This window comes from Carex rostrata, chromosome 29, assembly GCF_964058835.1.
Source record: "Carex rostrata chromosome 29, lpCarRost1.2, whole genome shotgun sequence".
NCBI classification, from domain to species: Eukaryota; Viridiplantae; Streptophyta; class Magnoliopsida; order Poales; family Cyperaceae; genus Carex; species Carex rostrata.
The window spans coordinates 1,395,041-1,467,129 of NC_135946.1; the positions used below are offsets into that span (position 1 = coordinate 1,395,041).

The 72,089-nt window shown below is 33.2% G+C and overlaps 4 protein-coding genes and 2 pseudogenes across 5 annotated transcripts in view; 3 read left to right on the forward strand and 3 right to left on the reverse strand.

Annotated features, from left to right (window-relative positions):
* Positions 1-6,630: 6,630 nt before the first annotated feature.
* Positions 6,631-8,089, reverse strand: LOC144546123 (mitogen-activated protein kinase kinase kinase 18-like). The gene has a single exon (XM_078294651.1). It carries the CDS (start codon positions 7,993-7,995, stop codon positions 6,631-6,633), a length of 1,365 nt encoding a protein of 454 aa, XP_078150777.1. The 5' UTR covers positions 7,996-8,089.
* A 9,047-nt stretch (positions 8,090-17,136) lies between these two features.
* LOC144546124 (mitogen-activated protein kinase kinase kinase 18 pseudogene) lies at positions 17,137-18,761 on the reverse strand (annotated as a pseudogene).
* A 9,845-nt stretch (positions 18,762-28,606) lies between these two features.
* Positions 28,607-30,452, forward strand: LOC144546125 (mitogen-activated protein kinase kinase kinase 18 pseudogene; annotated as a pseudogene).
* Positions 30,453-36,409: 5,957 nt separating this feature from the next.
* LOC144546281 (uncharacterized) lies at positions 36,410-41,063 on the forward strand. Of its 2 annotated transcripts, none has more exons than XM_078294841.1 (6): positions 36,410-36,490; positions 38,196-38,335; positions 38,676-38,776; positions 38,977-39,069; positions 39,837-39,976; positions 40,606-41,063. In XM_078294841.1, exons 2-6 carry the CDS (start codon positions 38,219-38,221, stop codon positions 40,731-40,733), a joined length of 579 nt encoding a protein of 192 aa, XP_078150967.1. In that variant the 5' UTR covers positions 36,410-36,490; positions 38,196-38,218; the 3' UTR covers positions 40,734-41,063. The 2 variants fall into 2 exon arrangements, with proteins under 2 accessions (XP_078150967.1, XP_078150968.1); XM_078294842.1 differs by lacking the exon at positions 36,410-36,490 and adding an exon at positions 37,865-38,068.
* A 6,646-nt stretch (positions 41,064-47,709) lies between these two features.
* LOC144546126 (UPF0481 protein At3g47200-like) lies at positions 47,710-49,353 on the reverse strand. Its single transcript, XM_078294652.1, has one exon. The coding sequence runs from the start codon at positions 49,351-49,353 to the stop codon at positions 47,710-47,712; it is 1,644 nt and encodes a 547-aa protein (XP_078150778.1).
* Positions 49,354-69,495: 20,142 nt separating this feature from the next.
* The window catches only part of LOC144546539 (anthocyanidin-3-O-glucoside rhamnosyltransferase-like), a 3,220-nt gene continuing 626 nt past the window's right edge, over positions 69,496-72,089 (forward strand). Inside the window, exons 1-2 of the mRNA XM_078295086.1 lie at positions 69,496-69,917; positions 71,649-72,089. The exon at positions 71,649-72,089 is cut by the window's right edge and continues 626 nt beyond it. Of these exons, the coding sequence (XP_078151212.1) occupies positions 69,539-69,917; positions 71,649-72,089 (820 nt within the window). The 5' untranslated portion in view covers positions 69,496-69,538. The remainder of the gene's footprint in view (positions 69,918-71,648) is intronic.

A 72,089-nucleotide genomic window follows, 5' to 3' on the forward strand; every position in this document is an offset into this window, starting at 1 on the left:
GAAGTGGTAAGCTACTAAGGCCTACTACTCTCGTGCCTCTCCGGAATCAGTCGCACCAGTACCTGTAAAGTAACCCGAAGGGTGGGGGTGAGAATAAAATTCTCAGTGTGAATTTGCCACAGTTTAGACTATTGGACTTGCAATCAGACTCTATATTCAAAAATGAAACCCAAACCATAACAGTTCAAACATATATATATTCATAAATAACAGAATGCCAATGCTCGACAACAATTAATCCAATTTGAATCACGGTTTACGGAATTTCCAAGATGAATTTCAAACACAACTCATATTTTGGCTTAACTCGATTCTTTAGGGCTTGTAGCAATTACAGATGTTCTTTCGAGCTGGACCCTTTATCAAACCCTCGTCTGTAGGGTTACTAACACCTACAAACGCTCCACCAAGCTAGACCCTTTATCTGACACCCATCTGTAATCGCTTGGCTTAACAGTTATTAAGGTCTGGTTAAAGTCAAATAAAGAAAATTCTCTTTAGAATCGTTTCCAATATTCGCAATATTCAATTGACCGTCCAAATGCATTAACACGTAGGAGAATGCCACCGAGCCGCAGACGTTGCACACTAGTCACCCACGATTCCAATTCACACATCATAACATAATCACCCTCACTCATCCCAACCGGTACTGGGAAACATCGAGGGCCGTTCACCTAAGGCCATTTAGGATCCTGGGAATCAAAGTCAGCATACAGCCCGACTTTGCAAATTCATTGGATCCAAGTGCTTAACTTCGTAAATCCATTCACATACATATCAAATCAAATCGTGGTGACTTTCAATCAAAATCTGATCATAATAGATCGACACAACCTACAACCATACCAGCATGCAAATCACTCACGTCACATCAATTCGAGTTTAATTTGATTGGGCTATGCAAATGCTTTACACAATTCAATGATGCAATCAATGATATTCAACATGACAAACGAATACACAGTTTAATTCCTGAAAATAAAGTATCAAACAATTCCAAGAATCCCGCACCTGGTTACGACGAGCGTACCGCTTAATTAAGGATCAGACGTCTCGAAGTGTCCCGCAAGATCTTGCTCGACCGAGTCTACGCCTATATTACACATATACTTGGTTTAACTTTGGTTCGGTGGTCTATACGTTTACTTTAGTGTATTAATGGTTGGTACATTCCTTACTCAATTCTTTTCGATTTCCCTCTTTCTTATTAACCATCTCTACAACTGCACATATTTGCATCTAGGCCCTCTAGCCATATACAATCCAATTTGGTAACAATTTAGGTACCAGTTCTCTATTTTGGTTCCCGTAACAATTCGATTTACCGATTGGTTAAACCCTAATTTGGTCAAAACCTCATATCAGCCGTTAAATGTTCTAGAAATTCAAGATCAAGAGGTAACCCTACCGATTACAAGTCTAATTGGTCGGATTAAACAAATCAATTCACGATTATGCCCAGTTTCAATTTTGGCACGAAACCCTAGAAATCAAAATCCACCAATCGGAAGAAATCGAGAAAAATATTGACAAATAACCAAGCAAGGAGTGTAGAGGAACTAATCCTCGAGCAATTCGAACACAAATCTCGAGTTTAAAATGAAAATCTGAGAAATCGAGAAAATTCGAGGTTTCAAAAGAGAGAAGGAGAGAAAGGAATACCGAATCGGATAGTTAGGATAGATTCACGGCCGCTTACTCGGTTCCAACTTTAATTTCTCGCAACAATCGGGGCTTAAGCGGGAAAGGAATCTCTCACGCTCGTTTTCTTCTCTCTTGGGCGAAAATCACATAAAAATGGGGAAAGGGATGAAGTGGGAGAGAGAGAAGGTTCGATTTGAGTTTTAGGGTTAAAAATACCCTGAGTGCGGACGCACTCAATTCAGTGCGGGTCGGCCACCCGCACTCAGCACTTGGAACATTTTTCAGCATTTGAAAACACACAGAAATATACACGAGTGCGGATGCACTCATTTTCAGTGCGGGTCAATCACCCGCACTCAATACTTGGCAGAATTTTGGCAGCTTGAAAACACAGAAAAGAATACTCCAGTGCGGACGCACTCAGTACTTAGTCAAATTTTCATGAAAACGGCACTGAACAAGGGAAATGTCTGAGCGTAATGCGGACGCACTCAGTTTCAGTGCTGGTCGGTCACCTGCACTCAGTACTTAGACGGATTTTGGAAAGAAATTCAATCAACACAGAAGAATACTCCAGTGCGGACGCACTGAGAAGAAATTCAGAAAACAACTAAGGAAAACAGAATCCAGTGCGGGTCAGTCACCCGCACTCACCACCAGTGCGGACGCACTGGACCTATAAAGGTTCAGAACTTCAAAATTCTGACGCGGTTTCGATTCATACTTAATTTACTTATTTAGGGGAACCTTAATTAAGGTTTAAACTTCCATTTTGTTAGCACGATTTTTGATTCTTGCCTTTAAATCATTAAAAATTAATTGTAAAAGTTTCGTAACGTAACACCCGCATACGCTGCTATATGGGGGCAGTCATCACGATCATGAAGAGAAGGGCAATGGGATTTCTTATGTCCGGGGTCAGCTCCAGATGCTCTAAGATGGGAATATCGATTGGTTTCCGTATTGTGCATGGTATCAGCGTAGATGGCTGAGCTCGCTGACATTAGAGCAGACAGGGCTATGGTATTATCGGGGACCAGTCATATGTTTCTGGATAATGGAGTATCACTACCCCTATCGGGTATCTCAACAGTTTGGCTTGGATGCTTTCATCCCAAAGCACACGCTGATGGGCAAGGATGATACCGACAAGTTCCACAAGTAAGTACCATCTACTTAATTTCATTATCACTTTAATATTGCCACTGTTTCTCTCCTTTCTAATTAATTGTACTTGCAGAACGGTGCACACTAAGTCTAAAGTCGACTGGAGCCAGCATTTCGTCAAGCAATACAACTGGGCTCGACAGCCGGAGCAGCACTTATGGGGCCCGCCATCTACTGCATCGTTGGGTGCTGGTCCCGGGGATCTGAGATATGCCGTATGGTACTAGAGATGAGGCATGCCGTCAGTCTACCTGACGGGCCATTATGGCGAGACCCTTCGACGTAGACTGATGGATTCATCCAGCAATTATATGCCTTGGGGTCCGATCAATGCTCGCGCAGTAAGTTGACCGAAACATACTTTAATTTAAAATTGCAAATTTTAATTACTTACTGTTGGCATAATCATGTTGTGTGCAGCTGTTGACCGCTATGAGAGGAGTTGGACACAGCTTGGTGTGCATGGCGAAGGATGCTTGGCGATATATAGGATGCCAGATGCTCGAGCACACTGCACCAATCGTGGAGACAGGCGGTTTTGAAGGCCGCCTCGTTGGCATGCTGCGCGATGCTGAGGAGAACATCAATTGGCGGGAGATAAAGTCTGCACCGTGAAATTCAGACTACCAACCAGAGGCCATCTACGGTCATGATATGCCGCCACCTCCTGCAGGTAATTACAAGTTAATATTAAAAGTACGACACACACAATATTCTTATTTTTGTTGAATTGTTCGTTCTAAGTCAGTTAACTTCCAATTATGCAGTTGATGACTTAGGTTGGGCGTTCCATGACTAGGTGTTGAATACCCAAGGATGGGATGCTTATAGAAATAAATACGGAGTTCCAGTAGAGCTTGGCACGGTCAGTCACCGCTTTTTATTATTTATTGCAGAGTTTTTTGTATGTAGCAAAACTAACATTATTTTAATCTAGGATGGAGCACCTCGTTGGAATGCCAATGCCAGTTTTACCGTGGATGAGTTGACCTCGTTGGACACAGATGTAGAGGCGTATGGCTCCCAAGAACCACGATATGGAGTGGAGATGAAGCACGACTTTGAGGCTGGTGGGAGTTCATCTCAGACTGCAGATGGTTTTGTCTCTGCATTATTTGGCGCACAACCTCCTGCCACGTATGCTACAAGCTGGGAGCAAGATCCATGGGAGCTGCGTACACAGTCCGCCAATGCAGAGTCAGCTGCTGTATTTCATCCATGGGCAGCCAGTACAGGTACGCAGCACATGTATACGGGAGAGGAGGATGAGGATATGGGAGACGATGAGGAGGATTTGGGAGATGAGGCGTTAAGAGATGTGAGTCCGCAGAGGCGCGTGCAGCCGCACAGGCATGGCAAGGGCATAGCGGCTCCTAGGTTGTCTCCATCCGGAAGGAAACGACGAGGATAAGTGTAGAGTTTTTGTTTATTGTGATATAGTTCTGACTGTAGTATTTTGACTATGGGACTGTTGTATTATACGTTTCTGATTATGTTGGCGCGCATTATGTTGGCATTATGTTTTTTTATTTTATATTCATGTTGGTATTATGTTGCTTGCACTTTACATTTCATCATTATAACACAGTTTAATAATGCAATTAAAGTTCAACAATACACTTAAAGTTCAACAATAGAATTAAAAGCGCAACAGTACACTATATTAAGAAATTATATTGAAACCGTAATTTTTATTTGCGACCCACACTTCTATTTAAAAAACTAACATCTTTTTCTTTAACAAACTACATTTTAAAAAAAAAAATTTATAAGTTACATTGACAAATAATGGGTACATTAATACATGGATATTTGGAAAATAATTAAAAAGAAATTAAAAAAAAAAACACAATACGGGGCGCCCGTCCCTGGGGCGCCTCACTTGGCATGTGGGCCACCTATAGTGGAGGCGCTCCATGGAGAATTTTGGGCTGCCCGAAGCCCAGACGGTCAGGACAGAAATAAAAAAAAAAATGGTACACATAATTATTTTTAAAATTAATATTTTTTTAAGGGATATTAATAAAAATGGCCGTAGCAATTGTGACAATTGCAAATGCAACACAAGGTCAAAAAAGGAGAGATGATATATATATTAGAATACACTATCACATTCCATAAGATAAGCCTGATTGACAGGCATACCGTATTACCGTCAAATTAGCGGCCCATACTGATAACTGATAACTAGCACTTACAGTGAAAATGTTTGGTCAACTACGCTTTCAAATTTCAATTCATTGATATTCATTCCCCAAAAAGGCAGCACTTTTGCGCCGTGGGTTCAAAGTCAAATAACACAAACACAAACACAAATTAACAATATTAACAGCCTCACTTCATTCATTCATAATTCATTCATAAATTTGATTTACAAGTAGCCACCAAAACAAAATATAAAGCAATCAATATGCGGTCTCTTATCCCCTTTTTTTGTTTTTTTCCGTTGAGGATCTTCTGTGGCAGCTTCGGTGTTTGATGAATGTTACTGACTTGTTGAGTATATATCTGTACGGCGCCGGCTGCCACCGTCCCTTATCCATTTCTCTTTATTCTTTATTTATTTTATCTTTTTGTCTTCTTTTTTCTTTAATTTCTCTTTTTCTTTTCGAATGTTTGACATTGACACACTAGAGATTACACAATAGTTTAGTGAGTGATGACGACATGTGATCAAATTTACTTCATCTAATGTGATATGGCTAAAATGATCAAGAACAGTTACATTATGTGAATAGTCATATATTACATGTGATCATGTTGTGATTTCACGTGATGTGATCAAATATAATATGATTGGTTATGTTTAATTTTTTTTTGTAAGTTTTAAGTTAGTTCATTAAAATATTATAAAATAAAATATAATAAACAAATAATATTAAAAAAATTGGTTACATAATGTGTCAAACAATGTGACGTAACCAAGTTAATTTACGGGATGTGACATACTATTTTAGATCAAAGAAAAACATATCACACGACACACAAATCACTTTATGTGACCAACATATACGTAATTTGACGTGACATGACATACCTATGATGTGCCGTGTTAGAACTAGTAGAGGCAACACTAATTTTCTTCACTAAAAATATGGATCTGAAGGTAGGAGGTGCAAACTTTGTATTTTTATATTATTTGAAGTTTGGACTTGCTTTTTAGAAGCTTTTAATTTTTTTAATCATATTTTCTTATTTTATTCTTTGATGACAGTGCAATACGAATTTTTCTTATTACATAAACAAACTATTCAAATATCCGATCCATATTTGTATCCGTTTAATATCTGATCTATATTTGTATCCGTTTAATATCCGATCTGTATCCGTTCAATATCCGACTTGTATCCGTATCCGAAAAATAAAAACGAATCGGTCTCCACATTTTACTTTTTCCTGGACCGAATTGGGGATTCGGTCTCCCTTTATTTAGAAACATGGATGTCCCCAGCAGAAACAGTTTGTTCCTAAAAGAAACAGGGTCTGTCCCTGGAAGAAATAGGCCAAAACAGGGGCCGAAACAGAGGAAATACATTACAGAAATACAGAATGTTCGAAATAGCTTGTTCCTGGTAGAAATAGGAGCTGTCCCTGGAAGAAACAGACCGAAACAGAGGAAAATGTGGGGACCGAATTTCCAATTCAGTCTCTCCAAAAAGTAAAATTTGAAGACCGAATTGGAGATTCGGTCTAAAATTTGAAGACCGGATTGGAGATTCGGTCCTTGTAGTTTTTGTAAAAAAAAATTAATCATGCTGCTTTACTAAAATTAATTTAATTAAATATGGTTTATAAAAAAAATTCTAATTCTATAGCTCAACCTTTTGTCAAGAGCAGCCTTATCTCCCTACCAAATTCAAACAAAAAGAATTTTTTTATAATAGTTTGTTTCAACCCAAAAAAAAAAAAAAAAGCAAACAAGAAGAAACAGAGAGCACATATAATTTGATCAAAATCAGATATTGCATCTTTATTAATTGAGTTCAATTTACATACATCAAAATCACAATTGGATTGCAAGCAATCCTCCTCTTCATTACTTCTCTCTAGAACATCAACAAAATTTAAATTTTTATTAGACAATACCAAATAATTATCATCACCATCATCATAATCTAAGAATTCAACCTCATCTCTACTCTCACATTCTCCATTGATACTTGTAACATCAATCCAACCTTCCTCATTTGGATCCCAATCAAACCTGTTCAACCCGAATCCGAAACCCGCTAACTCTTGAATCCTTTCCATCGCATTGGAACCGATCTCTTCCTCGTTGGCCTCATGCTCTGTTTCTGAGTATTGAAAAAACAAACCGGAATCCAATGCACTCTGAGGTGAAAATGTTGAAACCGAGCTGCTATCTCTTTTCAAACCCGCATCGCATAAGCGCACATAGGGAAGATTCAGCAATTTCTCGGCAGACCACCTCTTGGTCGGGTCCCTTTTCAAGCAATGCATTAGAAAATCCTTCCCTTCCTCGGATATCCAGTCGGGTATTGGAGGCACAGAATCTGAACAAAACCCGATCCGATAAACAGCCGCTAGTATATCTTGATCCTTTATGATGCCATGCCATGGAGCCTTCCCTGTGGCCATTTCTATAACTGTGCATCCAAGTGCCCATATGTCAACTGCCGGGCCCTGTTCCTCCCCTCTTGCCACCTCAGGAGCCATGAAAGCCGGTGTACCCGATAATTGACCGGGTTTCTGATCATGGGTCACACCCGTTTGCATCGCAACACCGAAATCGGCAATCTTTGTGTGACGGTGTGAACCAATTAATATATTTTGGCTCTTGATGTCACCATGAGTGATTGAGTTTGAGTGAAGATAGGAGAGACCAAGCAAGATATCTCTTGCGTACGATCTTATGTCGCGCTCATCTAAGTGGCCTTCGGTGTGGCCATTAATGCAGTCGAAGAGGGACCCACCAGGAGCAAACTCCAGCATGAGGTGGAAGTGAGAATTGGTGGTGTATGAGCCATAACAGGAGACTATGTGAGGTGAGCTGAGACTCGAGAGGATGCATTGCTCATGCTGTAATGAAGAGGAAACAGAGACATCGGCCGATTTCACAGCGACTAGCCGGGCTGAGATCCGGTCGGAAGCAAGAGAGACTGTGGCAGTGGATCCTCGACCGAGAGTGCATAGATAAGTCAAGTCTGGAATAATGGCCATTGTTTTTTTCTTTATGAAGAAGGAAGAGACAAAGAGCAACTGAGGTGCTCTGTTTGTGTTTTTATACGGAGAGGATGGAGAAAACAGAAGCAGAGAGATTGATTTGATTGGTCGTTGGCTCGTTGCAGTTTTCTTTGCTTTTTTCTAATTTCCTAAGTTAAATTTAACATATTTTAAATAACTTTTGGTGGGAAAGTCAAAGCGTGGTGGATGAGAATTAAAAGCAGGAATTGAGCGTGTGGTAGTGGTAATTAAAAGCACGCATTAAATGAGAGTTGTGAATATCTGACGGCACCGTTTTTGTACGATGAAGACCTGAAAATGAATTTTTTCAACCTTTTTCAATAATTGTTCGGAGAATTTCATATATGTCACTCAAAAACTGTGAAATTAGGTATTTAAGATTCAAATTTATATAATTACATATTTACCACCGAAATTTTTATAAATACTCAAAAAATATAAAATTACATAATCTACCCACTGTTTGAATGAAATTCGAAAAATACCCAATCCGGTTATCCAATAACCGGATTTGTGATAAATTTCCGGTCAATGGATTCCTGGACTCAAAACAATATATCCGGTTAACCATTCACCAGAAAGTTATATATATATATATAGAGGAGGGTTAAAATGCACCCTCCCTTTTGTGCTCCTAAAGTGCACCCTCCTCTTATATCTTCATTTTCAAAGTTCAAATAGTCGATTCGAACTTTCTAACATGTTTTTCATATTAAAATGTGCTTGGAGACCAAATTTTACATTTTTTGGAAATTTTTTACTATTTTTTCAGAATTTTTGAAAATCATCACTTTGTTGAAATTTTTTTTATTGTTTAGTTTAATAAAAAATTCTTAAAAAATAGTAAATTTTTTTCAAAAAATGTAAAAATTTGGTCTCCAAGCACATTTTAATGTGAAGAATACATTGGAATGTTCGAATCAACTATTTAAACTTTGAAAATGAAAATATGAGAGGAGGGTGCACGTTAGGGGCACAAAAGAGAGGGTGCATTTTAACCCTCCTCATATATATATATATATATAGAGTTGGGCTACGGTGAGTTGCGAAGTAAAACGACTATTTTACTTCACGCTCATATTTTGCGATTTTAAAGTTCAAAACGTCGATCCGAACCGTTCATCTTGTTCTCCATATTGAAATGTGCTCGGAGACCAAATTTTACATTTTTTGGAATTTTTTTACTATTTATTAAGCAATTTTGAAAGTCGTTGATCTGATGGTTAAGAAAAATTTTACTGTTTTTTACTGTTCACAGCAAAACAGCAATTTTCAAAAATACTTAATAAATAGTAAAAAAATTCCAAAAAATGTAAAATTTGGTCTTCAAGCACATTTCAATATGGATTAAACATCTAACGGTTCGGATCGGTCGTTTGTACTTTCAAAATAAAAATAAGGCGTGAAGTAGAAATGCGTTTTTTTTAAACATCATATCCGGTTGAAAGTTGTATTTTTTTTAAACAGAAATTTTTTATTTTTTGTATTGAAATATTAGAAATGTTGAATATATTTTTTAAAAATAGATGGAATACAATATAATTTGATTTATTAGAAAGACTGCAACAAATAATCCAGATCAATATTTTTCAGGCCGGATTTTTCGCAGCTGTAAGAAAAATTAATATATTTCTTTATGTGTTATTGGAAAAGAATAAAAATGCTTAGATTCTGAGTTATTGATCCCAGTTCAAAAGTCACTCCTATGTCTAGGACATTTAATTTATGAAAAGTTGTATCTATTTTTGAAAAAAAACAAAAATTTTAAGTTATTTAATAATTGTTATTAAAAAAAATTCTCAAAATAAATACAACTTTTTGTAAATTAAATGTCCTAGAAGGATCACAATATTTTCTAAATTACATAGAAGTGACTTTTGAACTGGGATCAATAACTCAGAATCTAAGCATTTTTATTTTTTTCCAATAACACATAAAGAAATATATTAATTTTCGTACAGCCGTGAAAATTAAACATAATTAATCTAAGATTTGGGTATATTTGATATATACTAAAGTTATATTGAATAAATATGTGAGTTATTAGAATTTTAGATGATAAATATGTAATTACAAAATTTTGAATTATAAATCTGTAATTTCACAAATTTTGAGTGATATATATGAAATTTTCTCTAATTGTTATGGTGGGTAGAGAGAGTTTTTTTTTTCCGGAATCAAGGGAATGAGTTTCCCCAAATTAAATTGTTGCTTTGAAATATTTTGAGAAATTATTTTTACATTTTTTATGCAATTCTTGTTATATTTAAAAAAATTATATTTGTCATAGAAACTATTCATTTCTGAATTCAAAAGTGTTTATATTTATTCGGTATAAAAAGTGGAGTATAATTAGGATGTTCTTAAATTCATCAAGATATTTAGTGAGTTTAACTTTAAAATATATTGAATTGATTTAAGAATAACGAATTTAAATTACTGAAACTGATTTATTTGACAAATAATGTGTTTATATAAGAATAAAATTAAACAGTAAAAAAAAATTATGAGTTAATTGTATAATAATATTATCTCCTGTATCCAGTTCTCTAAAAATCTCCAAGTTAACTAAATTCAAATCTAAAATCCCCAAAATCTCAACTATCTTATCTGGATCACTTTTTATAAAATCCTCAACGAATTTACAAACGACACAAACATGTATTGATATCTATACATGCAAATATTGATATATATACATATCAAGCCGATTTTTTTATTTATATCCAAAAATTAAATTAAATTTCAAAAACTAACCGAACCGGCTGTCAAATTTTAAATCTACCCAAACCAGTTAACCGTTAACCGGACCAAATTTCCGGTTAACGGTTAACCGGACCCTTTGAAATGGTTCGGTTAACCGTTAACCGGACCCAAACCATGGGTCCGGTTAACGGTTAACCGGATTCGTTGGTTCGCTGAACCGTTAACCGAACCCAATTTTTTTTTTTTTTTTTTTTTTTACTTTTTTTTAAAACAGAAAATTTTAAAAAAAATTTATTTTTCTATTGAAAATATACATGAAAATTCGTATTTAGATTTATCAAATTTACACCAAAATTTTTTGTAAATCAAATATGAAATTTAAAATTATAGAAAAATACACATACACATACACATACACATATACATATACATATACATATACATAAATAATATACGGTTACCAATTTTTTTTTTTTTTTACTTTTTTTTAAAACAGAAAATTAAAAAAAAAAAATTTCTATTGAAAATTCGTATTTAGATTTATCAAATTTACACCAAAAATTTTTGTAAATCAAATATGAAATTTAAAATTATAGAAAAATACACATACACATATACATATACATAAATAATATACGGTTACCAATTTTTTTTTTTTTTTTTACTTTTTAAAAAAAAAATTTAAAAGAGAAAATTTTAATAAATCTAAATACGAATTTTCATGTATATTTTCAATAGAAAAATAAAAAATATTAAAATTTTCTATTTTAAAAAAAAGTAAAAAAAAAAAAAAATTGGTAACCATATATTATTTATGTGTATGTGTATGTGTATGTGTATGTGTATGTGTATGTGTATGTGTATTTTTCTATAATTTTAAATTTCATATTTGATTTACAAAAAATTTTGGTGTAAATTTGATAAATCTAAATACGAATTTTCATGTATATTTTCAATAGAAAAATAAAAAAATTTAAAATTTTCTGTTTTAAAAAAAAAGTAAAAAAAAAAAAAAAAAATTGGTAACCCTATATTATTTATGTATATGTATATGTGTATGTGTATGTGTATGTGTATGTGTATGTGTATGTGTATGTGTATGTGTATGTGTATGTGTATGTGTATGTGTATGTGTATGTGTATGTGTATGTGTATGTGTATGTGTATGTGTATGTGTATGTGTATGTGTATTTGTATTTTTCTATAATTTTAAATTTCATATTTGATTTACAAAAAATTTTGGTGTAAATTTGATAAATCTAAATACGAATTTTCATGTATATTTTCAATAGAAAAAAAAAAATTTAAAATTTTCTGTTTTAAAAAAAAGTAAAAAAAAAAAAAAAAAATGGTAACCGTATATTATTTATGTATATGTATATGTATATGTGTATGTGTATGTGTATTTGATAAATCTAAATACGAATCCGGTTAACCGTTAACCGGACCCATGGTTTGGGTCCGGTTAACCGTTAACCGGACCCCGAACCATTTCAAAGGGTCCGGTTAACCGTTAACCGGAAATTTGGTCCGGTTAACGGTTAACCGGTTTGGGTAGATTTAAAATTTGACAGTCGGTTCGGTTAGTTTTTGAAATTTAATTTAATTTTTGGATATAAATAAAAAAATCGGCATATCAAGTCTTTCTAAAAAAAAATGGATTTATGAAACTTTTCTCCTTTCTCTCTCTTCATCCTCTCATTTTTTTACACATTTTTACACGTTTTTAGAGAGATTTCTTTTTACTTCATTCAATCTCACTCTTATTTTTAACGATCGTTGAGTATTTTTGTGAATCTAAAATCGTAAATGTTTTGTATGTGATTTTTTCTTTCAAATAAAATTAATGATGAAATATTTTCCGGTTATTCGTCGTGCAAATATTTATAACTCGTTTAGAAAAATATTTATGAGATTTATCTGGAGGGAGTATTATTGGATTCCTTAGTTATAATACATTATAGTCTCTTACAGTGGAAACTCAAATTTAGATTTCATCTAGTTGTTAAAATATAAATTTGGAAATATGCAAGTGGATATATGTGTTTATGTCATCTCTTACAAAATGAAATTGGTTGAATTCTTTTATTTAATCCGGAAAATATTTGAGTTCAGAATTGTAAAACAGTGTATCTCAATATAGCTTGAGATAATTTGCAAAATAAATAAAATCTCAATATAAAAATTGTTTGAACGGAGGAAATAAATATTGGTTTATCTTCATTATTTTTTATGATGCACTATATTATTCCACCTACTAAATATTCTTTAAAAAAATGTTTCATATTATATAATGTTCGTTTTGAGGTTTAAAAGGTTGACTCAAATATAAATTATAAAAAAAAAAAATCCCTCTTATAATGGGAAAAGATTAATGAGCCTTATCAGAAGAAATTTTGTTATGTTATAATTGTCTTCTCATAATAGGAGAAGGTCAAATATAGTTGCATATTTTATTAGGCCAAATTGAAAATAAAATAATAAATACCAATTCACTATGTTTTTATAGTCACATTCATTCCACAAGGGAAAATTAAAAATATCATACTCAATTTGTACACAACTTCAGATTGATAATAATAATAATATCAGACAAAAACAAAACTAGTGGTTTAAAACAAAAATTTAATAGTTGACAAAAACAAAAAACAAATATTTAAAAGAAATTGAGCTTTTAAATTGTAAATCTTATCTCAAGATATATTTTTGGGTGGTTGACCAGCCCAAAAAAATATAAAATCACAGCAGACTTGACTTATGTTGACCAATAATTCAACATTGCCTATTTTTGAATTTTAGAAGATAAAAATTTGTCAAAATGGTTATTTTCTTTAATATTTAGCTGCACAACAACATGCAACTACCCTTTATAAAATAATTTTTATATTATTAGAAGGCTGACTTGTATAGTTGCATTATTCTTTTTTCCATATATGGTGGAGTAGGTCAATGTGCCTTATCTCTCAAATGTAGGTAGGTGTGTACCTATTCTTGATTCCTTTTGGATATACTTGCATTTGGCATTATTGAAAAATTGGGAAAAAAATATATATATTTGTAGTCAGAGGAGGGATCAAGTTACAATATTTTTTGAGTTACAACAAGTTACAATAAGCATTTTTTACATTTTGAAAGTCCAAATCATCGATCCAAACCATTAGATGTGATCTCTACAATAAAATGTGCTTGGAGACCAAATTTTACATTTTTTGGAATTTTTACTATTTATTAAGATGGGTACTTGAATTTAGTACCTATCTTAACAAATAGTAAAAAAATTTCAAAAAATGTAAAATTTGGTCTCCAAGCACATTTTATTGTAGATATCACATCTAACGGTTTGGATCGACGATTTGGACTTTCAAAATGTAAAAAATGCTTGTTGTAACTTGTTGTAACTAAAAAAATGTTGTAACTTGATCCCTCCTCTTGTAGTTATTAAGTTAGTTCGCATTATATCAGTTGTTGCCGGTAATGTTTGTTTTTCGTAATTTAAAAGTTGTATATACTTTATTTTATTTTATTTTTTGAACAATTAGCGATTTTACTGTTTAGAATTTTCTCTAGTTATAATGCTCTTGTATTTTTTGTTTTCTCTTCTTGAAATTTTATTCTTCCATTTCATGTTCTTTTTATTTAATTTAAAGAAGTTTAGTAGTAGGCTGAAAGTTTCTAAAAAAAAAAAAAAAAAAAAAGCAAGTGTACTCTGTCGGCACTGAATTGAAATTTTTTTTTTTTTTCAAAATATCTCATTGGAGATTCTACAAATCGAAACGCTGTACTACAGCTTGCAATTGGAAATGATGCACAAAGCACAACTAAGCACAACTGTGACAGTTGCAAATGCAATACAAGGTCATAAAAAGGAGATATCAGATCGATGTGCATATATATTAATATACAGTACACTGTCGCATTCCATATGGCTGATCGACAGCAAAACAAAACCATCAAATTAGTGAACGCTTCGGTCAACTGTATATTTATATGCTTTCAATTCATTCGGTTAGGGCTTGGCAAAAAAGCTCGAACTCGTAACTCGCTCATTTACAGCTCGTTTAACTCGGCTCATTTACAATTCGAGTTGGCCAACTTGTTTAATAAATAAGTTGAGTTCGAGTTGGTCCCAACTCGCTCATTTATAACTCGAGTTACATAAAATTACATAGTATTGGTCACAATAAATCTCAAAACAATCAAATCCGAATCTCTAGACTGTTATTTGTGCTTTGAGATTTGTGTAAAATATGTTTGAACTTGTGTTGTAATACGATCACTGATTAAACGAGTTATAAACAAGTTGTGAGCCAACTCGAGTTGATAACGAGCTGAGTTCGAGTTGGTTCTACAACTCGTTATTATTATCTCAACTCGAGTTAGCTCGCCCGTTTATTAAACGAGCCGAGTTCGATTTGGGGGTAACTCGCTCAAATTCGGCTCATTTACAGCCCTACATTGGCCTAATGGCAACGCTCTTGCGCCGGAGTGCGTATCCTCTGAGATATCTCAACTTTTGCGTGATCGACGTGTCCGATGCCTATTCGGGAGTGATGTAGGGGTCAGTATTATATGTGCTTTGAGATTCGTGTAGAACGTATTTAAACGGTTGGCATTTCCCATAAAGTCACGCAAAGTTTGAGATATATGAGAGGATACGAATTCCTTGCGCCGTTCATTATCTTCTTTTTTCTTATCGGATCTTCTGTGGCAAGTTAGTGTTTCATTGAATTAATTGAATTGTTAAGTATCTGTGCGGCGCCGGCTTCCACCGTCCCTTGTTATCCATTTCTCTTTATCCTCTGCTTTATATTTTATCTACTTGTTACTTGTCTTTTTTATTTTATGTTTGACGTTGACGCACAAAGAGATATATTATGCAATAGTTTAAACACCTCTTTTAATTAGAATACACCCTTCTTTTAACTTAAAATAAACACTTATTTCAGTTCAAATAGTAATTGACCAAAGCCTATGTTTCAATTTTTAAATATGTACATTTCTTAACAAAATATTGTGATAACTATAATTAACAATAACAATATAAGAAGGGGGAATTTCACGTATACCCCTCAAAAACTTCAATATTACGTAAGTCCCCCTCTAATATTTGAAATTATGTATTTTCCTCTCTAAACATCAAAAACTCACAAATTTACCCAATTTATTGTCTTTAATATTTAAACACATTCTAAATTTATAAAATATCCATTTCACTCTTTCATTAAAAGCATAAAACGTCCATCTAACTCAAATTTGAATCTGAAGGGTTCCTCTACTATCCGAACTGCTTTAAGCTCTGCACCCGCTAGATCAGCACAAATTTTGAAGCGAACATGCACGGATAATGAAGCAATGCGCACATATTTTAATGCAATGCGCGTGGATTGGAATTGCTCTGAGATTCGTGTGTGCTAGATCAACACGAATCTTGAAGCAAGCACATACAGATATAGAAGTGATACATACAGATCTTAATGTGATGCACGCAGATCGAACGGTAGAGGAACTTCATATTCAAATTTGAGTCTGATGGGGTATTTTATGCTCTTAATGAAGAGTAAAATGGGTATTTTATTAGTTTAGAATAAGTTTTAATATAAAAAAAACAATAGAATGGATAAATTTGTGAGTTTTTAAAGTTTGGTGGAGGAAATATGTAATTTCAAAGTTTAGATGAGCAATACGTAATTTTAAAGATTTTGAGGGGTATACGTGAAATTTCCCCTATAAGAAATGGACAGTAGGTACTTTTCTTTGGTGCGTCTCTCTGTATAGACCAATTTTATTAAAAAAAAAATTCCAAGCAAAATTTGATCTTAGTTTCAATTTCTTCAAAAGAAGACAGCACTTGGCAATTAAATTCTCATCTCTTTACCCTCTTAAAAGGCAAAAGGAACAGGAAGCATCCAGAGTAATATAAGAGATTTTAGAATTTACATGCATCTTCATGAAGAAATGTAAACAAGTGATGTTGATATTTGGTCAATACTTTTAAAATTCATATTTTTATTTAGAACCTTCTCTTCCTATAATATCTTTTTTTTTTTTAAACAAAAAGAATTTTCTTGAATTTTCCATCAAAAGTTGGTATGGATCACTTGTAATTCTAGAAGTTTCAGATTTATAGTTGACCTGTGTAACAAATAATTCAACATTTGATCTATATTCTTTGTGAAAATGCTACAGTCAATTTACCAGAACTGGTGGAAAATGATAATTGGTAACAGCCAATTAAACTTAATAATTATAACTAATTTTTCTTAGTTATATGTAAATGCATAGAGGGTTTTATTTAGATATAATTATAATCACAACTAAATTAAAAGTTAAATATATATAAAAGCTCTTCCAACAAAATTATTAAATACGCAAAGTAAAAAATATATATACTGGAGTCAAAAGGTATATCTCCTAGAAAATCTACCCCATAAAAATGTAAATTCATAGTTTTGTCAAAAAGGTTGACCTCTGTTATCCTCTCCAAAATTAGGTCAACAGCAGCCTTAACCTAATTCTATAGCTCAACCTTTTGTCAAGAGCAGCCTTATCTCAAAACATAAATATTTTTTTTAAAATAGTTTGTTTGAAGTAGAAACAAAAGGAATAAAAATGGAAAATAATACATGAGGGTGTATTTGCAAAATCAACTGGCTCCTCTAATTATCCTTCATTCCTTAATCCTTTTTAGCCGTACTAATTAAATATATTTCAGAAAAATAGAATATCTTTGAAATAACAAGAAGGATTCATCCCAACCAAAAAAAAGGCAAACAAGAAGAAACAGAGAGAGCACACATAATTTGATCAAAATCAGATATCACAACTTTATTAATTGAATTCAATTTACATACATCAAAACCACAATTGGATTGCAAAAAGCAACCCCCCTCTTCATTACTTCTCTCTAAAACATCAACAAAATTTAAATTTATATTAGACAATACCAAATCATTATCACCATCATCATAATCTGAGAATACAACCTCATCTCTACTCTCACATTCTCCATTGGTACTTATAACATCAACCCAACCTTCCTCATTCAGATCCCAATCGAACTCGCTCGACCCAAATCCGAAACCCGACAATTCTTGAATCCTTTTGATCGCATTGTAACTGATTTCTTCCTCTTCTGCCTCATCCTCTGTTTCTGAGTCGTGAAATACCAAACCGAAATCCAACGCACTCTGAGGCGAAAATGTCGAAACCGAGCTGCCATCTCTTTTCAAACCCGCATCGCATAAGCGCACATAGGGATGATTCAGCAATTTCTCGGCTGACCACCTCTCGATCGGGTCCCTTTTCAAGATTTGCATTAGAAAATCCTTCCCTTCCTCTGATATCCAGTCGGGTATCGGAGGCACAGAATCTGAACAAAACCCGATCCGATAAACAGCCGCTAGTATATCTTGATCCTTTATGATGCCATGCCATGGAGCCTTCCCTGTGGCCATTTCTATAACTGTGCATCCAAGTGCCCATATGTCAGCTGCCGGGCCCCGTTCTTCCCCTCTCGCCACCTCAGGAGCCATGAAAGCCGGTGAACCCGATAACTGACCCGGCTTCTGATCATGGGTCCCACCCGTTTGCATCGCAGAACCAAAATCGGCAATCTTTGCGTGACCATCAGAACCAATTAGTATATTTTGGCTCTTGATGTCACCATGGGTGATTGAGTTTGAGTGAAGATAGGAGAGACCAAGCAAGATATCTCTGGCGTACGATCTTATGTCGCGCTCATCTAACCGGCCTTCGGTGTGGCCGTTAATGCGGTCGAAGAGTGACCCACAAGAGGCGAACTCGAGAAGAAGGTGAAATTGATAATCCGAGATATACGACCCGTAACAAGAGATGATGTGAGGTGAGCTGAGACTGGAGAGGATGCGTTGCTCGTGCTGTAATGGAGATGAAACTGACATCTCGGCCGACTTGATTGCGAAAAGACGGCCCGAATCGAGGTCAGAGGCGAGAGAGACTGTGGCGGTTGCGCCGTGGCCAAGTGTGCATAGCTTAGTCAAGCTTGGTACAGTTGCCATTGCTGTGTGCTTAGTGAGCTTAGATGCTAAGGAAGAGGAATTGGAATTATGGTGAGCTCTGGTTTAGTATGGTTTGGTTTTATATATGGAGAGAAAGGAGAGGAGACCTTCTGAAAGCGTGGCTGAAAAGTCGCCTTTCGTGTGTGGGAAATTGCTTTATTTTTCTTATTAGTTAAGAACTTGAAGAGGCGTGATTAGTGAGGTGGAAAGATGAGATCTCAGCCGTTGGATCGAAACAAGGGGGCATGACGGCTTTATGCACGCTTTTGCACAAGGAATCGGAATATTCAAGGATTCTTATCGCCTAAGGTAAAAATAGTATTTTTGTTTACATTCGGACCGTTCGATTAGAATTCGCACGAATATTCAAGAAATTATGTGCATTTTATCTTGAATCAAATTGGTTTGAATTATAATCAGGGAGTCTGAATATGAATTCCAATAGACATGAAATCAAATATAGTCATGACTGTTTGATTTATTTTAAGATTCGTGCAAAATAAAAATTCCTTCTGTGAATTTTAACGAAAACACGTATTTCGATACTGATCGAACGACTCTAATAAAACATCAAACTAAATTTTATATTATAACCAACAAAATGTACTTTTTCTTTTTTGCACATATAGGAAAACAATTAATATTTTTTTTTTGTTTTAAAGAGGAGAGATGCTTCTAGCAATTAAGAGAATTAAATTAAATTGTTTTATGTATTATGGCAATTGACTCCATGCTTTAATGCAATTATAAGTTTTGTGAATTAAATTAAATTAAAAACGCGTAATTAATTACGCTACTAATTCTTTGTTTGATTTCGAGGAGACAACGGAAAGCATCTTATTAAAATTTAATCATTTAATTGGGAAAAAAAAAATACAAAACAATAATCTTTCAAAGCGACTAATTAAGCAAAAGAAGGTTTCGTTTTTCTTGAAACATTGATAAGTCAATATATCAATCTCTCTTCTTAAATCAAGAAAAATAATATTTTTAACTTATCTTATAATTTATAAGAACATTTTATTACAAAAATAATAATAGTATTTGTTTTTTCTTGTTTGACCAGGTAAAATTTTGAAGGCTAAATTATAGTGATTTTGTATTTTGTAAGTTGCAATCATTTTGGATTTATTTAGACAAGTTCAATGGAAAAGATCATATCATATTATGATATATTTTGAGCAAAAAGAGTAGTAAGAATAATGTTAATAAATTTTGTATTAATATATTACTTGTGAAATGATATAAATTAGTTTGAGTAAAGCTAGGGTGTGACATGCTCACCAAGAAAGTTTGGTGAGCATAACTCCAAAAGTATATCGGATCGACGTCAAATGCCGAATCCAAACCGTTGAAATCCATGTACTTCATGAGTGATGCATATACATGCAAAATTTTGAAAGTTTTGAGTTTATTTGCTACACGGTCAACTGGTCAAAGAAACGTACATTTTATTATAAGTTATTTTATATATTCAATTTTTATTATTTCTTTGACCACTTGACCGTGTAGCAAATAAACTCGAAACTTTCAAAATTTTGCATGAATATGCATCACTCATGAAGTACATGGATTTCAACGGTTTGGATTCGGCATTTGACGTCGATCCGATATATTTTTGGAGTTATGCTCACCAAACTTTCTTGGTGAGCATGTCACACCCTAGCTTTACTCAATTAGTTTTATAGCAGTTGTGAGAAATTGACAGTCTAACTAAGAATTAAAAAAATCTATCCACAATAATGAAGCATAGTTTTCAGACTACTTTGAACTACAAACATATTATTATAAAATAATTTCCAAAAATCATGAATGTGACATATTTTGAAAATTCCATTACCTATATTTAGGTCAGATTAAATATAATCAATTGAATTTTTTTCTAATTAATTAATACATAATTCTATGATAACTGTTAATTTTGATAATGAAAGAAGTACTTAATAATGTTTTTCCTAAGAACAATTATTACTGAAAATTAAAAATAAATTTGATCATAAAAAATATTGAAAAAAAAAAACCTTTGATTTGTAATGTAATCCTGACACGGAGAAGATATTTGTTGGTTTCCCAAAATAAGCTCAAGTTCCACATTATTTCCATCTCTTTTCTCTCCATCAAATTCAATTTCCACATTCCTCGGTGCTACACGGTAATGGAAGGTGTTGAGAGATTTAAAAGGGTGGATCCAATACGACACAAACAGTAACTGCAATTTCGTGGTGGGTTACTTTGTCTCTGTTATTGACTCGCTATGTTGTAAGATGTATAGATTCAATCACAGAGAATCTCTAGTATGGTTGCTAACATGTGATATAATAGATTGAAAACATGGGGTAATATTAACGAATGTAGCTAAGAAAGAAAACCAACCAACGTGTCTGGACCGTCTGGTCTTGTCATAGTCTCATAGTCTAATGAGAGGTCCACAACTCCACATTTCATGTTAGCATGGAACTTTCGTTTCTTTCATATTCCAGATCCTTTGTGGCGAATTAGGATGTTCTGATCTGTGTGCCAAGTCACTGAACCCGTGTGTACTATTTCTTTTTTTGTTGTGGATTTCTCTGTCCAGTACTCCAGTGATTCAATTATTGTGACTAGACAAAGGTTCTGACTTCTGACTTCTGAGTGTATTGAGTTAGATATTTAAGTCGGTACCTCTGATATTACAAGTGGAATCTTGGAACATTCTTTGCCACCAAATAAGATATAGATTTAGATATTTATTATAACAGCTGGAAGCATCCTTTGAAGAACCAACAGTTTGGTTCCAGAAGTGCATATATGTGACTATGTGAGGTGAGAACTGAATATTTTTTTTCTTTCTAAAAACTTCCTTCTCCGCATTGATTAATTAATTAATTAATCATTAATTATTGTTGGGTTCTTGTTGTTAGCTTTGAGACTTTGACACGTGTAAGCATTGGAAAGTTCTAAAAAGATATAACATGTGAGGTGGCTTCTAAAAAGACTTTGACACTCTAATTCTGATCTAGAAGTCGGATAAAATAGTTTTGGCTTTGACTCAGCATGCCATCTGGCATCTGTTATCTCCTGCTTGGGTCTTCTATAAATTTGTTTTTAGTGATAAATCAGAAAATTATATGGAGTGACATAAAAAAAACCTCATATCTATATGTGCGCGCGCATATATAGATATATAGTTTTGTATTCATCATAATAAATAATAACAAAAATATAAAAAAAAAATTGATCTCCAGGAACATTTTAATATTGATATTATGTGATAATCGGTTTGGATCAATTGTTTGAAATTTAAAAAAATTATATTATAAGATGTTATAACTATAAAATGTTATAAATGAATCCCTCTTCATATTTTATTGGTAGTTTCTAGATAATTATTGAATATCTTCTATGAGCTCACTTGAGCCCTTTGATGGATACATTGCATATGGGTTTCAACAATATCCAAACTACATGTGAAAAGCATGACGTGTCATACTATTTTCGTAATATGCGGTAATTTAGGCGTGATATTTTATATATATATATATATACATACACACTGCATGCATCTTCTAGGATATATGAAAGATTGAATGAAATGACATAATATGATATATATGCATTACTTAAACATTTATTTTTAATGGACATTAATTTTCAAACACTTATTACTTAACAAAATGTGCTAAGATGTTGGAAAAAACCATAAATAAGTTTTGAGAATGAGAGATAATAAATTTTATATTTTATTTATAATATAAAATGTTAGTGATTTTGAAAAGACTAAAAATGAATTTTTTTACCAAGAAAGATATTTCAAACCGGTTTTAGCTGAAACACAAAACAATAACACAAATTTCAAATTAACTTTAATAGTGTTATTATACAATTTAATTAATTTACTATTTAATTTATTTGAATAGTGTTATTTAGCACCATTCAATTTTATTAAATAGATTTTTGATATTTAACCTTGTTAACATAAATGAAAGTTAACATAATAATTGAAAATCAACATTTATTTTTTCTACTCCATTAAAAACAAGTCCATATGTAGTGGTCCGAATGAGAATAACTATCCATGGAAGAAAGACTAGATCCCACAACTTCTAGAGGCAGATAATATGAGTGCTTTTACTTGTATTACTGGATTGGAAATAGGAACAACTAAAGGTTTGATTCAATGATACTGTAATAACGCATAAAATAAAATAGTCCATAACAGCAATGTAAATCTTTCTAACTAATAAAATTACATTGTATTATTTTATATTTTATTATTGTTATTTTTTGTTTTTAGTAAAAAAATTTAATCATCCACTCTCAATTAAAAGAAAATTTGTGTTCACCGAGTTAATTAATCTATATTCTGATCAGATAGCTTGGACCTAAACAAAAATATTTTGTTACCTCGGAAAATATAGACTTCAATGAACATCAAATCAAATTTGATTCACTTTAAGATTCGTGCGGACTTAAAATCTGTTCTATGAATCTTAACAGAATCACAGATTTTGATACTAATCGAACAACTCCAATAAAACATAACATCGCTTTCCCTTTACGCAGATAAGAAAACAATTTTTATCTTTTTAAGGGGAGAGATGCTTCTAGCAATTAATATGAATTAAATTAAGTTGTTTTGTGTACTGGGACAATTGATTGCATGCTTTAATGCAATTATAAATTTTGTCAATTAAATTAAATTAAAAAGCGTAATTAATTACGCTAATTGTAATGCAATCCTCAGATGGAGAAGATATTTGTTGGTTTCCATGATTGGCTCAAGTTCCACATTATTTCCATCTCTTTTCTCTCCATCAAACTCAATTTCCACATTCCTCGGGTGCTACACGGTAATGGAAGGTGTTGAGAGATTTAAAAGGATGGATCCAATACGGCACAAACAGTAGGTATACTTTCGCGGTGGGTTACTTTGTCTCTGTTGGTGACTCGCTATGTTGTAAGATATATAGATTCAATCACAGAGAATCTCTAGTATGGTTGCGATGATGTGATATAATAGATTGAAAACATGGGTTAATTAACGAATGTAGCTAAGAAAGAAAACCAACGGGTCTTGTCTAAGTCAAATGACAGGTCCACGCAGCCACGCTTCGTCTTAGCATCGAACTTTCGTTTTTCTCTAATGGAAGATCCTTTGTGGCGAAAAAGGAGGTTGTCCTCTGTGTACCAAGCCACTGAACCAGGTGTACTGTGCAGCATAGTGACAAATGAATTATTCGGGTTCGGTTCGGCGAGATCAAAAATTCGTGATTCGGGTATAATTCGGGTATAATTCGGGAATAATTCGGAATTATCCGGACCAAAAATCTCAGTTCTGCAAGGAAGCAAAAAAATAATTGTTCTTGGAAAAATTCATGAACAATTCGTGAAAAATTCGTGAAAAATTCGTAAAATTCGGGAAAAGTTCGTAAAATTAGGGAATTATTTGGGTTTAATTCGGTCAAAGTTCAGTCAACCGAATAATTCGGTGTTCGGTTCAGCATCACCCCAAAAAAGAATTAAACGGGTATAATTCGGGTACCTTGTCACTATCCTGTGCAGGGGCATGGACAAAGGTAGATATCCAATGAATGGAGGTCAAAATGTCAACTACATACAAAAAATAAAAATCTTTAAATATTTTCGGTAAGATTTGAAAGAGAGGTGCAAATATACAATATCACATGTGAATAATTTTTTTGATTACAAAAGTTTCAAAAATACTAGAAGTCCTTGGTTATCTAGAAATTCTGAGCTTGAAATAAATTTTGGTACTAAATTTACAATTTTTTTTGTTTTGTTTCTAGGGCATGTACAGATTTCCTTTTATTCCAAAATATCTGGTATAATATATTAAAAAAGATAATAAAAAAAACTATCTAGATGTAAATGTTCATCATTTTGGGTTGTCTAAATTATAATATTATAATTTAATTATGTCCTCAATTAACTTAAGAGAAATGGGACTCCTTGGAAAAAATCTCAACCGTTGATTTCCACACTTGACATAAGCATCAACGGTTGATACTGTAACTTATTAATTAAATATTAAAAGATAGAAAGGTGAAATGGAAAGAGACAGTTGAAGGAATGAATCAATTGTTCTCTGAATTTGTACAGATACGACTCACCGCATGCATTAATAGTCGTTGAAATTTCAAATCTAGAAAGGGTAAAGATTAGTTAATAATTAATTAATTAATTGGGCTTCTAATACTTTTTCTGGATTCAATTTAAGGAAGCATCTCATCAAACTTAATTTTTCAACTAAACTTTTATAATGAAGCTTGTTTTTTTAGATAAGTCAACAGATGGATATATTATAATTATGCCCTCCATCTATTATAAGAAGCAAATAAAAAATTATATATACATCAGCATATTAGCGTTCCCTTCAGTGAATGCTTAGCTCAGCTATGCTTTCAATTCATTCGCCAAAAAGGCTGCGCGCTTGCGCCGTGGGTTTAAAGTCAAATAACATAAACACAAACAATAAAACAGGCGCACTTCATTCGTTCGTAGATTTGTTTTATTTACTGGTAGCCACCCAAACAAATATAAAGTATTGATATGCTACCGACCATTATCCCTTATTTCTTTTTTCCGGATCTTCTGTGGCAGCTTTGCATCTTCATAAAATGTAAACAAACCCCTGGTGTTGATAGTTGAATTATTCCCGAATAATTCGTTTTTTGGGTGATGTCAAACTGAACTCTGAATTATTCAGTTGACCAAACTTTGACCAAATTAAACTTGAATAATTTGCGAACTTCCCGAATTTTTCCCAAATTTTACGAATTATTCGCGAATTTTTCCCATAACAAATTTTTTTTTTGGTTTTTTTTTTGCTCTCTTGCAGAACTGAGATTTCTAATCCAAATAATTCCAAATCATTCTTGAATTATACCCGAATTACACGAATATTTGACCTTACCAAACCGAACCCGAATAATTCATTTGTCACTATGGTTATGGTTGATACTTGGTCAAATAAATGCGCATGTATTGATTTAGAAGCTTCTCCTACTGTACTATTATTTTTCTCTGAAAACAGAAAGAAATTCCCTGAAAAGTAGGTATATGGATCAGCCATCATCTTACACCTCTCTTTGGAACTTCTACATGATATTTTTCTTTTGAGAGAGAAACTTCTGAAAATTTTATTTATACTTTGCACTATACAATTTCAATATATATATATACAAAAATAATGAGTGTCATTTTAGCTTATATATTATCAATTTTAAAATTTGTCAAATTGATTTCAAACGATGAATTTAAATCGTTTAAATCGATCTATTTCGCTAGTTGTGCGTTTACATACAAAATTTATCATTTTCAAATTTTTTTAGTATCAAATCAGATAGTCAAATGTGGAATTTTTTAAGTTAATTTGTATTCATTCATTTCTCGACATTTTTGACCGATTGGCTTAGTACTAAAATAACTCGAGAAAATATAAATTTTGTATGTAAACACACAACTCATAAAATATATCAGTTTGAGCAGTTAGGATTCATCGTTTGAATATCTAATGAATTTTAGAGTTAATGCCATATGACACCGATATCAGATTAGCCGTATTATAATTTGATTAAAAACTAAATATCACAGCTTTATTAATTGAATTCACCTTACATACGTCACAACCATAATTGAATTACAAGAAGTAAATTACTTCATCTAAAAATTGTAGATTTTAAAAGGTAGTAAAAACTTATAAAGAAAATATAAAAAATTAGATCGACCGTTTGAATTTAAAAAATGAAAATATTAATTCAAAATACTGATCAATGTATACTATACATTAGTATTATTATCTCATTTTTTATAATATTTGCCGAGACGTTACAAAACTCAAGCCAAAGATTTATATTTTATATGAGAATAAGCTTTCTGAATTGTCCTTTTAAAAAAAGAAAAGAAAAAAAGTGGTATCCTCTTATCCATGTTCCCATGCGAATTGACCTAATAAATTAACAAACGAGTCTCAAATATTTTAATAGGTGTTTATAGAATAAAAATGTGAATCATCTTTGAATTCATGATTAGGACGTTCTATGAAAATACAAATGATTATGACTCTTCATTTTGGGTTTTTCTTCTCACCAATTTTGACAAACTTTATTTAACCAAATATAATTGGAGAAATTGAAAGGTAAAAAGGAGAATATTCCTTGAATAATTGAATTGCGTGGGAGATGACATAAACATGGTGTCATTTGGAAGGTTGAAGAGGCAGATTCATTCAATTCTTTATATACAAACAAGTAGATGCATCCATTTGCATATTCCCAAATTTATATTCCAACATAATTCTAGTTGAAATCTAAATTGATCGCTATCCGGAATTTGTCTACGCAATCTGTTTAACTTTCAAAAGAGAAAAATATTTAATTTTGTAAAAATGATATATATCTAGCTAGCTAGTTAGATATATAAAAAAAAAAATCACGTCATGATCAGATTCGTCATAATAAAAATTCGGTTGCGTTATGATACGACACATGTATCGGTCACATGTCATAATTTGTGTATTTTATGCGTAGCTATTTACGTGACATGATTATCATTTAGAAAATCAATACAACGTGCAAACTGGTAGTCACGTGTGATCAAAACCTTTAGATTCTAATGTAATAATAATTTTTTAATAAACTAAATTGAATTACATAATAAAAATAGTTAAACATGATCAAACATAACAAATGTTATCAATTACGTTTGTACACGACATGTCTTGATCAAGGCGTAATTAACATATTGGAATAGTCACGCCCACAAACCACTTAAATATCTAATTTAGTCACGACACGGTATAATACTTGATCTATGTCACCGTGTCACCGGTCACGATAAAGCACATATTTACATCTCTATTTTTAAATCTGTATGCTCCAAGGTATCACACTCAATACAATTATCTTAGAAACTTTTACTATTTTTTAAGATAGATACAAAATTATTTGATTTGAAAATTATGTAAATCACTTATACAAAATCTCCAAGGTATCACACCCAATACAATGATCTGAACCATCTAAAAACAGTGATTTTGTATCTATCTTAAAAAAAACAGTATATATTCATATGAAAATCATGTTAAGCGACTCGAATCGAATGTTATAATTTTTAAAACCAAAATATTGATATATATTACGAACCAATCTGTGCTATGCATAGTATCATAGACTCACTCTTTATTTTTCATAAAGATTGCTGCGAACAAATATATTGATTAATAGACTCAAATCTCATTATACTCAGGTTTTGCACTGGATGTGTGTATTTCTAATAGCGATACTAGAAGTTTTAAATTGGTTACTAAAATTTAAATTCAAATTTTACCACAAGCACACATGATTACATGAAGTATATTATTATATACAACTTCCAAAAAACGATTTCTTCAAGCAACAATTAATTCCTCGAGCAACAAACTTATCCCTTTATTCCGGAATAAAGAATGACAATTCATGTCAAAGGATAAAAATGTCTTTGTCAACTCTTCAGCGCAGAAAAGCACACAAAAACAGAGCCGGTCAGATATTAACGACTCTGATTTAATTCCTGCTGCTTACCAGTTACCAGTTACCAGTTACCAGTACCACGCGCCGATTATTTCTACAAACAACAACAAATATTAAAACCCAAAAATGTGATCCACACGCAAAATACCACTTTCCAGTTTTCCACCACGGTTTCTCACCAAAAATTATTTAAAAAGTCTTGAAAAAGAATACAAAATAAAGAATATCTTCAACGAGCTAACAACCAATCAAATCAATCTGTCTGCTTCTATTTTCTCCTTCCTCTCCTCTCCGTATAAAAACAGAGCACCTGAGTTGCTCTTTGTCTCTTCCTTCTTCAAAACCAACACAACTAAACAAACGAAACCAAAACGAAAAAAAAAATGGCGATTATTCCAGGGTTGAATTATCTATGCAATCTCGGTAGAGGTTCAACTGCCACAGTCGCTCTCGCTTCCGACCCAATCTCGGCCCGGCTAGTCGCTGTTAAATCGGCTGAGGCCTCTCTTTCCTCTCCGTTACAACACGAGCATCGAATCCTCTCCAGTCTCAGCTCCCCTCACATAGTCTCCTGTTATGGCACCTATACCACCAATTCTCACTTCCACCTCATGCTGGAGTTTGCCCCTGGTGGGTCCCTCTTCGATCGCATCAAAAGTCACAGTAAAGGCCGCTTAGACGAGGGCCACATCAGGTTGTATGTTAGAGATATCTTGCTTGGTCTCTCTTACTTGCATACAAACTACATCTCCCATGGTGATATCAAGAGTCAAAATGTTTTAGTCGGTTCTGATGGCCGTGCAAAAATTACCGATTTTGGTGCCGCCTCGATACTGAAGAGTGGGACCCACAATGATAATTCAGGTTCGTTCTCTGGCACGCCGGTTTTCATGGCACCTGAGATTGCAAGAGGGGAGGAGCGGGGCCCGGCAGCTGACATTTGGGCTCTCGGGTGCACGATCATAGAAATGGCCACAGGGAAGGCTCCATGGCATGGCATCATAAAGGACTCAGATGTAATGGCGGCCATTTATCGGATCGGGTATTGTTCGGGTTCCATGCCCGAAATACCGGATTGGTTATCAAAGGACGCACAAGATTTCCTAACGAATTGCTTGATAAGGGATCCGAACGAGCGGTGGTCGGCCGAGCAATTGTTGTGTCATCCCTTTGTGTGCTTTGGAGATGTGGGTAATTTGGATCGTGCAATTTCTCCTCAAAGTGTATTGGATTTTAATGATGTGTTCTGTGAGTCTGAAACAGAGGAGGAAGAGGTGCATTCGGGTTTGGATCCCTTTGTGAGAATCCAAGAATTGGTCGGGTCGATATCGGGTTCGGATTATTTGATTTCTGATTCGGATGGCGAAGATTGTTGGATTGAAGTTAGGAATGGAAATGGAGGAGGAAACAGGGATAGTGAAATTAGGGATCAATTTGATTTATTTGAATTTTACGAGGAAGATAGTGATATAATGTTATTTAATTTTGGTCATGTTTTTGAGACAATTACTGAGGAAATCAGGGTTAGATGTGAAAATGTTACTAGTGAATTTAATGTATGCAAAGTTAATTTAATTAATAAGTCAATAAATCCTTTTATTGATCAAAATATATATTGTTCCCCTTTTTGTTTCTGTATCTTTTCAATTCTTTGTTCTAAATTCTGTTTAAAATTTGCACCAATTTTCTCTAAAATAGTCAACAGCTTCCACTTTGAGAGGAGAAATGAAACTTCTCCAATAATTTTAAAATTAATATTTTTTTTTAGTTGAAAGTATGAAAATGGTATTAAGAGTAGTTGGTATTGTTATGTGGTTATCATTACCAATATTTTATTTTCTATTCACACTTTCCCATTTTTTTAACAATTTTTGCACAAATTTTCCATTGAAAATATCAAGAAATGATTCAACTAACTGATCTGGTATCTGATCACCTACCCTTCCAATTTTTTTTTCAATTGTTTTATTCAGTAAAGAGAATATGTTGTTGACAAACTCAATTTGTTTCATTAAGATAGTGACTTGTCAGATTTAATAAAAGAAATGCACAATTTATTTTATCTTAAATTATGTTCATTTTCATGTAATGGTTGACTTTGCTGCTCTTGGCAGGCTACCCTTCCAATTTTCATGATTTGGTATTTGGTATCTGGTCATACGCTCAAATCCGACTTTCCTAACTAAAGTTATGAATGTTTAAAGTCTTTTTAAAAGCTGAACTTTGAAAATTCATAACTAACTATAGAAAAAATCCAAATAAATTGAAATTTGTGTCAATTCTGTGTATTTTTTAATGCTCTACATATTGATATAATTATTTTTACAATTTGGTTCCTTTATCAGTCTAGATTTGCTGATTTACCAGAAGAGGTCAAATGCCGCATGTGCTCGCCGCATTTGCGCCCGCATGCGCCGCATTTGCTGCTGCCGCATGGGCTATGTATATATGTATAATATATGTATATATAATATAATACATGTATATATATGTATATGTATGTATATGTATATCATTGAGGCAATCTAACTATATTTTCTTATGTATGAATAAAATATTTTTTTTCGAATTAAGATCAAGTCCTTAATTAGTATTATCTTTAAACTTGTGATATCCAACTGACAAACCAAATCAAGGTTATAAAGAGTTACGACATCACTTCATAAATATATCAAATGTCTTCTTTTTTGGCAATACACTATAAACAAGAAAACTTTTTCTTCACAAAATTATTTAAATCAAAATACTAAGATCTCTCTAAAAAAAAAAAGAGTGGACCGCCCGGGGGGTGGGGGCGGTCCGCTTCTGCTGTGACCCGTTCGTGAGCCTGGCGATCGGAGCATTTATAAAAAAATGAAATCGGAGGACATTTAATTTTTTTTTTTTTAGGGTACTAATAAAAATGGCCGAGAGTAGTTGGTACTGTTATGTGGTTATCATTACTAATATTTTATTTTCTATTCACACTTTCCCATTTTTTTTAACCATTTTTGCACAAATTTTCCATTGAAAATATCAAGAAATGATTCAACTACCGGATCTGGTATCTGATCGCCTACCCTTCCAATTTTTTTTTTCAATTGTTTTATTCAGTAAAGAAAATATGTTGTTGACAAACTCAATTTGTTTCATTAAGATAATGACTTGTCAGATTTAATAAAAGAAATGCACAATTTATTTTATCTTAAATTATGTTCATTTTCATGTAATGGTTGACTTTGCTGCTCTTGGCAGGCTAACTTTTTACCTTCTTAAAAATTGACTTCATTTTTTCTAACTTATATAACTTTTTATGTTATGTTATTTTATTTTATTTTTTTTACTTTTTGTTGAGTTAATTGACATAATTATTAAGGATCAATAATTATTTTAAGAAATAAAGTATATCATGAATTATTCTTTTAATTTACTATATTTTTTGTGCACCCAAATGCACCCTATCTTTCAAATCTTTTTTCTCCGTTTTCAAAGTCCGAATAGTCAATCCGAACCGTTAGATGCGATCTATATATTAAGATGTGCTTGGAGACCAAATTTTACATTTTTTTTACTATTTATTAAGCTGTTACACTAAGGGGCACCTCTAATTGCTCAAAAGCTGAAATTAAATTGCAATTGAAAGTAAAGAGATGAGTTTAGAGAAATTTGACACGCGGGGTGATAACGAAGTTCGGCAAAACAAAGGCCTACGTCTCCGGGGCTTCGCAACCTTGTGAGGTGCGCCTTCCTATTACCCAATACGAAAGGATTACAACTTGTGAACCGTTGAGCCCTTACACACCAAGCGGGAAGTCAAACGGCCAACTCAAAGAGATGAGAACAAGGTCTCGATTGTCTTAGAAACACAAGAGAAACACTCAATAGATCACTCTAACCTAATCTATATCAAGATTAGTGAAGTAGGTTTGAGGTTGCTTGAGGGATTTTAAAGTTTTAAGCTCTCACAACAATGGAGTAGGCTAAGCTCTCAGAAAATCACTTTTGAATTAATTAGGGTCGGCTCAGATAAGTGAGAAAGAAATCTCACTCATCTATTTATAGTGTCAGCTCAAAAATGAGCTGTTTGACATAAAACGTTACCAACGTTTTATAAAACGTTACAACGTTTTATTCAAATGCGATTTTAGGGTTTTAATTCTCTGACAGCTTAGTAAAACGTTACCAACGTTTTATAAAACGTTACAACGTTTTAACCTGTAAAAACTTGATCAAAATAGAAGTTATTTGAAGCTTAAATATTCCTGAAACGTTACAACGTTTTATAAACGTTATAACGTTTCATGTAGGTACAGTTCAACTGTGCTTCAGCAGTTCTAACGCTATTAAACGTTAAAACGTTTGTCAAACGTTATGACGTTTGTAAAACGTCACAACGGTTGTATAACGTTATGACGTTATAACTTGATTCTTTTTTTGATCAGTTTATTGTTTCAGACCAATGTAAAACGTTACAACGTTTTGAAAACGTTACCAACGTTTTATATCATTTTAATCAACCTCACACATACTTTACCAAGTTTCTGATTTTACAATTTGTATTCTTGATAAAAGTCTTCGTGATTTCTTCAGTCGAAGCATATTATACTGCAGTTCTTACTCTTCTTGGACCTACATATTCTCAAAATAGAAGAAATCGTAAAATTCAATAATTGTATGTTTTTGCAAATTAGTCAAATAGACGTAAAAGATTATTGTACGAACAACATAAGCCACTTTGAAAATTGCTGATTTTACATTTTCTGGACCATTGGATCAGCGATTTTTCAAAGTGGCTTAATAAATAGTAAAAAAATTCCAAAAAATGTAAAATTTGGTTTCCAAGCACATCTTAATATATAGATCGCATCTAACGGTTCGGATTGACTATTTGGACTTTGAAAACGGAGAAAAAGAATAGGATGCATTTGGGTGCATTTGAACCCTCCTTTTTTTCCCAATTCTAGAAAATTTGGTTGATTTTCCTGTAAATTCTTGCCAAGGAATTTTTGAATTAATTTTCATGGAAATTTGAATTGCGTAAGAGATGTCATCATCAAGTCGTCATGAGGATATTAATTTAAAATTTCATTGGCTCCACACAACCAATAAGAAGTTGACAGATCAGATTTTAATAAAGTTGGAAACCAGAAAAAAAAGAGCTATTTTTAAATAGTGGAAGTTTCTATAGGGATTTGGGACACCTCATGTACCTATTAATTTTTAATAAAATATAATAAATGGTGAGTGATGAACGGCTGAGATTTGACGAGCGGCATGGTAGGATGGTCCCCGTCATTTCTCCGCGTCACACCACACTCAATTTTTTGATTGGTGGATATATTTCTTTTCTATTTTTTTCTCTCTCTTTTATTAGTATAATATACATTCATTTGATGTCATTTAGCAGATAAGCTATGCCAATGGGGACATTTGTTTGTTTCATTTTCTATTAATTTTCAATTAAATATAAGTTTGTGTTTCTTTAAACAGTCCAATAAAAAAAAATTCCACATCTTCTGTTGAAAAGAGGAATTTTGCTAACCCAAATTATTTTAGTTATCATTTCAATAAATAAAAATAGACGGAATTGATATGAGTTTAAAAAAATTCCTATATTATTTGGTGTGTATATATTATCTGCGCGCCATTCAAAGAGTGACACTTAATTCTTAAGTGGTGCACAGATAATATATGCATATCACTCTTCAGTGATGTGTAGATATTATCTGTGCGCCTAGTAACAATCCCTGATTTATGTATGAATTAGAGGTGGTTTAGCCACTTTTGTGAACTAGAAATTTGCATATTTGTCCTTTATATTTGATAATTTTTATAAGAATTTATCTTTCATTCCTTCTTATAAAATAAAATTACACTGCAGTATCTTATTCAATTTTTTAATCACAATTTTCTAGTTCCGTCCTTTTCTGATAATATTATGATTTTTTTCAAACCCATGTTCCATTTTTTTTTAAATGGTAACTTAAAAAAATTCGGTTTGCCAACAGGCTTAGCACATGAAATGATAACTTTTTTTTATCTGTTTTTCTTTTGCTAATTTGTTTGAGCTGTTTAGGGTTAAAGTTGCAATGTTGCGTGCCAGTTCAATCTAAGTTGGCAAATTAATGAACAGATCTAAACATAAAATGTACCCTCTATTAAATGTGCCATAAATGCATCTTTATTAAGTCAACTATATTTTGGGAACAGCCAAAAGTAACAATATAAAAAAATGGGTTAATTATATTTAACACTATGTAGAGACACTAATTTTTATTTTATTTTATTTAGGAATTTCAATTTATGAATTGATGTGACAAAAAGTTAATTAAAATCTCAAATTTTAATATTATTTCAGTCCTGAGATAAAATAAAATAATGAAACATGTCAAAGTTCTTATGATATAACTTTTGAACCATAATGAAAAACTAAAAAAAAAATGTTCAAAAGTCAAGCTACCTTTTTATTATTTCAAAGAACAACATGATCCTAAAAATAAAATAAATGCCATCCTAGTGTCAACCATTTTGACTTTTGAATTTTTTATTATATCAAAGAACAATTCTTGATGTGCTCATTGACATTCTGAGAAGTCAAATTAATGGTTGTCTAGTAACCACTCAATACATCCAAAAGTTAAAGAGTAGCTCACATTCCATTTGTGAACAACGCCATTTTACATAGCTTGGTGGCCTCCAAAAGTTTTAAATAGCTTTAAACATTTTTGGGGAATGAATTGAAAGCATGTATAGCTGACCTAAGCATTCACTGAGAAGGGTTTTGAATACTTGTGATTTCATGAATATGCCATTTATTTCCTCGCTCTTCCATAGCACTAATAATCATGAGCTGGAATTCAATCATAATATTTTTTATCCGTACAATTATAAGTCAATCGTTTAAACCTATTAATTACCAATAAAACAATTGCCACAATAAACATGGCCCATCTTTTTGCCAGAGATAATTGGAGCTGAAAGGAGATCCGGTGCTATTCAAATCCCTCGTCTTTCTCTGCTATTCTCTTTCTCTCTCTCCTATGTGATTTTCTCTCTCTCCTCTTTTTTGAAGAGAAATATAGAGAGAAGAGAAGAGCATGGAGCTGCTTTTCTAGCAAGAAAAGCAGCAGATACATATTCATTGGAGCTTGTCAGAAGCGGGACCTACAATTTTCAAAGGATGATATACAGATATAATTGTTTTAAATTCTTTGAGTCTTCACATTTTGCATTCTGCCCCCTACAAGTATTTGTTATGTAAAATTTATGAGATTCTATATGCGGTTTGCATATAATCAAAATGTTTTATATGATTAGCACTTAGCAGTATGCTAATTGCAGTACTGGAGTTTTAAACTGCGGTACCAATTGTGCATTTAATATTGTGGTCCTAATAAATATGGAATTTTTCAGAAGACAGAGTTAAATAGTTTTTTTTTTTTTGTAAGATGGTAAATAAAAAGATCGGCTTATGGAAGTCTTAAAAACTGTTACCCTTTGTAAATATTTAATTCAAGTGTACAATTAAAAATTAAATTGGCTGACATTTATAAATTCAAACCAGAAGATACAAGTAGAGATTTTAGTATTTGATTGAGAGGAGCAATATTTCAAATAACATTAATAAACAAAATAGTTTTTTTTTTTTGTATGAGATGAGTGTCAAATCTCAACAGAATGTGAACAATAAATCTCGGACCTAATCAATTTGTATTGTATGTTGAATTCTAAATGGGCTTTAAATCTTTATTTATCCAGGCCCAAACTCTTTGTGTTACTCTCTCTTCAACTCTTTACCAAATCTTTATGTATCCTCTGAGATATCTCAATTTTTGCGTGACCGACGTGTCCGGTGCCTATTCGGGGGTTATGTAGGGTCAGTATTATTTGTGCTTTGAGATTCGTGCAGAACGCATTTAAACATTTGGGATTTTCCATAAAGTCAAGCAAAGTTTGAGATATCTCAGAGGATACGAATTACCCTCTATCCATTCCCAGATCCCGAACACACTAAAGTAACACAATTTTTAAATTTGGAGCCGAACCGTCCGATCAGATTTCGATCAATCCGGTCTCAGGTGGATAGCACGGGGTGCTTCAATGTTCGCGTGGATTCTGATCGGACGGCCCAGATATAACATAAATATTTTGTTTATGCTTTTCCCGCTTCTTCTTTGGTTTTCCCTCCTCCAAATCGAGTAGTGTTGTCTCTTTCTCCGTGGCGTTGGTGTTTTTGGCCAGGTAAGCTTTGAAGCATCCTTTGCTCCATTGCCTTCTCAATTTCATCTTTCTCGCACAATTTAGAAATGTATAAATCTTAGGGATGCACGCGCAAGATGTTCGATGAAATACCCATTTGAGAATCTTACAGATGATGTTGCATTTGAGGATCTTACAGGGTTTGGTTATGTGATAAGTTGAATCTGTACTATGGATTTCAGTTCAACTGAACTGTACTATGGATCTTGTTGATTGTATTGCTTCGTCATTAATTTCATTGTCGATTAGAGAAGCAACAATTGAACATTCTCCAATTTACTAATTTTTTTTTCCATAGTAGTTTGGTTTGGACCAGTCAGGACTGGTACGCAAATATCAGGAAATTAGTGAAAGTTTGGAGAATGTGACGACTAGCTTGCTACTAGGTTATTTTTTTAAATTTTGTTGGTATGCTTCTGTTGCTACTGGTAAACTGTGTCCTTTCATTTGTACATGTCATTGTTATTTCTTTAATATATGATTTCTCTGATTATTTAATATACGCTACAAGAGGATTACAAATGTAGACAGTAATGCTACGGGAGGCATCATGCTCAAGAGCATTGGATGTATGATATATTTTCTTCTCAAGCTGTTGGTTTTTTAGAATAGTTATTTAGATTAGTCATTATGAGATACCGGGCTCATATGAAATGAGATACTGGGCTCATACTGAATTTATACAATTTGCAAAATTTTGTGGTACTGGTGCAATTTCTCTTTTGTAGCTATATTGTCTGTTGTGCTATATTCATGTACACACTATGCCTATCTGGTGCTAATTTGTTCATGGAGATTTTTTTTATGAAACTCATGCAGTCATGTACGTAGTGTTTTCAAAATACTGGTACCGGATTTTGGAATAGAAGGAATCCCAGTTTGATATCAAACTCGTGTAGGAATGGAACTTGTTCTTTGATTGTTTTTATTTTAAAACACTCTTCGATTGTTTCTTTCATTGTACCTTTTATTTTTCTTGTTCTTTGAGCATGTCTGATTTGTTTTTTTTTTGACATATGATTTCTCTTTTGAGAACCTTTAATTGTACTGTTAATGGGATTCTGGTACAGGCAAAAGTTGGGGTTTATGGCATTTTTGCATTCACTGCCTGGTATATGCTGTGCCAGCATCCTAACATAATAATTTTGTTACAGAGTTTTATTAAATGAAGCTTATTGTTACTCCCATGTATGGTAATCGTACCACTGTACAAGTGTGGTATGTGGTTGTGGGTTATTTTCTTTTATATATATTTTTTTCTTTGTTTCATGTTTTAGAAATCAAGGGCAAAATAGTCATATTTAAAAAAATATAAATTAAATGCAAGGTTAATCAATCTTTCATCCCTCCGTATAGAATTGTGGAACAAGTAACTCCATTTAAGTTCTTCCCTTCCTTCCCTTCTAACACTCTTAGGTGATATGAATTCCTTTCTGACTGCAAGCCTTTACCAAAATTTCACTCTTCCCTCTCTTTCTCTTTCTCTCTCCAGATCTCTTTTCCGATTAAAATTCAAATCGAAAGAAAGAATAAGTCGCAAACAAACTAGAAGCACGTAAGGTAAGTCTCTTCCGATTCAATTGTTCTTTCACTAAAAACCAATAATCGAATAGATAGATTCTCCAAACGAATTGCAGCAACACAAACAATGCAGTTTACTTAATTTCTTGTTTATGCTTTTGAATAGGAATTGGAGTCTCAATTTGTGCAATGCCGGGTTATTATGATATCGATGACATCATCATGGAAGAGGAAGCTGTATCAGTTGTTTTTCATGTGGGAGCAAATGGAGTCGGTCTACTTGATCCTGGTTCAGAAACAAACAGTGTATGTCTAAATTTCTGGGTTTTTGTACACCATGTTCACTAAGTAATTTTAGATGCTTTCTTTGTACTGGTACTGTAAATCCACTAATTAGACCAAACATGGCTTATCCAGGTTCAGCATTTACCAGTACTCTTACATAAACAGATTGTTTTTATTTTGCCAAATATGATTTTTACCCAACAGCTTCAGCACATACCACTAATTGAGTAGCTTCTTTGACACACACACACACACACCCAAGTATACATAAATCAAGCCGAGATAATATAATAATAGGAAGTAGAAAAATATCTAATGCCAGTATGTATTGTTGTTTGTAGTTTAATTTTTTTTGTTTAAGGTTGATAAGGGGGCAAAAATAGACCTTCCGTTCTGGCTATCACATGAGTTGTGTAGGAGAAGAGCCGTGTCAATTATCGTACCACCCTGCTTCAATCAAAAGTATTTTCTTTTCTTCAAAAAATTGCAATTTACCTTTTTTAGTATATTTACAGTATAATTCGAGCTCTTCTATAGTAAATTACAAGATACCATGTGCTACTGTACAGCTACTCTATAGTAAATTTACTTTTCTTATATTCTGGTTAGTTTAATTTTCTAGTTTGTAATTGATATATTTTTTTAATTTGCCAATATCGTAGAATGAAGAAAGATGTACAAGCAGATGCTGCTTGTGTTGATTTGGGAACCCGTTATCCCTACTTCTATGAATTTGGATGCAAAATTTTTCCTTTGTAAGTTCACTTGCCTTATTAACATGTCAAGGTCTGCTAATTTATTCTTCAATTTATCTAGATCTCAACCCTTCTGTACCACTTGGTATTGATTAAAAACCTTCTCTGTTGAACCCCTGACGTTGCCTGGCCTTGGTATAGCAATTTGATGCTATTCTGAATACTGGTACCAGTCTATCCTATGCACTGGTACACAGATTGAACTACCAGAGACTTTTACATCAGAGACTTGATTGTATAAGAAATAAGGAATAGAAGGTCTAAATTGCAGTTTACTGAAATTAGTTAATTAAACTTGTCAGAGGGTTAATTAGTTAAATGATTTAGCCCCTTGGGTTCGGCTGACAAATTAATTGAAAAGGAATTTGGAAGCTTATTTGGTATGGGCCTTTGGGCTTGATTAATAAATAAAATGGGCCCTGGCTGAATTGGGCTTGGATGAAATATTAAAAAAAAAATTCTGCTGCTGCTGTGTTGTAGAGTTTCCTATTAAGATGTTCACTTTCTTAATATGTGATTCAAAATTTCAAATTTCCAAGCCCCATAAATAAAATTACATTACAAAATTCACCTAGAATTACTCTACAGCAATTGCTAGATGTTAACATTAACCTTAGTACTGATGTTGAAATCCCTGTGAAATGAACCCCTCGAAATGAAATTAGAGTGTTTTTCAAAATGAACCATATTTTACATAAAAATTAAAAAAATGAGATGTTTCTTGCAAAGTCGCCAGTTGATTTTTGAAAATATAATTTTGCATGTAGGGTTGGTGATAAGAGTATCGGACCCTTTCTGCGGCACACATTTGCAAGTCGATACAAGGAGATGCTTAGCAAATCTCACACAGCCTCTGTTAATGCTACCCCTAAATTTGTACTCCGCCTCTCCAAAGAAGAGTATCAAAGTGGGTTCCCAACTCCCCTCATTTATGATCTATTATTTGGTACCAGACTGGTATTATTGAGATTAGGGGTGTTCATTGCGTCGGTTCAGTTAAAACCAAATTAAATTTTTGGTTTGTTTAGTTGAACCGAAATAGGAGAGATTAAAGTTGAAATGGTCAAAACTCAATACATACACAAATACATTTAATAATCATAGAAATAAATATGTGGATGTTCTGAAATATCAAAACCAAAATATAAGGTGTTCATATTACATACATTATATATAAAGCATGGATTTCAACCATATAGAGTTCGGCTGGTTCTTTCTTTTCCGTTTTGAATAAACCAAAACCGAACCAAATATAAAAAAATTGAAGTAATAAAAAATTCAACCAAACCGCATTTAAACTGAAAAACTGAACCATTTAATCCAAACTTTTCCGGTTCGGTTGAAAACAAAATAGACCGGACCCAATAAACACTCCTAATAGATGTATCAGTTTCTTTAGGGTTTTGGGTTTTATATGCTTGTCTTTACTGGCTGTTGTACCAGTATGACCAGGTCTGCCAGGAACTGGTACTGATAAAAAGTTATCTTCTTTTTGGTTTTAATCTGATTAATTGCATTTCGCTTTGTTAACTGTAGTGTTTGAAGCTGCGAAATCTTCTATGGTTGAATATAAAAAATGGCGGGTCAGTCATTTGGGCTTGATGAAGAGTTCTCTTCTTGGCCATAAAAGGAAGATAGATTCGCAATTAGGCCCTTCCTCTTAAACTTTTACTCTTTTTAGTAGGATTTAGTTCAGTTAATCAATTAAAAGTACTGTACCGATCTGCTAATCCAAACTGAAACTGTATTCGGTCTGATCGCACTACTATGATCAGATGAAGAACACATCAGGTTATAATGCTTTGGATCCTTTGATTCTGATTGTAACAAGTTTGACAAAAAAATTATGTTATTAGTCAGCTTGTTTGTGTACTGTTATGTGTAATATTGCATTACTAAAATAATGTATACTGGTATTTTGTTTTTTTTTTTGGTCAGTTTGATTAATTTTGTTTCTAATCTCCAAATCGAGCCAAACCAAATTGAATTTTGTTTCCCTGTGGTACCTTACCGTGTAGAATAATTTTCAACTGAGTCGAAATCATTTCGGTATATAATTGAATCATATGGGGTCTGCTTTGAGATTTGTGCTAGATTAAAACGGACAATGCAAATCTCATTCTACACAGTATAGTACCGCACTGGATCTGAACCCGAGTGGAAAAATTGCTATGAATACCCTATAAATTGGAAATTTTCATTTTTGTCTTTTTATATTTTTTTAAATTAAAAAAAATTATACTATTAGTCCCGTCACAATTTGAAATTACATATCACTTATTTATCTGGACGGCCTATCTCAATTTTCTGGTTCGAACGGTTCCGATCCAAACTCAAAATTTGAGTTACCTTAGGTGTTATGTATTCTGTCTAACCATGACACAGCCGATGAGCCAAATCCCTATCCTCTCAGGTATTGCGGAGGATCATTCTCACTTTACGGTTTGAGATTAAATCTCAACCGGTATAGGATTTGGGTCACCATAGGGGCAATATTTTTGGACTTTGAGATTTGTGCCAAGTTAAAAAGAATGGTCCAGATCTAGTAATTGTAAAAGATTCCCTTATCAGGTACTGAAGAGGATGTGAATTCGACACAGCCCCTGAGCTTTCAAACACCTAACAAAGGCCAAGAAAGCTGCACGCCATAAGGAAATTTTTTTTAACAAATTAAGTCTATTCCAAATCTGAGAGTGGAGACAAAATTCAGTCCTCCGGTGATAGTTCCATTCCACATGCCATGTTACTAAACCCCACATTTACATTAAATTCAGTGGTCACATAGTTAGAGTTGATACAAAATTCAGTCCCCCGGCCCCACCCACTAGAAATTTTTTTAAAAATATGCTTCTATTTTTTTTTAATAAAATTTACTTAATTTTAAATTAATTATAAGCTTATGAATTGTTATCCCAAAAGTATTTCTTAAAATATAATTCTATTTCTATATTTTTCTCAGAAAAAAATATTAAAAAATATTTAGTATTCAAAATAATTATAAAACTAAAAATTATCTATACTTTATTCCTATATCATATCAAAACTTGAGTCCTGATTAAACCTTCCCACAAATAGAATATTCACTTCACCATCTCTCTCCTAACCTACCTAGCTAAGCTTTCCTCATTTTTCTCATACCGACCAATCCATCAACAACTATTACCAGTTCTTATCTCAATGGCTTTCTAAGTGATCTAACCTCATTATTTTCTGAAAAAAAATTAAGACCTCTTACTGAACCATAGACCTATGAGGCTATGACCTATATATTAATTGAATGCTTCATAACAACAAATTAATTACAAGCACCCCCTCCCCAAACCCCCATCAAAACAAACAAAAGTTCAAAACCCACAAAATGTACTGGTACACATGGCTATCTAAAACCGACCTCGACAAATCTCTCGTCTATGATTACTCGCATCTCTTCTCCCGGAATGAGCTCGAAGAAGAAGACATCTCACACTTCAACCATGAGTTCCTTCAAAGCATGGGAATATCCGTTGCGAAACACCGCCTTGAGATCCTTAAACTCTCGAAAAAGTACAAACCCGTTAGACAGTCTCAACAAGCTGTGACACGACTTCTCACGGTCTTCAACCGCACGAAACAATGCCTGGCGCGTTGCATTAAAGCGTTGGTGCATCGTGAGCATAGCTCGGCCATTGTAGTGGTTCATAAACCACTGCCGAAAAAGGCGGAGATGTTGAAAAGGAGTAGAAGATCAGAGGCAACACGCAAAGTGACCCAAGACCGACCGCCACAGATGATCATGGCCGGGCCGAAAAAGGCGGAGATGTTGAGTTCGCGTGGCATGAACCCGTTGGTTTTTGAAGAGGCATTTGGAAGTGGATTAAGATCAGTTGAGTCGATTAAATGGGATAGCATGTTTCAAGGGTTAAAACCCACATGAATTATGATTATAGTTATGTTAACATAATTATGATTATAGTTATGTAAAAATATCATTGAAGCTTGTAGGAGGTAACTATAAGTTATATTACTTGGCTAGATGATTACTTTAGTTTTTTGCAGTAATTCTTATTAATTAATTTTTGTTTATGGGTCTCTAATTAAGAGGAAATCGCTTTGTACATTTATATTTAATTGAAACTATTTTGCGTTTATTTTTTCTAATTAAATTGAGAGAATTCTTATGCAATTTGCTATAATTTCAAGCGCAACAACAATGAATTTATTTTAAACAATAATATTATTAAGAAAACTGGGATTATTAGGTTATATATATACTAGTTGGCAGAAAAAAGGAATAAAAAATATTATATATATATAATTCACAAAAATAAAATATTGTTCTCAGAGAAAAAAGAAACAGTTTTTTTTTATTCCGAAATGAAAAAAAAGCTTGTATTAAATATTATAAATAAATTTGGGCTTGCATATATAAATAAATATTCGATAAACAACAAATAAACTTCAAGTAATCTTTTAAAATTATGACAGAGGGTCAAATATCCGAATCTTAATTTTTTATAATTAAATAATGTCCTAATTATTTGTGTATATATGCAGGTGAAGCTTGAAAAGAAAGAAATAATTAGGTTCAACTTTTGTGATTTCATCACCTTTTTCCAAGTGTTTGTTGGAATCTTTGTGGTGGTTGCATCTAACAATCCAACAAATATATGGTTCCAAATTTCCAATTAACTTTTTCTTTCATATCAAGTCACTTAAGTGGTTCTCAGTTCTTACCATTAATTAATTCCCTTGGTTTGTTTTTGAAGCAGTTGCTACTTGCCACCTATTTTTTGTAAAGGCGCAAAAGGCACTTAAAGTATTATTTTAGTACAATATTTGTTAAAATTATGCGTCATATGTACTATTACAATACCAACTATGACAGGGACATGCATACAAAATCATGTGTTTAAAAAGATGATGGGATTGGTAACAATTTATGTTGGAATTAATAACATGGATTTAATTACCAGAAAAATTGCATTATAAATTTATATCCATGAATTAATTTTTATGAATAATTCAAAATTTGTGACCATAAATAAACTTGGACATGTATACACAATGCTAATTGTTTTATCTTGCCTTTATTGTTAAAAGTAAGTACAATGATGTTAGGGGTGAAAACAGTATGGATAATATATGATCCGTATTCGAAAATTTAGATGCGGATATCTTATATCTGAATATCCGTGTAGATAAATATACTAGTATATATGGTTTTATGTTTCAATTATCTGTATTCGAATAGTAGATATATGCCATATATTTTAATATATATTATGAAAAAATTATGCTATCGATCACCATTATAATTAGATAAATATTTTGAATTCTAATATTTTTTATATTCTTTTATATTATTTTAATTAATATCCGATCTGATCTGAATCCGTATCCATCTGATATTAACTCCATATCTATATCTAAAAAAATAAAAAAAAGAGATGAATATGGTTTTACCACTGTTCGCTCCGTTTTCACCCCCTGACTGATTTTTTTATCTTTTCATCTCCGTAAAAAAGAATAACCAAGACCAATGGTTCAAATTTGTATTTTCAAATATATTTTTAAATTATTAGTAAAAGAAGAAATAGTGATATATACTCATGGAACACAAAAAGTTGTGGAATTGGCAACTTAAATTCCTTGCAGAAATTTTTGGAGTTTCAAACTTTCAGCCCAGTTGAGATATTTGCATAGGTCGAAAAGGAAAAAGTTGACCCATGATCCGTTTGTAAGTAGTGGGCCTTCATGGGCCGTCAGATTTATTTTCTCTGTAACGAATCGTGAATTAGAGGCGCGCAGAAATGGAAGAGATACCACTGACAGGTGGGCCGAAAGAGCTATGGGCCACAATAGGCTTCTTTTAGTTTAGTAATTTAGTAGCTGATATGAAGCTAAAGGTTTGTTATGTTGAGTAATTCCATTTAAACAGAGAGATCCGAGTTGTAACTGTCAAGCTTGATGAATAAGTTATTCAATTTATATACCCTTTCTTTAATGTTTTCCTCTATATTTTAATACCTTCAGGTTCACTTTTACGTAATGATTTCCTCTAAAGTAACTATCGTAGTTATTACTTACTAATTTGGACCATTGTTTACCACAGTAGATGTTGAATTTACAAAGTTTAGCACTGATGATAAACCTTCTATTAGTAAAATAGAATGCATTCCACCATATGTTGAACGATAATCATGAATCATAACCATGGATTGGAAAATCGGCTGAGTCAGAACGGTATCGGTCGGTTCCGAGCCTAGTTTCATACCCATGCGATTTTTTCATCAAAACTTGGTTGAATCGGGTTAACTCGGCCGAGTTATCCAATTTTTGGTCCAAGTCAGGCCGAGTCAACCGAGTTTGAGTCCGAGTTGAGCCGATTCTCTTCTACCTGGACCTATTCTGACCTAATTGATTCTTGGTGAACTTGGATCTTAATTTTCCCGATTTTTTCTGATTTTGAAGTGGTTTTCTGATGAAGAAGAAAGAGTCTTCAGTCGCAAATAGGCATGGCGCACATACACCTCAAGAATGAACCATGGGACCCGTCTAACAGACGTGAGAGGTTAAGGAGTGCGCAGGTGTTGATTGGCTGCTTGGCATGGGCTCTACTTGTCGGATTAAATGAGAGAGAGGAAAACAGTGTTGTGTTTCAGCCCGCATGGTCGCGGTTCTTAGAGTAACATGATTCTGCTAGGTGGGCCACAACTGTGAGAAATGCGAACCGTGCTTTCAGCCCCCTCTTTTTCTTTTCTTTTCTCCGTTTTATTCATGCTGGTTCCCTCCTTTTATCTCCTTTTCTCCTCTCCGTTTCTTTTGGTAATGGCCACGTCCATTTTTTCATTGTTTTTTAATTTCTTTTATTTTCTATATTCTATCTCTATTTTCCTTTTTTTTTAGGGGTGAACAAGTGATCTGAACATTACTTGCACTAATTATTTTTTCAATTTTTTTTTCCTATTTCTTAATACAAATTTTTTTTTTTTGGAGAAAAATCCGAGCTTCCTAGTCGGCCTATTTCGACCGATTTATCCGATTCCGATTCCATAATCAATGAACCAATTCTGATTCCGAATCCGATTTTCAGAACCATAATCATAACTCTAGCTATTTAACATATATTTTTGTACTTTCATTTAAACAGCTTGGCACAGGTCTTAAAATGTTTTTTTTTTAAAAGAGGCATTATCCCATTTCATATTACTGAAATTGGATAATTACAAAACACTAGTCTCAGTTGTCACCTCGACTAGGAGCCATAATATATCAAACCACCATAAATAGCAGTAAATTCATACATCTGCCAGAATAGAACTAGAAACTAAAGTCCAAAAGTAATCTAGATTATTTACTACTAAGCCACTCATAAGGGCTAGGATAGACTAGGTAGTCAGAGCTAAGTAGTCAGAGCAAAATGGTGAGGCTGTCTTCATCATCCATCAAGGGGCCTCAGAGCCCTCAGCTGGGTCAGTATGCTGGTGTATCACCATATGTAAAGGCATGAACTGGCTAATAGGAATCGCATCCTCCACTACTGGCAGCCACTCTTCAACAGAGTTCTTGGTCTTCTTTTTCAGCACACCTATCCAATATAAACAAAGAGATTTTATCATAGTAATCAATGTTCTAGCTGTTTTAACTTGAGCATTATTAAAGCACATGTCATTACGATTTTTTCAAAGTGTCCAAGTGACAACACTGAGGACAATTAGAAAACCTGTGCGATCGGCAAGACTAAGAGAGTAAGCAAACTGAATCAAACTATCCCAATTGTGCCAGAGATGCATTACCTCTTGACTTTTTCCTAACTAGAACCAAACCTGTTGAGCTAAGTCACAATTTAGAAACAAATGATCTACTGTTTCATGTTGACCACAAATGTGACATTGAGTGTTACCGATCCAGCCTTTTTTAGTAAGATTATCTTTGGTCAGAATGAGATTATGTGTCACTAACCACATGAATATTCTTAATTTGGGGGGAATTGGTAAATGCCACCAAATCATAGCATTGGTTGGTTGTTACCCACCAAAGTTCAAAATAGTGTAAATAGAGTAAGTGGAGAACTTCCCTGAATTTTCCCATCTCCACTCTATCTTGTCATGCGGCAAAGTGAATGAAGTATAGCTAATAATAGCAAGCAATTCTAACCATTCTCTATAATCTACACCTAACAATTCTATTCGAAATTTCAAAACCTGACCTTGAGTGTGTATGACATCAGCTAACAGTACTGTTTTATTAGTGCATTTAGAGAATAAGGAATAATATTTAATAGAAAGGGAACAATTTTGGTATCATTGATCTAACCAGAACCTAACTTGAGTTTGTAAATCAGAAGTATAAGTAGTACTCATATCTCCAATATGACTAATTTTATTCATAGAAGACCAGAAAGGAGAAGGGGAAACTGAATGGTTGCTATTATATTTGTGTATAATAAACAAGTCTTAAAATGTAATAATTGTTTCAATGATATGAAGGGAATTAAACGTAAATATGAGAAATTTAATTTTGATTAACAACACAATTAAATAAAACTTAAAACAGAAACCCAATACATGAGAAACGAAATGAGCAAATACAAAGCAAATATGGTGCATAAACAGTTGCACGGAATTAGAAATAAATGATTACAACTTTCAAACCAAGCATCTAATGATGTTGATAATAACGAGAGATGCTATAGTAAGTCTGTATTGTAGAGAGACTAAGTAGATATACACCAGCAAACAACGAGATGACTGCCCATGGACTATGGAAGTATTCGTGCCTCAATTTCGCAAATCGATTGTTCCATTTGGAATGATAGTAACTATTCAGATCATCAAACTGCTTTTTACAGTAATGATCTTCATAGTCAACCGTACAAACATTTCCGATATCATTGAAGTAAGTGTAAGCCTTTTGACTGTTGCCTAGTTTGTTAGTCATTATGCCATATCGCTGAAGTAACTCTACATCCTTTTCTGTATTAATTAGTCCATCCAGAAGTAAAACATAGCTTGTCAGTAACCGTTCTTTGGAAGGCTTGTTCAACAATTCCTCAAAAGCAACAAGGTTTGCAAGTAAAGTTGCCTGTTTTGGGTCAAGCTGCAGATGCGGTATCTGAAGGATACCATTTTGGAAAGTTACATCAAAACCTTCGCTATGTTCTCTCTTCTGAAAAGTTGCACCAGCCCTCTGGTAAAGCACATCTGCATTCTTTATCCTTTTGGGTGCATTACTGCGGAGGTGAATTTTTTCCCAGCGACGAGCTGCATCATTATCATAAGGAAAATGCCAGCAGTCAATCTCTAGGTCATGCTGGTTCAGCAAATTAATACTTTGGTCGTTTGAAGTATGCGACGAAAGGTCGGGCTGGTTCGGTGCATTAATAATACTTGGGCCATTTGAAGGAGATGGTGTGCACCATTTCCAATAAAGGTCAAGCAAATGTGTTGGTTCAGTCAATCCGTCATGGTCATAGAATTTCCATGGCATATCCAACCATATGAAAGGTTTGAGCTCTTCGAGGAATTCATCTATGAAATTTGTGGTTTGTTCTGGAGTAGATTGTGGTGTGTGGCTTTGGCTTTGCTGTGGAGTAGATTGTAATAAGCTGCGACTGCTTTGGCTTTGCTCTTGAGAGAGGGGGTATAGTGGTAACTGGCTCTGTCTTTGATTTGGAGTTTGAGTAGATTGTGATATGTGGCTTTGTGCTGGAATGGGTAGGCAACACAAGCAAGTGCAGCCTTGTGGACTACTAGATGGAGAATTAGATGGAGAATTAGAAGTAGAATTTTCTGAAGATTGTACTGGTCGGAGCATGTTAATTTCCCTAAGGAAATTATAAACCTTATTTAGAAAAAAGAAGGGAATTTGGTTTTCCAAAAGGAGCAAGTCAAATCTTACCGTTTTAATGTCTACTCCCGGATAGAACATACTCTCATCTACCCCTCTAGAGAAATCAAGGATTATTAGGATAATAAAGCAACTGTCACGAACCAACATTTCGAAAAACTCCTCATCACCGAGGTGAAAGCTCTTACCATACCATCTACGAACTTCACTTTTCATTGTCTCATTGATATCAATCATCCGAATGAGATCATTGATATCTGCATTAGGCTTACTTATAATAGTCGACAGCTTACTCAAAAAGGACGATATGCACTCGTTCTTTGCTTCCTCTATGACTTTTTGCTTCTTTATTTTCTTATAGTACAACGGGCCAATGGACACAAATTTCGGCTTAAAATAAGATTCTCTACCGTACCTCATATGTGATGGGGCGCGGCAAAAAATTGGCGCAGACATTGTTGGGATAAACTCAGCAATACTGCACTGCTTTGTGCCAGTATGCAAAGATTGAAGAGAGAAGAATATTTTTCTGAATAGAAACAACGCTTTATTTCCTTTCTCTCTTACTCAATTACATAAAGTTATGCAGTATTTAAAGCAATACAATGTTCCTAAAATAACCACCCACAACTTTCCTAAATTAAGCACCCACTACACAACATGCTAAAAATAACTAACCACTATGCCTACTCTAAATTTAGCACCCACTAATCTGTCCTTGCTATTATAAACATATACTCAAAATAACTTAGCACTACTAACAGTTATTCTAAAAAACGTGCTCCTATTTTTGGATCAATTTTCAACACTCCCCCTTGATCCAAAATTGGTTACTCCAATCTCCTTCCTCATGTTCTCAAACTTGCTAGTGATAATGCCTTGGTTAAAACATCTGCTTTCTGATTTTCTGAATTGACAAATTTCAGCTCGACAATCTGTTTTACCCGAGATGTATTTCAATACTCTCTTTGCTGCTCCAAAGTGATGCTTGGTCGGATTGTGCATGTACCTAGATATCACTCCAGCTGCATAGGATATATCTGGTCTTGTATGGGTTAAGTAAATCAAACCTCCAACTAGGCTTCTAAACTTTGTTTCATCACAGAAACCAGTACCATCATCTCTTGTTAACTTCTCATTATTATTCATGGGTGTAGTTGCTGCCTTGCAACTATGCATACCGTTCTTTAGCAAATCATTTGCATACTTTCTTTGAGAGACAAAGACGCTGCCATGCTCTTGCTCTACTTCTAAACCAAGAAAGTAATGCAACAATCCGAAATCTGTCATCTCAAACTCCTTTTTCATGCTTGCTCGAAATTCTGTTAACAACTTCTCATTTGTGCTCATATATATCATATCATCTACATACAAGCACACGATCAACAACTCTTCTTAACATACAAATTGGGTTCACTCTTGCTTCTTCAAAGATTGTAGATCTTTGCCTTCCACCTTCTGTACACGCCATGAAAAGCATGAATTGCTCTTTCTTTTTTTCTTCACAGCATGCTTGCTGTTCTTCCCTTTGTTTTCTGAAACAATCGGCTTGCACACAGCCATATCTGTTCTGCTAGAAGAACTGGACATCTTTTTGTCGTGCTGAAACTCAAACTCGCCAAATCTACAATGGCCACGTCCACCTCTGCCTTGAGAGGACTCCCCCTTTCTGTAGAACGCCTTTTCATCGTCTTTCTCCTTTGATCTGAACTTTGCTTCATGGGTCTGCAGTGATCCCATCAGTTCATCAAAGGAATATGTTGAAAGATCGTTTGATTCTTCAATTCCTGCCACCATGTGATCAAATTTTGTGCTACACTTCTCAGCACCTTTTCCACCATAGTTTGCTCTAAGGTGTTGTCTCCATATGCTAGAATTTGGTTGACAACGAATGTGACTCTTCACTAGAAAAATCTGCATTGATTCTTCTATTTTCATATGCAACAAATCTTCGTGTAGGATTTGCTGTTTGATTGCCACAACTCGAGAACTTCCCTGAAATGCCGTCTTCAAGGTTGTCAATGCTTCTTTAGTAATTGCTGCTGCTGCAATTCTTCAAGGTTGCGCACCAATTGACTCTGCCGCCAATTGCTGTCCCACCGAACCATCGGCTCTGATACCATTTTGTTGGGATAAACTCAGCAATACTGCACTGCTTTGTGCCAGTATGCAAAGATTGAAGAGAGAAGAATATTTTTCTGAATAGAAACAACGCTTTATTTCCTTTCTCTCTTACTCAATTACATAAAGTTATGCAGTATTTAAAGCAATACAATGTTCCTAAAATAACCACCCACAACTTTCCTAAATTAAGCACCCACTACACAACATGCTAAAAATAACTAACCACTATGCCTACTCTAAATTTAGCACCCACTAATCTGTCCTTGCTATTATAAACATATACTCAAAATAACTTAGCACTACTAACAGTTATTCTAAAAAACGTGCTCCTATTTTTGGATCAATTTTCAACAGACATGTTGATAAGAAATATATGTAGATTGGAGGGGTTTGCTTTGAGTATTAATCTTCAATCTTTCGTTGTTGTTTATAATCAGGAACGAGACCATGAGGGTGCGCGGTATATATAATCAATGCTACATCTAGAGATTTACTTCTGCAAATCATTCAAAGTCCATACACTGAATTGTATATTAATATATTGGGAATTGTTAGGTGGTACGCAAGTAAATTATTAAGTCATTTTTAGAGGTACCAGGAAAGTTACACACAAGAGAGCTTATGCCTTATAAAAATCTTAATTGACGCGATCAACCCTAATCATATGAAAGTTTATTTGACGAGCAAATTATATATTGACATGCCTTGGCAACAATAGAAAGCAACGCATGACAAATGTTTTGGACGAGCTATATATATATTCCTTGACTTATTCCTTGGCGAGTCCATTCAATACCGACTTATTCCTTACGAGTTATTCTTTTGACGAGTTATTATGTCCATTCAATGCCGACTTATTTCTTCAGCATTTCTGCATAAATAAAACGCATATACTAGGAAAGCTCCAATATCTCTTTTAATAAGATAAGCCAAGTAAAGATCAACAAATTGAAAAATTTTCATTTATCTCTCTTAATCGGAAAGTTCCAATAAAGTTCCAATATCTCTCTTAATCGGAAACTTCAACTCAAGTTTTATATTTCTGAATTTCAAAAAACTTGTAGTTCGTCTTGTACAAGATCAAGAAGCAAACATAACCAATTGTGTTTAATTTGCACTGACGATTTTCCATGTTATCATCCCGTACGAAAAGAGGGCTATTTTTTTTTTATGATTTTTACCTAAATGCAATACTTTTAAGGGATAAATAAGCAAGACGACCGATGGTCCAAATTTGTCGTTTCAAATTTAAAGAGGAGCATACTTTGATATAGGAGAAACATTGATTAAAAAAAAAACTTATGTGAGTAAGCCAATGCAAAGAAAACTTAAAGTACAAACCAAATATGGTATTTGCAGAAACAGTTGCTCGAAATTCGGAGTAAATGATTATAAGCAAAACAAGATCCTGGCCAAGAATCTAAGAGAGGTTGATAATAACTGGGGATAGTAACCAAGTTTGCTAATACTCATGCCGATCGATAATAACTATTTATATTATAGAGAGTCTGAATCACTGCAAGATAAAGCGCTAACACACCAGCTATGAACGAGTTGGCTGCCCATGGATTATCATAATATCTGCGCTTCAACATCACAGCATAACTGTTCATACCCCTGTAATAGTAATAATTGATATCATCAAACTGCTTTTGGCAGAAATGATCTTTATCGTTAACCGAACAAAAGTTACCGATATCATTGAAGTAAGTGAGAGCCACTTGAGTGCTGCTTAGTTTGTTAGTAATTAGACCAAGTTTCTGAAGTAACTTTACATCCTTTTTTGTATTGATTAGTCCATCCATGAGTAAAACATAGCTTGTCAGTAACCGCTCAGTTGAAGGTTTGGATTCCTCGAAAGCAACGAGGTTTGCAAGTAAATTTATTTGATTTGGGTCAAGCTGCAGTTGGGGCATCTGCAGAATACCATTTTGGAAAGTTACACCAAAACCTTTGCTATGTTCTCTCTTCTGAAAAGTTACACCACCTGTCAGGTGAAGCTTGCGATTATTCTTAGCTGGTACGTAATTTGCTATATTCTTAGCTGGTACGTAATTTGAAAGGAGCCGGGGAAGCTTGCGATTATTCAATAAAAAATATTGAAACTAATTTAGGGTTTAAAAGAGAATATATTTATCGTGCCACACTATCCCAACATCTGATCAGGCAAGAGTGAACAACTAGAACAACTTAACAAAATTGGACCAATTTTACTTCTTGAAAAATGTCCATGTTTACTCCACTAGTGTTTTGAAAAAAACCGGCCGGTTCAGAACTGGATAGGACCACCTGTGGAACCGATCCATACCGACCCGGACCATGGTCAAAATCCGGACCGGTCTGGACCGAGGATAAAGAGGGTCTTAGCACGGTTTTTGATGAATTTTTGCCACTAGATCCAGACTAACCCTGGCGGTTCTAAACCCGTGGACCAGACCAGACCATAACCGGATTAAACCGGGACCGGACCGTGCCTAAACCCGTGATGATCCGGACCGGACCGTGTCTAAACTGTGATAAACCAGAACAAAACTGAACCTGACCGTGCCTAAACCGCTGTTTTTTTTAAGATTGATAAATTTAAATTTTAAAGTTAAAAATTAATAAAAAAAACGGCTATCAGTCATTGCCCAGTTTTTCCAAAAAAACAGCTACGATTCATTGTCCAGCTTCATTGCCTTCCTCCTCCCTTTCGGATCCAACCCATGTTGGACCGGATCAAGCTCTTTTCTTCGTTGCCCAGCGGCGCTTTTCTTCCACTCTTTCGGATTCAACTCCCGTTGGACCCGACCAATTAAACCGGACCAGACCGGATCGGATCATGGACCGGACCAACCCGTGTGGGTCTGGACCATGATCCCTAGCACGGGTTTAGGCCATCCTCTCTAAATTTGGACCGTCTAACTCGAACCGTACGAACCCATGAATTGTGGAGACCTATGAACTAAAGAGACTCGTGGACCTGAGAGACCCTTAAACCGGAGGATTTTGGACCGGACCGGACCATTTGCATAACCCTAAACTCCACAGTATGATTCAGGTGCACAACGAATATATTTGATCATAATATTCTCACTCAATAAATCTATCTAATAAATTATTCAATTTTGATTCTAATTGGCAATATTACCCCTCATAATTTCATTATTCATGTATTGAAACATATACTTTCAAACTAAATTTTTAATTTTTCTTTTATAATTATGTTTCTTAAGTAGTAAAATAATCTTTATATTTCCCCTATACATATTTCTTGCTGGTCCATATTTCATATTGATTTAGTCTGCCGTATTTTTGACATGTTATATGTACATGCGATCCATGTTATTTTGACAATATTTCCGATAATTTCTGTAGATATTAAAAGAAGCTACCGTACGTGAGTCAATTTTATGATCGTGTGGTGATATATTGGATTTTTTTCACTTGAGTTCTTAATGGTTGAGGTTTTGATAAAAAATGTCAACTCTGATTTTAAAATATATTAGAAGTTATATTTTGTGCATAATTAAATGACTAATTTAGATTCCTTGATATTTGTTAGACTCCAATATATTTTCTTACAACATTCTATATTATTGAAATATAAAATAGGATTCAAATTATAACGGCTAGTTTATTTATTAGAATACAGAATAGTGTACCATTATTAATAGAATAGGAAATAGAGCCTTATAATTAATAGCAATAGAGAATAATAGTGCAATAAGTATAGATATGAACATTTGTAATCAGAAAAATAAGATTGCAAATACAATTTGTTTTGTTAATCTCATTTTTCTTTGTCTTACAAAAATAACATATATGGATTCTAAAGAAAAATAAGTTTATTTATTCAACAGCAACAACACTAATCACAAATCATTTTATTAATGGCGAAAGCCAGCTTTCACTTGTAATTAATTAAGATTTAATTAACGAGACAAAATGAAATGAATTAAAAAGTCGCCTTGTTATCTCTAACCACATATCCTTCACAACCCCACACAACAAGGGTTCAAGTCCTATGTATATTATTATATGGCACAAGTCATTGATGCATTATGCATGATTGTATAAAAAAATTCAATAGTCAAAATGACTTCAAAATGAAATATCAATGTCAAATAATTAATTATATTATCACATACATTTTAATAATATAAATTACATTAATTTTCATCAAAATTACATTCATGAAATATCAATGTCAAATAGTACCTATCTGCTGTTTAATATTATTTAAGTAGAATTTGAAAATTAAATAAAATTTCTATTAAATAATTAACTTATATTTCTAATATGTATTTTTTTATATTTATTTAAACATAACCATATGAAAAGATTTTCCAAATAAAAAAAAAAAAACTATCTGGATCGGTTTTATTGCTAAAACCCGATCCAGATACTATCAGGATCGGTTTTTAGCAATAAAACCGATCCTGATACAATTTTTTTTTTCAAAGTTGGTTCTGCAAAAAAAAAAAAATCAGGGTCGGTTTTTTATAAAAAACCGATCCTAATAGTATCAGAATAAAAATCCGACACTGATTTTTTTTTTTTTTTTTGCAGAACCAATTTTGAAAAAAAAAATTGTATCAGGATCGGTTCTTTTATAAAACCGATCCTGATACTATCAGGATCAGTTGTTCTAAACAACCGAACCTAATAGTTAGTATCAGGATCGGTTTTATAAAAAACCGATCCTGGTAGTTCACAAATTAGGATTGGTTGACTAAAAAACCCGATCTAACTAGTTTTTAGGATCGGTTTTGTTCAGAAAACCAATCCAGATAGGTATTAGTATCGGTTGTTTCATATAACCGATCCAGATAGGCCGATCCTGATTCATGTTTTTCCACTAGTGATTGAACATCTCAGGAGCACCATTCCAGTTTTGTTGCAAATCAAGTCGATCGGTGTAGTTCCGCATTTGTACGTTACCTGCATTGGACAAGTTTAGACTGTTCAATGACCCGAAATTGTTTTACTTAACACTCCAAAAAAAACAAAATTAATTGATTACCACCCGGTCATATTTTAAATGTTACCACCCACGCAGACCCAGTCAGCGCACCAAATTGGATTGGTGCACAGACTGGGGACGCTCACCATTTTAGTGCGCTGATTGGGAACGCGCACGGATTGGTGCGCTGACTGGGGTTGCGCACCAATCTGATTTTTGTTTTGTTTTGTTTTGTTTTGTTTGTATTTTAGATTTTTGGAATTATGAACTTTGTTTGGAATTATAAATTTTGTTTTGGTTTTGTTTTATTTGTTTTATAATTTCATTTGTTTTGAATGGTGAATTTTGAAAACAAAAAAATAATACAAATAAAATCACTAAAAAAAATCCAACATAAATTATACTACAAAATTATCATAATAACTAATAAATCCTATATTGGTGCGCACCCCCAGTCGGGGCACCGATCCGTGCGCGTCTCCATTTGGTGGAACAAGCTGGTGCGCGTCTCCAGTCTGCGCACCAATAATTTGAGTAATACTACCCCCATACGATAGTAATTTACCTTTCCACCCCTGAATTCTAGAGTCAAATTTCTCAATAATAACTGACTGCCAATCAAGTGCGGTTGGCTTCTTAAAGTGTAAAGGCAAACCAAGATAAGTAATGGGCAAACTAAAAATTTTACAACCAAAAAAATTAGCTAAATAAGTACCCTCCTGATCAGACAAATTAAAAGGGACCATTTCAGATTTAGAATAATTTATCTTCATTCCAAACAAATTTTCAAAAGCAATTAAATGCATTTTGAGTGCATAAACTATCTTAGGATCTGCCTTTAGAAATAATAGCGTGTCATATGAAAATTGTAAGTTTAAAACAGGTCCAAGATTATGAAAATTCCCTAAGCCAGAAATAGCGTGTCATTAATTTATTAGTTAAGCAATGATAGTCTTTCACATAAAATAATAGATGTCAACTAGCTCAACAATACTAATCATAATCATTTGGTGATGGCGAAAGTCAGCTTGGAAGTTGGAAGTCTTCGCTTGCGAAAAAGAAATAAAAAGGTAGCATCTACAACAACATATCTATAACACCTAGTGACATGCTGTAACTGATTAATTGGATACTAAACAATTACAATTATTTGCACATAGTATATATGGTTTTCACATTTTAGACTGTCCAATGACAATAATAATATTTCGTAAAACACCATCTCAGACGAGTACAAGACACATCTTTTACAGAGTACGAGTATGTCAGATTTTTAAAATTTATTAACAAGTACAGGACTCATTGGTAGGAGTACAAGTATGTGTTTCAAATTTATTTAGTATCAAGTCAAGCGGTCAAATGTAGGCGTTTTTAATTTAATTTTAATGTATTTATTCTTTTATTTTTTTGACCGCTTGACTTGATACTAAAATAACTCGATTTTTTTTTTTGGTATGTAAACAAATCACTTATAAAATAAATCGGTTTGAACGGTTTGAAATAGTAATTTGAAATCTATCCAATATGTTTTGAAGCAGGTGTCACCTGATGTCATACTAGCCCGACTAAGTATATATAACATCAAGTTAGTCATTGTGAAGGCAACCCTCGTAAGAATTGAGGGAAATGTTTAATTTAATCATATATATATGGATTAATAAATCATGAAGGTAATTAACTATATCGATCATATATATATATATATATATATATATATATATATAGTTTAATGTCGCACAAATTGTACATTGGCATTAGTTGGCCACCAGGACGACTTTATTTTAGTTTTCTCTACGTATGAGTGAATGTTCAACTTCGGTTAATATACATAGAGAGATGGGCTATGGTGAGTTGCTAAGTAAGAATCTTGTTATACTTCATCCTCATATATAACTTGTTTGAATTATTTTTGCGCTGTCCGAGGTACCGTAGCAAGCAACACAATAGAATCGTTTGAAAAGTCAATTCAATGCCAATAATAAAAGCAACGCACATGTTTTGGGTAATTTCTAAATTCAGGCTAGTACGTACTGAAAAGTCAATTCCATGCCAACTCAGTTGGGATTATATAAAATTAGTTTGGGATAACTTATGTCTTACGAAATTATGCGTTGAGAAAAAACACTACTACTAAAACACTAATTATATAAGGTACAATATACCGGGAATTAATAAATTTCTAACAAAATATATAGTGTGTAAAGAAAGGAGGTGCGCAAACAAAAATGTGCTCAACCTTGCACACACGATCATTTAAAAGAAAACTGTATAGGAAAGATACCTAGATTTGTACACAGTTTTTTCATTAAGAAATTGTGTACGATTAAACCATCTTCATACACGGTTAATAATCAAGCAACCGCATATGATTATGCCCAATCTCTAAACTCGGTTACATAAAGCAACCGTGTAAATGATTTTTTTAACTAAGAACTAGACAGATATATTCTATAATTTAACCATAGTACAATTTTGAAGGGCTAAATAAAACAAAATAAAATAAAATATAATCAGTTTTCAAAATTTTGGAGAGGGTTTTTCTATAGAGCTTCTCTTTTTCCATGGATTTAAAACAAACATATAGGTCTGATTTATGCATGTTTAAATTACTGGGCTTCTTAGATAGCGACTTGATAAGTAGGCCGGCCTTTGAATTTTCCTTCCAAATTTTACTGAGACCAACAAAATTTGTCAAATCCAACTTTCTGATTCTGCCTATCATGTGCAAGTTACTGCATTTTTTATGCACATGACTTGACAATTTCTGCGACCATGTAAATTTAAAATACGTACCAATCATGAAAATGAAGTAAACTAAATGGCTATTATTGAATTCTATTATGATGAAATTGTTTATCTAGTTTTATTTTTGAAGTAACATATCAGAAAACTTGTATTTAATTCGTCCTATACAAGATCAAGAAGATAACATAACCGTGTTTAATTTGCACGGGCGATTTTTCTACCTTCTTTTTCTTGTACAAAAGGACTATATATATATGATTTTTGACCTAAATGCAATACTACAAGAATTAATAAGAAAGACGACCAATGGTCCAAATTTGTGGTTTAAAATTTATATTTTGAATTATCAGTAAATAAAGAAATAGTTATCCTCATGGAACACCAAAAGTAATTGGAATTGGTAAATTAAATTCCTTCTATGAAACTCTTAGGATTTTCATTACATACTTGCGGCCCAGTAGATATATAAATGCAAAGGTCGAAATGTAAAAGTTGACCCATGATCTGTTTGTTAAGTAGTGATAGGAAAGTGGAGTCATGGGTCGTCTGATTTATTTTCTTTCTAACTTAATATCAGTGAGAGCAATGAGTTGAATGTAAAGGGTTAGATAGAGACAGCGAGGAGTTGGCCCCAGAAAATACGCTATTTCCTTGTCTTTTGTTTTAATTTAGTTTAGTAATTTAGTATTTGAGGTGAAGTTAGGGTTTGTTATGTTGAGTCACTGTATAACCAGGGTGAGTTAATTTATATATCTTAAATGTTTTTCCTCTATTGATCTCTTCAGCTTCACTATTACGTAATGTTTTCATCTCGAGTTAATTAATAAGTTTTGATAAAATTCTCTATAGTCATTTTTGTAATTATTAATTACTAATTTAGACCATTGTTTACCACAGTTGAGTTGAATTACATGTAAGATAAAATATTAGTATTTAGACCATTGTTTACCATTGTTTACCACAGTTGAGTTTAATTTAGACCATTGTTTACTAATTTAGACCATTCTTTATATTTCATGTAAGATAAAATATTATTATTTGTGATACATGCACAAAACTATAAAGAGTTATGATTGGAAGGCTTAATATGGTTTTAGTTAAATTGTGGAAACTGAGAATCTTCTAAGAAATGAAAGGCTGAAATTAGACTATTTAGCCTTATATATTGTGGCTTCAATTCTGAATTTTTCTTTCTCTTTTTGAGAGAATTTTTCTTTATTTTATCTTTAGCGTTTGACCTAAAAAGAATGTCGGCGTTGATATATAAATATGTAAATCCAACTATTGTAAATGAGTTTGAAGAACTGGACCGTTATATTTTTTATTTTTACTATAGTATAATTTGATAGTGCTTTATAAAATAAAATATAATCAGTTTTCAAAATATTGGAGAGGGTTTCTGTAGAGCTCCTCTTGACGCCCAAAGGATTTATAATTAAACAAAGACGTCTGATTCATGCATGTTTAAATTATTGGGCTTCTAAATAGAAACTGGATAAGTAGGCCGGCTATGAGTTTTCCTTCCGAATTCTACTGAGCCCAACAAACTTTGTCAATTTTTTATGCACATGACTTGACAATTTCTGCGACCATGCATGTAAATATGAAATACAGATGATGACGGCCGTAGGAGAAGTGTTATATATACGCATATATAGCAGTACATTAAATGTCAATTATACCTTTTTATTATAATTAAAATTTTTGTGTTTGTAAATTTAAGTTTATGTATAATAAATAACATCCAAAACATAAATACTACAAATCTATATTAAGATATAGCGATATAAATTTAACAAATAATAAATTATTGAACTATCCAAAGGTAGGAAAAAAAAATAAAAAAATGTTTTCATGTAAATAAATCTTATAACAATGTTTAACATATATAGGATCAAGATTGGCTAAGGACAGTGATGAAATTAACCTCCCCAAAGGATGCATGTCGATCTGCAGCTGTCTGCACCACATTTAAATCAGCAATTGATTCGGATGATGTATGGGGAAGATTCATGCCTGCCGAACTCTAATCAATTATTTGTCGTGCTAATATTGACGCCCAAAAGCGGCCTGTCTCAAAGAAGCTCTACGTCCAACTCTGCCATAATTGGATCCATCTTGATGGCAGAACGAAGGTGTCGTGAAAAAGAAATTAAGGTTGATTGTGTTGATGAACGGAGCAGAGGTAATAATGGTACAAAAGCTATATCCATTAACAAATTATCCGAGAGATCTCTCCCCCAAGATGAACTATGTTGCCTATGTTATATTCAAGGGAATGCCAAGCTCACAGGTTCTCAAAATTCTTCAATGGAACTGTGACAGTTCAAGTGGCCAGACAGCTTCAATTTACGGAAGCTGCATGGTGGATATCTGTCAGGAATGTCAGACGAGAGAAGACGGATGGAGGGAGATTAAGTTGGGAGAATTTAATACTGGCACTGGAGAGGATCGAGTTGAGCATTTCTTCTTTTTTGATGCAAACACTATATTTCTGAGAAATGATCTAATTATTGGAGGCGTTGAAGTAAGGCAAGTATGTTAAATCATGGACCAGATAATAGAAATCTATAGAAACAAAAAGTATTTATTGTTTGTAATGTCATTACTTCCTGAACACTAGCACTTCTCATGTAAAAGTCATTTATTTTTGAAGACCCTCTTATTATGTTTGTTTGTGTCATGATCGCAAATTCGCAATATAAATTGTATGGTAGGGAATTTGTTCAGTCAATGTGTGGCTTTTGGAAAATCAAATTCCTTATTTCTTGAAGAGGGCTTATGATTTTCTTAGGGAACAAAAAGTGCTCCCACCTTTAAGTCTTTCCCAATCTAATGATATATAAGAAAAAGACACTTTTATCCAAAATTATTTAGAAGGTTCGTGCTCAAATCTATATTTAAACGTGTCATGTCTATCCGATTTGTTCAAAAGGAGAGACTCTGATCAAAAGAAAGATGCAACATTAATAAAATACTCACGCAACAAAAATGATTATTCATCATCCAATTCATGATTATTCATTATCCAATCCAACTCACGCAAGGCCAAATATATTTCAACTCCCATTATCATATGATCTGCTCATCACTTATATGTCATTTTCGCAGGTTTGAATCATTCTACAGGCTTTCCCTACCCGGATTGATCAATTATCAATTAATTAGCCCTCTTTCCTAGCTCTCTTCCTGGTTCATGCTCTTCCAAAATTTTAAGCCCCCGAAAGAAGAATGACAGTTGTAATCAATGTTATCAATACGCATAATATAAAGAAAACATTGAGCAATGATCGCTCACGTTGCTAGGGAAGTTTGAAAAGGGCAGTAGATTGTTCGGAGGGAGTAAACTGTCGACTGGGAGAGAGAAAAAAGCCTGGGCATCAACAAGGAAAATTGATCGTAAATTGGCAATATATATTGTATTGTAGGCAATTTGTTCAGTCAATGTGTGGTTTTCTTTTGTGTTATTATCTGCAAAATAGTGAGCATATATACTTTGAGATTTAATGTTTCTGATTTGCTGAAGTTGAGTTGCAAAAGAACATACAATACTGCTAAGTATCTTACCCTTCAAAAGTAGAAACCTTTTTTACCTCATTTAAAAGACCACTGTGTGATGTGATATTCCGATCCATTGTTTTGCAGGCATGAACATGCTCCAACATGTGGCGAATGAGGGAGAGATCAGGCACAAAAATCAAACAAAAGTTCAATAGATTTTAATTGTTCTTGATACGGGTGACTGGAAGTTTATGCAAATGTGAATTTTTTTAAGAGTAAAATGACTATATATAGTTTTCTTATTGTATTAATTATAATGAAATTTTCTTGTATGTATATAAAGATTATGTATAAATAGCATTTACCACATTGATATTACGAATCTATATCAAGATTGCTTTATATTATAAGTATACACAACACTAAAGATAGAGAGAAAGAGAAAAAATTACATTTGTCACACTCCGAGACAACCCGCCACGTAGCTTGTGATGCTGCCGCAGACGGGGGACCAGTTCTTAATTTCTATGATGTTCGAATACGAGTTGGAATAGGTGTCGAGGTTGAAAGGAATGAGGCTGATGGGTCATTTTGCAGGGAGGCAATCAATGAAGCTATCAGAGCAGTGATGGTGAAAGAGGAATGCCGAGGAAAAAAGATGAGACAAAATCAGAAGAAATTGAAGGAGTTTCTAATGAATAAGGAGATACAAGAGAAATTCATGGTGGAGATTGTCAAGAGCATGAGAGATCTAATAGCTTCTACAGAAAAATAGATGAACTGAATTAACCTTCAAGAGTAGAAACAAAGAAGTATTAAAAAAGTACCAGTTGCAAAATATATAATTGAGAACCAAGTCTATGTGGATATGTGGTTATGAATTTTTCTTTGCAGATTAATTGAAGTACTTTTGCTGGAAAATAAGAAGAAAATCTATTGTAAGCAATCTATTGACGGAAACTCCCTATTATTTTCAATATATAATATTTAGATGAATTTTCCTTGTTGAATATATAATTATAAGGGTGCCCAGAGAGAAACTAAATTTGAACTCAATCGTTGTTGAATATATAAAAACTCTAACACTAATTTTGTTTTTCTTTAATACTTACGCACGGAAGTATTTATCACTGAGAACAGAAGTATTTATACCTATAAGGTGAACAATTTTTACATAAATAATTTTCTCTCCAACCAATCTCAAACTACATGGGGGACCATACACGTTTTTTGAGGTGATTTTTTTTTATCTCATTTCAATCTCGTTCACATTTCTGACGATCTATGAGTAATTTGCCGAATCTAAAACCACGAACGTCTTCTATACAATTTTCTTTTTCAAATGAGATCCATAATGATATACTTTCGGGCTCGTCGTCATACAAGTATTTATATCTCGTCGTGCAAGTATTTACATCTATACTTGCAAATATTTTTCACATATGACACTGGCTGATATATGAAAGTATTAATATCAAGTATTTATATCTCGTCGTGTAAGTATTATAAGTATTTATATTTCTTCGTGCAAGTATTTATACCTATAATTGCAAATATTTATACATACGTAAAAAATCCTTGAATAATCACCTCGTATACATTTATCGTGATGAATATTTTTTTGTACAGATAAATAATTTGTGGGGACCATAGTACAACTTCTAATTTTAGAAGTGGACCCTGTAATTTTAGAAGTGTTTAAATAATTAGTGGGAATCATATATAGTCCAACCTCTAAATAATTAGTGAGAATCATAGTATATTAAATATAAGAATATTGTCTTATACGAAAATTAAATATGAAAAAGAAAAGGAAACACGTGTCCATACCAATAATGCAATTCACTGATGGCCAGTCGTTAAAGTTTTGGTCCCCCAATAACCTGTTATAACTCTGTTGCAAATGTTATCTGTTACAGGTTTGGGATTAACTGGGTTTCAATTTTCATATTAAATGTTAAATTTGAGTGGGGGTAGGGGAAGAGCTCAGCATCCTCTGCATTATTGTACTGTTTGAGTTAATTTTTTCGACAGCACAATCAAAATTTGATTTAATTTGGACCACTCTGATTTGATCTGAATAACCTATGTGCTACTTCTGATTTGGACCTGAAAAACCCATGTGGTAGATCTGATTTGTATCTGACAATGTCTTCTCAAACGTGTTTACTTTTATGTAACATTTTTTTTCATCAAAAATGGAAATTACAATTTAACTCTCTCAAAGTTTCAATTTGTTTAATATATTTTTTTTTATATAATTAAACTGTATGAGAGGGCCATATCTCTGCAATGCATAGCATGCGCACCTATTTAGGTAGAGATATATATAATAAATATGAATCTTGATAGAAAATTATGCTTGTCCTTTGCTTTTCTATTACACGTGAGAAATCATTAGGCAACTTGTTTAGTTTTAAATATTTGTTAATGGATTATAATATATGAGAAGGGATCCGATTACCACAATTTTGAGTTACCACAACCATTTTCTACATTTTTAAAATCTAAATGGTCTGAATTTAACTAATTTGTTTAATATATATATAGGCAATGGCTAATTTGCTGCCGGCCTTTTTTTATTTTGTGATGTCCAAACAACAAATCCAAACCGTTAGATGTTTAATCTATACTATAATCTACTTGGAGACCAAATTTCACATTTTTTGGAATTTTTTTACTATTTATTAAGCTAGTTTGAAAACCGCTGATTTCAGTAAATTTCTGCAGCATTGAAATCAACGGTTTTCAAACCAGCTTAATAAATAGTAAAAAATTCAAAAAAATGTAAAAACCCGGCAGCACCTCCGACTAAAATGCTGCTGGCAGCAAATTAGCCGGACCCTATATATATTTTATATATATATAATTAAACTGTATGAGAGGGCCATATCTCTGCAATGCATAGCATGCGCACTTATTTAGGTAGAGATATATATAATAAATATCCATCTTGATAGAAAAATATGCTTGTCCTTTGCTTTCCTATTACACGTACGTGAGAAATCATTAGGCAACTTGTTTAGTTTTAAATATTTGTTAATGGATTATTGTGGAGATCATGTTGAATGGTTCGGATCGACGAGTTGGACTTTGAAAATGTAGAAAATAGTTGTGGTAACTCAAAATTGTGGTAATCGGATCCCTTCTCATAATATATTATTGTTTTCTAAATATATTCCAACTTTTTTAATGCAAAAACAAGTTTTTCAAAGAAATCCATCCTTATTTCTGATCTGATTAGGCCAAACAGATAATCCAAACCGTTCAACATGATCTCCATATTAAAATGTGCTTGGAGACCAAATTTTACATTTTTTGAATTTTTTTAGTATTTTTAAGATGTGTATAAAATTATTGTTTTCAGACAATTTTGAACCATTGAAAAATAATAATTTAATTTTTTTTAAATAAATAGTAATAAATTTTCAAAAAATGTAAAATTTGGTCTCCAAGCACATTTTAATATGGACATCATGTTGAATAGTTCAAATCGACTATTTGAATTTTTAAATCACAAAAATGATTAATAAAAATATGGTGTCAAGATGTGTTACCATAAAATGGTGTAATTGGATCCATCCTCATGTTATATATTTAATTTATATATGTTGCTTGTATGTTGCATGCTATTTAATTTCTATGTGTGTGTGTATATATATATTATAAATGAGGAGGGTTCAAATGCCTCCATTTTTTGTGCCTCCATCATGCCTCCATTTTTAAAAACTTAAATAACTCAAAGTTTACAACTTAAACATCAAAATAAAACCGTTAGATGTGATCTATGTTATTTTCTCTATGTGCCCATAAAAAATTATCACATTTTGATTTTGCTTTTGTATGAATCAATAAGTTGAAAAATCAACGTCTAGAAATTATTCATATTTGTATACATTTTTACAAGCTCAAGATGACAATCAAAACAAAGTTGAAATGCCATAATATTTTACATGTGCATAGATAAAATGATATAGTTCATATCCAACGGTTTATTTTTTTTTAATTTTAAGATTTAAATTTTGAATTATTAAAGTTTTTAAAAATTGAGGCATGATGGAGGTACAAAAAATGGAGGCATTTGAACCCTCCTCATTATAAATTGTTTATAATATGCTTGCTCGCATCTATGTTAATTTGCTAACTATAAACCAACATAAATTACTCTAATAACATTTATAAATTAAGAATCGAAATGAACTCAATAGTCAATGCACACAAATTTATCCTTTGTACAAAATGACACATATACAAATTTTGAACATGGTCAGTGAAGAGAGCGTGAGCGAATCGTACATGGTTGCTTGCATTTTAACCGTGTATGAATGGGTGCAATAGTACATGTTTTCTTAATATAGTAAACATGCAAAAATTCAGATATCTTTCATACACTGTATATGTGTTAATGACCGTGTGTTCATGGTTGAGCGCATTTTTGTGAGCGCACCACCTATTTTTACAATACTGTTTTGTCGGTAATTTTGTTGCTTTCGTGTATGATTTTACGTATACAATTACTGTTTTTTGTGGTAGTGTATATGGACTGTTACATACAAGAACCGTTGCCACTGGGAACAATCTTTATTAAGAATCCACCAACCCGCGCACATGAATGCATGCATCAACAACCGCAATTATTAGAAGGTTTGGTTATTTATTTGGTAATGGTATGGTTCTAATTAATGTGTCTGGTCCCGGGTAAAAGTTGGATTGTTGCCAACATCAACCAAATTCATATAACACCTAACACATGTAGATGACAGCAGATAAATGTCAATTCTACTCTATCGGTGCAATTAATCCCTTACTGGCTGCTGAAATGTCATTGTAATGCACCTTAAACTCTCTCTCTCTCTCTCTCTCTCTCTCTCTGTATATATATATATATATATATATTTGGTAAACACACATTAACTGCCAAGCGGGTAGTGGTGTTTTAGACCCTCTTGAATGAGCCACGAACTAACAGTTTTTGTTGGCTTAACCGTACAACCACAGCTACATTTTTGGCAATCCTACGGGACAATTGGCAAGTTGTTAACATATATTCGTAAAAAGAGACCAACATGATATGAACATCAAATTGGGATATTAACTGTATGCACGAAACTCCGATTTTAGCATATGACTACTTTTTGAAAAGCTATATATGTGAGCAGTTAATTTGGGTTGAGAACAGTGTTCTAAATAACTCTCTATAGCATTTTTGAATCTTAAACGTTAAGCTATAGGATAAAAGTGTGTTATGTCAGCTATTGATCGCTATAACAATAATAGCAGTGCGCTATAGTGCGTAGCGTGTAGTGCGTTATTTCAAGGCCCAAATTGAAAATTTATTTTAATAACATGATTCTTAGGTTATCTTGAATAGGAAAAAAAAATAGTTTATATCATGATGTTTAGGTTATTTTGAATAAAAAAATTAGTTTATGATATGACTAGAGATATTTATCCATGCCTTGATTGATGGAGGTTCATTGAAGCGGTACGCATCAAAACAGGGAGGCTGTGTTGCAGTACAATAACTGATGTCTTATTATGTTTTGGGGTCTACAGGCCTGTGACACGGCTACAGTTAGGTTTTGGGCTGGGATCTAATCACATATATTCATTGTTCTTAAATGTGATTTTCATGCTGCGATTTTCCAGTAACTCAAATTTTGAGTTTGGATTTGAGCTGTTCGATTAGATCAGACGTTTTGTATTACCTTAGGTGATATGAATTGGACTGGCTTGGGAGAAAAAAATCTTAACTATTTGTTTGGATAGGCGTGGTGTATAACTTTCTACAATAGAAAATTTTAATATTTCTCGTGGTTCATAGTGAGGCTTGACCATTTTCTTAGTATTTTATTTGCATTTTATTTGCGAATAAAATATATAATATATATTTTCTTTTTGCGTTTTATTAGATGTTCTGTTCAGAAACGTTAAAAAAATGAATTATACACAAATTATATGAGAATTAATCACGAATTATGTTACTATAGGTATATATAGAGGAGAGGTTTGTAATTAAAAAACAGTTCAGCTGCACGAATATAGCACAAATTTCATCAAATTCATTTCCTATAGTTCTCTTGCCGGATAAAACTTGAACCGTCTATTTTGTGGATCCAGATCCGAATCCCTACAATAAATGAAATTTTGAGTTTGAATTTGAATTATCTGATCAGAATTCGAACTAATCCAACATGAGATAAAATCCAGGATCCGTTTAATATTGTGCCCGAGAAAATCGAGAGGTCCGGATCCACCCGAAATCCTTATCCTTTCAGGTAACAGAATATTTATGTTTACATATGGAATCCACATTCATGCAGAATACGATGATCGAACGGACCAGGTCTAAACCTAAATATTCTGTTACCTTCTGGTCAGAAACCCTTGAAAATCACCCAAATTCTATCCTCTGAGGTAACATAATATTAACTTGTATATATGCACCGTCCGATCAAAATCCGGATCAATCTGACTAGAGGTGAAATTCTCAGGGTCCCTTTAATAATTGTGTACATTATGATTGGACAATATAGATCTAAACCTAAATACTGCTATTGATGTTGTTACTTTTTTTTTTTTTTTAATGATATATAAATATCGCATTAAAATATTATAATTATACACGTTAATATGGAGAAAATACACTCTTGAGTAGATTAAAAAAATAGATGCGTGGAATAACTTCTATGTAGAGAGCTGGCTGTGTCGGTCTTAGGGTCCATGGGTACATGAGATAATGGTGGGGCGGATTCAGGATTTTTATCTGGGTGAGGGGAGAGGGCAAAAAAAATATCAAACCGGGTTTAAATAGCTAATCGGAATTAAATTCATTAACTAATTAGATACTCGATAAAAAAAATTTCTTTAACTTATACTTTTCAATACTCTGACTTGTAATTTCTAATTTTCTAATCTATAATTCTAATTATCAATCATAATTCAACAAAAATATTTTAATTTTAACTCGAATTACAATTCAAACATTTTGAGGAGCGCAAAAAAATTTTCAGGGGAGGCAAAGTCAATCGGAACATTCCAATCTCTGCTAAAATTTAAAATCCAGAGGGGAGGGGGGCAGCTGCCCCCACGGGAATACTTTAGGTCCTGACTAATGGCACCAAATAAAAACTTTTTTTATTATTTATTCAAATAAAACTTGATAAGAGTTAAACAGTGATGAAAGTAGGCCTCCCGGCCACATTTTTTCTCTTTCCTTGCTCATAAATATCAGAACATAAAATAGATCCATCTTGAAGAAAACTTCTTAAAAAAATGGAAAATATAACCTTACCTGGTGCTGCCGCAACCACCCATGAAACCACCATGCATATTATGATGTTTCCATGGCTCGCATATGGTCACATCAACCCGTACATCCAATTGGCTCGCAAGATCATCGCAATTGCCGACAGTAGTATACGTGTGACCTTTCTCATAACCAAAGGAAATGTGCCACGTGTCACAACACTCCTTCCATCCACCCCGCTCATCTCTATACTACCATTAGACCTCCCTTATGTCGCTGGCCTCCCGCCTGGCGCTGAGAGCACTGCTGAGGTAACAGCTGATGGTGCTGAGCTGTTAAAGATCGCTCTTGACTTGACAAAGCCTCAAGTAGAAGATATCCTGATGCGTACAAGGCCAGACATTGTCATATTCGACTTTGTTCAAGCGTGGTTGCCATCCCTCGCTAAGCCCCTCGGTATGGTTAAATTTATTTTACTTCAGTTGTGGAGTAATGAATATATTTTACTTGCTAGGTAGTTTACTGTTTGTTAGTACGAATCTGTCAATCTTTTTCTCATTTCTGTGAAATTCAAAAGAAAAGTTGGGAACTTCCCCTTCAGAATCTCAACGAGTTGGAACAGTGAGCATCTTTTTATTATTAATATTTTTTTTAGCAAAGGCTTTGTTGAATGGAAGACTCAACATCAGATCATAATTAACTTCTATTTTTTAATATTTTCATCAGTAAGATGTTCTTGATTTGGGAAAATGAGTGACATAAATAAATTGTGAGGATCTTAAATCGTTGAATTGCTGCCATTTTAAAACTGCACGCAGATTGAAAACTTTTAAAGTGGATGTAAGAACTAAGAACTAAGCAGTCTGCTTCAGTAAACAAATTCATTTATTTTAATTATAAAAATAGATGGTAATCTTTGTGTTGAAACCTAACTTTTCAAAATTTCCTTTCAATATTTGAGATGATCTTCTATTTACCAACAATGTGCATATTATATTTTAATTACCCAGTTTGATTACTTGAATTATTTGCAATACTTACAAATCTAAGGGTTAATCTGAAATTATATTCTTTATCTGTTTCCGTATATACTGTTATTAGTGGGGTGGCCCATAATTTTTACATATAAAAAAATTAAATAAAATAAGAAAAAAAGAAGAGGCGCCCATCTGTATCTCTCTGTTTGTATCCGAGTTGAAACAAAAAAAAATTCTCGATTTTGTCCGCATAACACAATTTCAATTTAATTTAATTTTAAATAATTGCTTTAATATGCAACTTTTCTAAATTTCTATGCCAACAAGTTCAAATTAAACACATAATTTATGAATCAGTTTTTACCAGCTTAAAAACTGAATTTGTTATTTTAGGAATTGGTTATTTTAAAAATAGTTATTTTAGGAATAGTTGACATTGTGGTTGGTTATTTTTTAGCATGTTGTGTAGTGGGTGCTTGGTTTAAGAAAGTTGTGGGTGTCTAATTTAGAAACGTTGTAGTGTTTTAAATACTCTAGAATCCATTGTAATTGTAGTGTTTTAAATACTGTAGTGAATGCTTTGTTTGGAAAAGGCAAATGTTGTTTTTGGACATAGCTACATATATATTAGTAATAAATATATGCAGAATTGGTTCCGTGCTTGAACAAATCTCAAAACAGACCAATGTATCATAAAATTCAGCCCAACAGACAATATAAAATTGTAAAATGGACAATAAAATGCTCCAAGACTGGACTATATATAAGTGACAAGTACTCAATCCATTTAGTAGAATCAAGGATTTGCCATAGTTTTCAAAATCCCTTTTCAATAATAATTGTATAGAGAATCAGTCTTTGATATAATAGCTAAAGACAACATCCTTTGTGCAAGAGATGCACATGTTCAAAAATCAAATAAGAGTTTTATGTAGATATTAAAAAATAATTGGATGACAATGCACAAAATACTTCCCATAGAGATGAAGCCTCCATCCAGACATTCCTAAAATAACAACATTGTGTAATATAAACTTTGCCGCTAATATTATATGATCCGTTTTGGTTTAGTTGGATTCAACCGACAATGTGAACCAAATACGGATTTGAAGTTTGTATGTTGTATTCATTTAACAAAAAAACATAATTTTGCAATTAACTACTTGTTCATTAATGTGTAAGACATTTTTTTTTTTGTTATGTGTTATAGGTATTAAAACGCTCTACTTTTTCGTCTTTTCTGCTGTTGGTGCGACCTACGTGACTGCTGCCTGTCGTCGGATCCATGGACCAAACCCAACAATACAAGACTTGATGAAGGCACCAGCTGGCTTCCCTTCTTCATCCCCTATCCAATCTGTTCCTCCTTACAAGGCCGCAGACTTTCTCTATGTATTTAAGAGATTTTATGGTCAACCTTCTGCTTTTAACCGGGTCACAAAATGTACAGAGGAATGTGATGGAACAATTGCCAAGACATGCATGGAGATGGAAGGGAAATATATTGAGTTTTACAAGTCACAACAAGGAAAATTGCTATTGGCTGGACCACTCGTTCCGGAGAGACCTCTAGGGGAGCTTGAGAAGCACTGGGCCGAATGGCTTTCTGAATTCCCAGAAAAATCTGTTGTATACTGTTCGTTTGGAAGTG

What these genes read in the sequence shown, in the direction of transcription:
- LOC144546123 (XM_078294651.1), bottom strand. Translation starts at nt 7,995, where the DNA reads ATGGCCATTATTCCAGACTTGACTTATCTATGCACTCTCGGTCGAGGA.
- LOC144546281 (XM_078294841.1), top strand. Translation starts at nt 38,219, where the DNA reads ATGCCGGGTTATTATGATATCGATGACATCATCATGGAAGAGGAAGCT. An exon ending in CCACCCTGCTTCAATCAAAA is followed by an intron (nt 38,777 to 38,976) that starts GTATTTTCTTTT and finishes CCAATATCGTAG; the next exon opens with AATGAAGAAAGATGTACAAG. An exon ending in CTCCAAAGAAGAGTATCAAA is followed by an intron (nt 39,977 to 40,605) that starts GTGGGTTCCCAA and finishes TGTTAACTGTAG; the next exon opens with TGTTTGAAGCTGCGAAATCT.
- LOC144546126 (XM_078294652.1), bottom strand. Translation starts at nt 49,353, where the DNA reads ATGTCTGCGCCAATTTTTTGCCGCGCCCCATCACATATGAGGTACGGT.